A 72,089-nucleotide genomic window follows, 5' to 3' on the forward strand; every position below is an offset into this window, starting at 1 on the left:
GGAGCGTTGAGGGCGCAGCTGGGGAGCCTCCACCTGAGGAGGTGGGAGAGGCTCGTTCGCGCCGCCTCTCCCTCCCAGTGCACCCCACGGCGTCTCACTTGACATTTGTTATGGCCAGACCAGGCGATGAGGACGGGGGAGTCGGAGGCATGTGCAAGACATCCCCCCCAGGGTTGTCGCAGCCATTATAAAAGAAAGAAGTGGCGCCTGGCATGTTTTCGGGCCGGGCCTCCGGTTGATGGCGGCCGGACGCTCTTCGCCCTGGCCCCAGGAACGGGTTCCTTGGTTCATCCGGTGGGGCAGGCCTTGGCGTGTGGCGCCGCCTTCGGGCTATTCGCGTAGTGGTCCTTCCACCCCACCGCCCCTGCCGGGTTTTGTAGACATAAAAACGCCCAAAAACTACTAGAAAGTAGCCCAAAGTAGCCCAACATTGCTACTTTGGGGAAGAAATGACTGGAACGGCGTCAGGCAGACGGCGAAATGCATTGTGGGTTTCGTTTGCCGTTGCAGCCGTTTGTCATGTAAATAGTTGCTTAAATGTTTTTTTTCTGTTTGTTTAAAAATAAAACGTGTTCACCTGTTACTTTGCTATAGGGTTGTATATTTTCTATTATTCGCCTAAGGTTTGTCGTTAATTGGGCGGGGTGGGTGGTGGAGCCAAGCTGTCTCGAAGTCATAGCGTTGAGTTCGGCTTTCCTCACCAGTTTTGTATTTCCTGAGGGGTTGTTCCCTATGTTTTCATTTCAGCGAGGTTAAAAAGAAGATTTCATCAGCGGCCTACTGATTTCACTCTATTCCTTTTCTTTTTCCTAACGATTTTTATTTGTTTCCTTTTTTTTTTTCTTTTATTTGCTAGCACGATACGACGGCTAATCCGCATTTTTATATTTGTCCTTTTTTATTAGGGGTACCCTCCTGGCCGAGCCAGATGACCTACCTCCAATAAATGGTCCGGGTGGAACTGGTTTACCAATCAGTGGGGAGTAGATAGGCATGACAGATTACAACGGGGGACAAAGGTCCGCATTACCTACCCTTCCTTACTTGCAAAGACTAGACAGAACATTTCTATTCCACGTTATTTGCAAACAGAGAATACCTCCAAAAAGAACAATTCCAAATAGTCAATGTTCGGACAATCAATCAATCAATGAGGAACGAAATAGGCACGACGGGTTAAAAGCTTGCGTTACCTACCCTTCACTATCTGCAAAGGGAGAGAGAACATTCCTATTCTTCCCGTTTGCAGGCAGAGAAGATCCTTAAGAGAACCAAGTTCGAGCAATTCAATGCTCGATCAAACAATCAATCAATGGGGAGAAAAAAATAGGTATGACGGATTACAATGGGGACAAAAGTCTGCATTACCTATCTTTCACTATCTGCAAAGGGAGACAGAATATTCCTATTCGTCCCCGTTTGTAGACAGGGAATATCTCAAAAAGCAATAATCGATAAAAACCGATTAACAAACAATCAATGGGGAGAAAAGATAGGCATGACGGTTTACAATGGGGACAAAAGTCTGCATTACCTATCCTTCACTATCTGCAAAGGGAGACAGACGTTCCTATCTGTCGCTGTTTGCAGACAGAGAATGTCTCCAAGAGAACCAATACTTCAAGTAGCACCCAAGGCTAAATGAACCAATCAATGAACAATACCAGTATCTAAATACCGTTTCCAATATCAACAATCAATCAATCAATCAGATGGATAAAGCCATCCTACCAATCAGACGTAAAGACGTCCTACTTAACCTTACCCGGACCGGACCGTGTGGACAGTTCTTCGCCTTCCTTTTTCCAGCGCCCGATCGTTCTCTTTCTCCATGTTTTTACCGCAGCAGTCCTGTGGGATTCCAGTCAGGACAATAGGTCACTTGAGAGAGGTCCGTTCGGAATCGGTGAAGTTCATTCAATCGGCAGCCGGACGAGGGCCCTCTCAAGGCAGGTATACTCCAATCATTTAGATGTTCACCCCATCGTCTGGACCTCTCTTACTGGACCCTATGTCGCTGATGGACCCCGCGTTGGGACGCCAATTGTAGAAAAGTCAGCCCATATCGCACCCGATGCCCAGGCTGCTGGTGCAGGGCGACTCTTAGTTCCCATCTTGAATAATTACCAAACAAAGAGACGGGCGCTGGAGGCAGGAAAACAAGAACAGAGTTTATTTCTCATGAGGAGAGCATGTCATTTCGGACACTCGCATAGTGTCTTCGGGAGGTGCTCTAACAAGTTTCTCCGAGGCTTCGTCTTTTATACACAGGTTTGTGGCACACAGGCATCCTTTATTACAATCAAGACATTGTGAAGTACGAAGATATTCCAACACGTGGCTACAGTAGGTGCCCTTATCCTCCATACAATAGGAGGGGGCTGTCATGCAGCTGAGTGTTCTGCTGATTCCTTTGGAATGTGTGCTCCTGATCGAATCTCAGGGGGTGGGGAGGTCATGATCAATAGTGGCTCTTTTCAAGAGAGGCGAGTGCATACAGTGGTGGGCAATAAACTGTAGCCTCAGGCTAAGGGATGACCAGTGGTCCATGTAGACAATTAGGTTCAGAGGAAGAGGTCATCAAAGGAGGGGTATTCATGGAGGGAAAGGAGGTGTTGGTCAGGCGCGGGGTGCGTTTTTCAAAGACAGAGTCATGCGGGAGGGGAGGGCTCATGACTTGTGCATGTGAGAGCGGGGGCAGTCAGGGTGCGTGGGGGAGGCTCGCAAGGTTCAGGGAAGTGCGCTGACGGGTGATCGTGAACAGGGAGACCATGGTACCTAAAATGGCTGTCGTGTACGTGTGTGCATGGGTCTATGCTAGCGGGATAACACAGTCAGTGTTTTAGCGATCTTCGTTCTGCTTACAACAAGGGGTACTGTGAACACAAATGAACGCCGCTTATGTACATACACATTGCTATTTTCAACAGCTTATTGTTGCTAGTGTAGATGTCTCCGTGAGGGTGGAGGGGTTGGTGCTGAGTGATAGATTGTTAAAAGGTGCCTTTCTGTGCCTTTCAATATGGTACTGGGACATAGGCGTACAGCAAGTACACTGTTTTCCAATGATAATGAAATACACAAGTCACACAGACAGACCTAGACCTAATTTGATATGTTGTGGAAATGTCTTACTCTGCAGGCAATTTAAAAAAGAACGAGCGCTGAAGCTAGGAGCTCGTTTGTCAGCCATACATTTTTCAGACACCCTGACTTCCTCCATACGAGTTAATCAAACCATTTCAGTTTTTGGGATGTGAAGTATACTTAATGAATCCGGCGAGACTGAAAGTTATAGTTAATGGCAGGATCAGGACATTCGTGTTAGAAATAAATGCCAAGGAATACCTCGAAGAGTTATCTACCGGACCATTGACAAAAGTAGCTAGGGCATGAGGGGGAGGTTATAATGGGGTATGCCTTTAAAAACAATAGAGAGAAAAAGAAATCTGTGGTGGGTACTGTGCTGAGAAGCTGGTGGAATTATAAGGGGTCAGAAGGCCGGAACTCAGGGCATGGCCTGAAATACAGGAGAAATGTATGAATATTAGCATTTTTATTTGGTACATTTAAGGCTCGATAATATGAGGATAAGCACTTTAATAGAAGTGATTAGGTGAGCAATTTAAAACCACCGACAAACTATTAATAGATCTAACATTATGGGGGAAGAAATCTTAATAGCAATTAAAAGTTTACCATCAGGGAAAGCAGTAGGTATGGATAAGATTCCCATTGAGTGTTTTTTAAAGTGTTTTCAGACCACCTTGGGGCAGTTCTGGCGCATTCGTTTCAGGGTGTTTATGAAGGCCTTTTATAAAGGCCATCCTCCCATTGAGTCATGGGCAACTGCGAATGCAGTCGTTTTTCTGGAAAAAAAACCTTCGAGACCCAGGGTCATATCATCCCATTACACTGATGAACAGCAATACTAAAATGTATTCAAAAGTATTGGCCAGCCGGTTGTCATGTAGAATTGGTAAGGTTGTCTCCCCTAGCAACACAGCTTCATTCGAGGGAGGGGAACTGTTGATCATATACGGCATGCAATCACCTTACTAAATGCTGCAGCTGTGACATGAGGCCCTATGGCATTCATTTTATTAGATGCTGAAAAAGTTTTTGATAGGGTTTCCTGGCAGTATCTGTGGGTGGTTATGAGTAGATCTGCAGAGGGCCTAGATACATCAAAGTGGTGAAAGCATTATATCTCAACCCTACAGCGAAGATAGCACTAATGGGCGAGCAAATAATGATACAGTACAGTACAAGGCAAGGATGTCAATGTTCGCCATTATTATTTGCTTTATATATAGTCCATATAATACATAAAATGGAAAACAACACTGGTATTTTACCGATGTAATATCATGATGGCATACTTAAGTATTGACTTACGCTGATGGTATAGCCATAGTGACCCCTGACCAAGATATGGCTTTACTGGAAATCAAAAAAGAGGCTGGCAACTTTGAGAGGTTTTCGGGGTACTCGTTAAATATGGATAAAACACAGCTCATTATTAATAGTAATGTGCAAATCAGGCATAGTCAAGTAGTTAATAAGGCAATGTACTTGGGAGTCACTATTAAAGAAAACATTGACCAAATAGTGGAGAATAATCTGTCTGGTATAATTCGAAGTGCACGTAAAGAATTCTCACGGATAGGGAATCTTCATCTGACTATATTTGGCAGGAGTAATGTTGTTAAAATGATGATCTGTTTTGGGCAATACCACTTGACTTTGGGAATCATTGGGTTAAAGTATTGGAAGAAACGGTAGCCAGATTTCTTTGGGCCTACACTAAAAGCAGGAGAGCCCTTAAGTTTTTGACCATGCCTAAAGAAAGAGGGGGCATGGCTGTCCCAAATTTTACACTGTATTATTGGGCAGCTGTGTTGCAGTATTTGGTTACCTTAATAGGGGATAGGGAGGGAACGAGTTTTGCAATGGAAGAAATTCCCTTGGTTTTTTAATTACTTCTTGGTGCTGAGGCAAGAGGATGTCTACTTCATCAGCTAGAACCTAGCTATTTAAAAAAAAAAAGCAAGGTTCAAGTCCACACGGGGAGTCTTACAAAATCTGGGCAGCACTGAGACGGAAAGTTGGGACGGGCAGATACAATTGTTACACTCTGATACATGACAATTCCTGTCTCCTGGATGATTTCTGTGATTTTTACATATTGGGATGGAAAACAAAGGTTTGTGCAGGCTCTGGGACTTTTTTGCAATCAAGTCGTTTTTTTTCACTCTTTAGGAATTAAAATCAAAGTTTGAACTGAATCAGGGGGCCTTTTTCAAATATCTGCAAGTTTGATATTTTTTAATTAGGAAGGGAGGGGGACCCTAGGGGTTCTCTAGGATGGAATTTATGTATTTATTGATGAGCGGAACAAGGTTCAAGATAAGTCAGGCGAGCAGGGATCTCAACTCTCTATCGAAGGATGATGTGGAGAAACAATCTTTAAAATGGCAGGGGAAAGTGGGGCCTCTGAAAAACTTTCTGGAATTACTGGAATTAGGTCATAACATATTACTATCAGCTAACTTAGCAGCACAACATTATAAAACCATCTTTGAACTACACTATACCCCTAGGAAGATCCTGAAATGGAGTGAGGGTGGGGGGATATAGGTATTAGATGTCCAAGATGCCAATCTCTAGGGACAAATTTGGTACATATTTTTGAAAGCTGCCCTGCGCTAGAGAATTTCAAAACGTAGATAAGTAAATTCCTCAAGTGCAGCCTTAAACATAGAATTACCCTTACTCCCCAGCTTATCCTGTTGGGTATTCAGAGGAGAGTGGTCCCTAGTTTCACACAGCTTTTTATGTTTTTATCGACGGTGGTGTATCATCTGTGTATAGAGTCTGCTTGGATCGCTCAAGGTCCATGTACGTGTCAGCAATGGTTCCAAAGAATCTGGGCACTTTATAATTTGGAAATATCGCTATACTTGCATAAGGGGAAGACAGCCAGAGGGAAAGGGAAATTTATGTGGGCTCCTCTTGCTGATTGGGTAATAATAATAATAATAATCCACATTTGTAAAGCGCACAATCACCCGGAAGGGTCTCTAGGCGCTGGGGGCCGTCGGGAAAATTAAGCAAGCTATTGCCCAGAGTCAAATGGTGCTGGGCTAATCTGCCGATGGTGCTGGGCTAATCTGCCGCCGGTGACGGGAATCGAACCGTGATCCCCAGATTCTAGCGTCAGTCGGCCTCGCCGCGGCGCCATAGTAGGGAAGCAGATGGTAACGTTAGAAGATTAGCAGATGGGACAATAAGGAAGTAACAATCTTTGAAGATTAATAGAGTGAGGTATAGATCAACAGTGACATTTTGTAAATATGGTTCTTTCCTGCTTCTTTTGTATGATGTATGTCCTCGTGCATTTTTTGGTATTTGGCAGAGGTGTGACGGAATCATAAGCCATGATCATATTCATGGATGTACTTGGGGTGGGGTTAATAAATGATAACTTATGTAATGAAAATGATGTAAATAATAAAGAAAAGAGATAAGCAATTCCTCGCACCAAAAAAAGGGAAAAAAAAGAATAATCATGTGTAAATGCACTTATTACTGTTTATAAAGTATATGCACTATGATTCATAATCACTGTGAGAATTGTTATGTCAACAAAGCATTTTAAAATTAGCAGGACAATGCAATCATAAAAGCAGCCCTTAAGGGCATCTCATTTTGATTACTTAACACCTAGAGGGCGCTGTACAACATGTACCTTTTTCAAATATTTGCTGGCTACAATAGATGCAACCATAGAATAAGCCTTTAGAGGCACTGCACTCCCAGCAGACATTGCTACCTTGAATACAAGCATTGCAGCGCATTCTCTCCCACTGCTTTCGGGAGAGCCAAATTGCCTGTAGGCAGCCTCACCTCACAGTCTTCTTTTTGGGGGGGGGGGTGCCCAGTCCCACCGGGTGCTTGGTGTCCTGCTCAGGCCTGCACAGGAACCAGCTTGCTCTCCTTCACTCCATACTGGTGGGAGGCAATCTGCTTGGTGGTTCTCTGAGCCCCAGTCACAGGCAAATGTGGAAGAGTCGGGTGCTGTCAGCCCTGTAGGTGTTCTGGGTCCTGGTGTTGGGGTACCGGTATCCAAGACCAGTTTTGAGTCAACCCCTTGGGATATGGAGGCCAGGGGAAAGGTGGAAACAGGAACTAATTAAAGAATGAAATCCTGCACTGACCCCCTGGGTCCTGTTCCACCCATGGGGTAATTGATGTCCGGGCTGCAGAGCCCCGCGCAGCTGGGGAGCCTCCACCTGAGGAGGTGGGAGAGGCTCGTTCGCGCCGCCTCTCCCTCCCAGTGCACCCCACGGCGTCTCGCATGACATTTGTTATGGCCGGACCAGGCGATGAGGACGGGGGGGTCGGAGGCATGTGCAAGACATCCCCCCCAGGGTTGTCGCAGCCATTATAAAAGAAAGAAGTGGCGCCTGGCATGTTTTCGGGCCGGGCCTCCGGTTGATGGCGGCCGGACGCTCTTCGCCCTGGCCCCAGGAACGGGTTCCTTGGTTCATCCGGTGGGGCAGGCCTTGGCGTGTGGCGCCGCCTTCGGGCTATTCGCGTAGTGGTCCTTCCACCCCACCGCCCCTGCCGGGTTTTGTAGACATAAAAACGCCCAAAAACTACTAGAAAGTAGCCCAAAGTAGCCCAACATTGCTACTTTGGGGAAGAAATGACTGGAACGGCGTCAGGCAGACGGAGAAATGCATTGTGGGTTTCGTTTGCCGTTGCAGCCGTTTGTCATGTAAATAGTTGCTTAAATGTTTTTTTTCTGTTTTTTTAAAAATAAAACGTGTTCACCTGTTACTTTGCTATAGGGTTGTATATTTTCTATTATTCGCCTAAGGTTTGTCGTTAATTGGGCGGGGTGGGTGGTGGAGCCAAGCTGTCTCGAAGTCATAGCGTTGAGTTCGGCTTTCCTCACCAGTTTCGTATTTCCTGAGGGGTTGTTCCCTATGTTTTCATTTCAGCGAGGTTAAAAAGAAGATTTCATCAGCGGCCTACTGATTTCACTCTATTCCTTTTCTTTTTCCTAACGATTTTTATTTGTTTCCTTTTTTTTTTTCTTTTATTTGCTAGCACGATACGACGGCTAATCCGCATTTTTATATTTTTCCTTTTTTATTAGGGGTACCCTCCTGGCCGAGCCAGATGACCTTCCTCCAATAAATGGTCCGGGTGGAACTGGTTTACCAATCAGTGGGGAGTAGATAGGCATGACAGATTACAACGGGGGACAAAGGTCCGCATTACCTACCCTTCCTTACTTGCAAAGACTAGACAGAACATTTCTATTCCACGTTATTTGCAAACAAAGAATACCTCCAAAAAGAACAATTCCAAACAGTCAATGTTCGGACAATCAATCAATCAATGAGGAACGAAATAGGCACGACGGGTTAAAAGCTTGCGTTACCTACCCTTCACTATCTGCAAAGGGAGAGAGAACATTCCTATTCTTCCCGTTTGCAGGCAGAGAAGATCCTTAAGAGAACCAACTTCGAGCAATTCAATGCTCGATCAAACAATCAATCAATGGGGAGAAAAAAATAGGTATGACGGATTACAATGGGGACAAAAGTCTGCATTACCTATCTTTTACTATCTGCAAAGGGAGACAGAATATTCCTATTCGTCCCCGTTTGTAGACAGGGAATATCTCAAAAAGCAATAATCGATAAAAACCGATTAACAAACAATCAATGGGGAGAAAAGATAGGCATGACGGTTTACAATGGGGACAAAAGTCTGCATTACCTATCCTTCACTATCTGCAAAGGGAGACAGACGTTCCTATCTGTCGCTGTTTGCAGACAGAGAATGTCTCCAAGAGAACCAATACTTCAAGTAGCACCCAAGGCTAAATGAACCAATCAATGAACAATACCAGTATCTAAATACCGTTTCCAATATCAACAATCAATCAATCAATCAGATGGATAAAGCCATCCTACCAATCAGACGTAAAGACGTCCTACTTAACCTTACCCGGACCGGACCGTGTGGACAGTTCTTCGCCTTCCTTTTTCCAGCGCCCGATCGTTCTCTTTCTCCATGTTTTTACCGCAGCAGTCCTGTGGGATTCCAGTCAGGACAATAGGTCACTTGAGAGAGGTCCATTCGGAATCGGTGAAGTTCATTCAATCGGCAGCCGGACGAGGGCCCTCTCAAGGCAGGTATACTCCAATCATTTAGATGTTCACCCCATCGTCTGGACCTCTCTTACTGGACCCTATGTCGCTGATGGACCCCGCGTTGGGACGCCAATTGTAGAAAAGTCAGCCCATATCGCACCCGATGCCCAGGCTGCTGGTGCAGGGCGACTCTTAGTTCCCATCTTGAATAATTACCAAACAAAGAGACGGGCGCTGGAGGCAGGAAAACAAGAACAGAGTTTATTTCTCATGAGGAGAGCATGTCATTTCGGACACTCGCATAGTGTCTTCGGGAGGTGCTCTAACAAGTTTCTCCGAGGCTTCGTCTTTTATACACAGGTTTGTGGCACACAGGCATCCTTTATTACAATCAAGACATTGTGAAGTACGAAGATATTCCAACACGTGGCTACAGTAGGGGCCCTTATCCTCCATACAATAGGAGGGGGCTGTCATGCAGCTGAGTGTTCTGCTGATTCCTTTGGAATGTGTGCTCCTGATCGAATCTCAGGGGGTGGGGAGGTCATGATCAATAGTGGCTCTTTTCAAGAGAGGCGAGTGCATACAGTGGTGGGCAATAAACTGTATCCTCAGGCTAAGGGATGACCAGTGGTCCATGTAGACAATTAGGTTCAGAGGAAGAGGTCATCAAAGGAAGGGTATTCATGGAGGGAAAGGAGGTGTTGGTCAGGCGCGGGGTGCGTTTTTCAAAGACAGAGTCATGCGGGAGGGGAGGGCTCATGACTTGTGCATGTGAGAGCGGGGGCAGTCAGGGTGCGTGGGGGAGGCTCGCAAGGTTCAGGGAAGTGCGCTGACGGGTGATCGTGAACAGGGAGACCATGGTACCTAAAATGGCTGTCGTGTACGTGTGTGCATGGGTCTATGCTAGCGGGATAACACAGTCAGTGTTTTAGCGATCTTCGTTCTGCTTACAACAAGGGGTACTGTGAACACAAATGAACGCCGCTTATGTACATACACATTGCTATTTTCAACAGCTTATTGTTGCTAGTGTAGATGTCTCCGTGAGGGTGGAGGGGTTGGTGCTGAGTGATAGATTGTTAAAAGGTGCCTTTCTGTGCCTTTCAATATGGTACTGGGACATAGGGGTACAGCAAGTACACTGTTTTCCAATGATAATGAAATACACAAGTCACACAGACAGACCTAGACCTAATTTGATATGTTGTGGAAATGTCTTACTCTGCAGGCAATTTAAAAAAGAACGAGCGCTGAAGCTAGGAGCTCGTTTGTCAGCCATACATTTTTCAGACACCCTGACTTCCTCCATACGAGTTAATCAAACCATTTCAGTTTTTGGGATGTGAAGTATACTTAATGAATCCGGCGAGACTGAAAGTTATAGTTAATGGCAGGATCAGGACATTCGTGTTAGAAATAAATGCCAAGGAATACCTCGAAGAGTTATCTACCGGACCATTGACAAAAGTAGCTAGGGCATGAGGGGGAGGTTATAATGGGGTATGCCTTTAAAAACAATAGAGAGAAAAAGAAATCTGTGGTGTGTACTGTGCTGAGAAGCTGGTGGAATTATAAGGGGTCAGAAGGCCGGAACTCAGGGCATGGCCTGAAATACAGGAGAAATGTATGAATATTAGCATTTTTATTTGGTACATTTAAGGCTCGATAATATGAGGATAAGCACTTTAATAGAAGTGATTAGGTGAGCAATTTAAAACCACCGACAAACTATTAATAGATCTAACATTATGGGGGAAGAAATCTTAATAGCAATTAAAAGTTTACCATCAGGGAAAGCAGTAGGTATGGATAAGATTCCCATTGAGTGTTTTTTAAAGTGTTTTCAGACCACCTTGGGGCAGTTCTGGCGCATTAGTTTCAGGGTGTTTATGAAGGCATTTTATAAAGGCCATCCTCCCATTGAGTCATGGGCAACTGCGAATGCAGTCGTTTTTCTGGAAAAAAAACCTTCGAGACCCAGGGTCATATCATCCCATTACACTGATGAACAGCAATACTAAAATGTACTCAAAAGTATTGGCCAGCCGGTTGTCATGTAGAATTGGTAAGGTTGTCTCCCCTAGCAACACAGCTTCATTCGAGGGAGGGGAACTGTTGATCATATACGGCATGCAATCACCTTACTAAATGCTGCAGCTGTGACATGAGGCCCTATGGCATTCATTTTATTAGATGCTGAAAAAGTTTTTGATAGGGTTTCCTGGCAGTATCTGTGGGTGGTTATGAGTAGATCTGCAGAGGGCCTAGATACATCAAAGTGGTGAAAGCATTATATCTCAACCCTACAGCGAAGATAGCACTAATGGGCGAGCAAATAATGATACAGTACAGTACAAGGCAAGGATGTCAATGTTCGCCATTATTATTTGCTTTATATATAGTCCATATAATACATAAAATGGAAAACAACACTGGTATTTTACCGATGTAATATCATGATGGCATACTTAAGTATTGACTTACGCTGATGGTATAGCCATAGTGACCCCTGACCAAGATATGGCTTTACTGGAAATCAAAAAAGAGGCTGGCAACTTTGAGAGGTTTTCGGGGTACTCGTTAAATATGGATAAAACACAGCTCATTATTAATAGTAATGTGCAAATCAGGCATAGTCAAGTAGTTAATAAGGCAATGTACTTGGGAGTCACTATTAAAGCAAACATTGACCAAATAGTGGAGAATAATCTGTCTGGTATAATTCGAAGTGCACGTAAAGAATTCTCACGGATAGGGAATCTTCATCTGACTATATTTGGCAGGAGTAATGTTGTTAAAATGATGATCTGTTTTGGGCAATACCACTTGACTTTGGGAATCATTGGGTTAAAGTATTGGAAGAAACGGTAGCCAGATTTCTTTGGGCCTACACTAAAAGCAGGAGAGCCCTTAAGTTTTTGACCATGCCTAAAGAAAGAGGGGGCATGGCTGTCCCAAATTTTACACTGTATTATTGGGCAGCTGTGTTGCAGTATTTGGTTACGTTAATAGGGGATAGGGAGGGGACGAGTTTTGCAATGGAAGAAATTCCCTTGGTTTTTGAATTACTTCTTGGTGCTGAGGCAAGAGGATGTCTACTTCATCAGCTAGAACCTAGCTATTTTTAAAAAAAAGCAAGGTTCAAGTCCACACGGGGAGTCTTACAAAATCTGGGCAGCACTGCGACGGAAAGTTGGGGCGGGCAGATACAATTTTTACACTCTGATACATGCAATTCCTGTCTCCTGGATGATTTCTGGGATTTTTACATATTGGGATGGAAAACAAAGGTTTGTGCAGGTTCTGGGACTTTTTTGCAATTAAGTCGTTTTTTTTCACTTTTTAATAATTACCATCAAAGTTTGAACTGAATCAGGGGGCCTTTTTAAAATATCTGCAAGTTTGATATTTTTTTATTAGGAACGGAGGGGGACCCTAGGGGTTCTCTAGAATGGAATTTATGGATTTATTGATGAGCGGAACAAGGTTCAAGATAAGTCAGGCGTACAGGGATCTCAACTCTCTATCGAAGGATGATGTGGAGAAACAATCTTTAAAATGGCAGGGGAAAGTGGGGCCTCTGAAAAACTTTCTGGAATTACTGGAATTAGGTCATAACATATTACTATCAGCTAACTTAGCAGCACAACATTATAAAACCATCTTTGAACTACACTATACCCCTAGGAAGATCCTGAAATGGAGTGAGGGTGGGGGGATATAGGTATTAGATGTCCAAGATGCCAATCTCTAGGGACAAATTTGGTACATATTTTTGAAAGCTGCCCTGCTCTAGAGAATTTCAAAACGTAGATAAGTAAATTCCTCAAGTGCAGCCTTAAACATAGAATTACCCTTACTCCCCAGTTTATCCTGTTGGGTATTCACAGGAGAGTGGTCCCTAGTTTCACACAGCTTTTTATGTTTTTATCGACGGTGGTGTATCATCTGTGTGTAGAGTCTGCTTGGATCGCTCAAGGTCCACGTTCCCAAGAATCTGGGCACTTTATAATTTAGAAATATCGCTATACTTGCATAAGGGGAAGACAGCCAGAGGGAAAGGGAAATATATGTGGGCTCCTCTTGCTGATTGGGTAGTAGGAAAGCAGATGGCAACATTAGAAGATTAGCGGATGGGACAATAAGGAAGTATAATGTATGTCCTTGTGCATTTTTTGGTATTTGGCAGAGGTGTGACGGAATCATAAGCCATGATCATATTCATGGAGGTACTTGGGGTGGGGTTAATAAATTATAACTTATGTAATAAAAATGATGTAAATAATAAAGAAAAGGGAAAAAAAAAAATAATCATGTGTAAATGTACTTATTACTGTTTATAAAGTATATGCACTATGATTCATAATCACTGTGAGAATTGTTATGTCAACAAAGCATTTTAAAATTAGCAGGACAATGCAATCATAAAAGCAGCCCTTAAGGGCATCACCTTGATTACTTAACACCTAGAGGGCGCTGTACAACATGTACATTTTTCAAATATTTGCTAGCCACAATAGATGCAACCATAGAATACGCCTTTAGAGGGCACTGCACTCCCAGCAGACATTGCTACCTTGAATACAAGCATTGCAGCGCATTCTCTCCCACTGCTTTCGGGAGAGCCAAATTGCCTGTAGGAAGCCTCACCTCACAGTCTTCTTTTTGGGTTGGGGTGCCCAGTCCCACCCGGGTGCTTGGTGTCCTGCTCAGGCCTGCACAGGAACCAGCTTGTTCTCCTTCACTCCATACTGGTGGGAGGCAATCTGCTTGGTGGTTCTCTGAACCCCAGTCACAGGCAAATGCGGAAGAGTCGGGTGCTGTCAGCCCTGTAGGTGTTCTGGGTCCTGGTGTTGGGGTACCGGTATCCAAGACCAGTTTTGAGTCAACCCCTTGGGATATGGAGGCCAGGGGAAAGGTGGAAACAGGAACTAATTAAAGAATGAAATCCTGCACCGACCCCCTGGGGCCTGTTCCACCCATGGGGGTAATTGATGTCCGGGCTGCTGAGCCCCACGTTTTCCATTCAGAAAAGAGGTCAAAGGTTGGCAATCTTCAAAATGGCATATCTCTAGCCCGCTGGGCCGATCAGGATGATCTTGGATTCATTTTACTCCTGGCGGTGAACCCTAGGTTGGTTCTCCTGTCTCCCTGCACCAGTCTTCCTCCTGGTCTTTGTCGCTGGATACATAAGTCCAGAGCTTTTCCCCAACTGGTCCTCAGGGGGTGTAATGGGACAAACCACACTGCCCCTTGTGAGACCCTCTGGCCCTGGTGTCACCTTGGCAGAGTACTTAGTCCTTTCTGGACATTAGTGGGTTCCACCTTCCAGTTTTCCATGGCAGCCCCAGGCTCAAGCTATAAAGCACATAAAAACATCAAGCAAAAAAGAGTTTCCCCATTGTGCAAGAGTTTTTAAAGGGTATTAGTAGGATCCAGAAGCCAGGCACTCCAGGCAAATCCTAGGGTGCCATGTCACCTTTCCACCCCTGTCCCAAACCCCCTGCACAGCATGCTGGGACAGTTCAAAATGACATCATCTAGGAGTCACCAGTTTCAGCAAAGGCATTGCATCCATGTTGGATACAATGGGCTAATTCTCTTACTACAACAGATGTAGAATACAGATATGACCCTACACTGAAACCACAAGCATTTCTGCAATACAAACAAGAATACCCTCTCCCGAACAAAATCTTGCCTTTAGATCAGTATGAATACATCCTTTACACTATCGGTTCTGCTCAACTTGCCGTTGGAAGTAAACAGCAATATAGCACTGCGTGTGCTATAGTGAAAGCTCGTATGCGGGATGGTAAGTTCCATCCCAGCAATCTGACCACACAATCTCTAGAAGATTGTACAGCGCAGCTGGCAGAACTGAAAGCCCTGATACTAACCCTACAGTATACGGAATGGGAATTCCCCACACTGATAGTGTGCGATTCGTTTTACTGTGTGCAATCTTACAATGAATATCTTCACTACTGGGGCTAGAATGGGTTTTAAGATGCCCAGGGTGGCATGATGAAACATAAATTGCTAAGGGTACAAGTGGCAAAGCTGAAAGCGTGCATGCCAAGGACTTAAGGTATTCACACCTTGAGTCATCAGTCTAGGCTGATTTGCATATGGCCATGTCTGAACTGGGGTGGCTTGGTGGGCAAAATAACGATGGATTAAACCCAGATCTGTGACTGCGGGTGAATGCTTTGCCATTGTGCAACATTCCGTCCATCATATTGTGTGTTTTGCTGTTCACCCTATGTGGGAAGGGTATGCCCAGTCGTGGGTCCCGTGCTCACTACGCCACTGGAGTCAAGCTATCCTGGCTGAAGACGGCTGATAGCCAGAAACCGGTCCTAGGATGCTTGGTTCCGGTCCAGGAAAGACATGGCTTGGCAGTTCCGGCTGGACTGTTCCCATGAGGAACAGGGTCAAGGCTGATTTTCATACGGCCATATCTGAACTGGGGTGGCTTGGTGAGCAAAATAACGATGGATTAAACCCAGATCTGTGACTGGGGGTGAATGTTTTGCCATTGTGCAACATTCCGTCCATCATATTGTGTGTTTTGTTGTTCACCCTATGTGGGAAGGGTATGACAGACGTGGGTCCCGTGCTCACTACGCCATTGGAGTCAAGCTATCCTGTCTGAAGATGGCTGGTAGCCAGAAACCGGTCCTAGGATGCTTGGTTCCGGTCCAGGAAAGACATGGCTTGGCAGTTCGGGATGGACTGTTCCCTTGAGGAACAGGGTCAAGGCTGATTTGCATATGGCCATGTCTGAACTGGGGTGGCTTGTTGAGCAAAATAACGATGGATTAAACCCAGATCTGTGACTGGGGGTGAATATTTTACCATTGTGCAACATTCCGTCCATCATATTGTGTGTTTTACGGACTTAAGGTATTCACACCTTGAGTCATCAGCGTGTTGGCATACACTTTGAAGGGAATTCACTGGCTGATGAAGCCGCCAAGGACACAGTGCGAACTGCTGACGTTGCTGCAATCACTCGGTCACACCCAAGAATAGACGGAGATATACTAGTAGCTATCAATGCCACAAAGAACGGCTCTGCTGTAATGACAAAAGGCTTTCCACTCAAGTACTACTACAAGTTAGATGCGCAAAAAACACTGTATGCAAGTATGGGCATGGCCTTGCGGTACTCTTCCCTCTACCATCCAGAGGGAAGTTCAGTGGTGGAGAGGAAAAACCAGGAGCAAAGCAATCCTTAACAGCTAGGGTATGAGGCGCGGGTGGTAGTTGGGTCAACCACATTTACAGGGTGAAGAGGGCACTCAATAATATGCCAAGAAAATCCTGGGAAGGCCGTACCCCTTTGAAATCATGTTTGGGACAAGAATGTGGGTACCTCAATCAATCAATCAATCAATCAGTCATTTTTTAAGCGCACTACATACCCGCGAGGGTCTCAAGGCGCTGGGGGGGGGGGGGGCGCTACTGATTGCCCAGCCTGGTCTTTAGTATCCTCCTGAAGGTCAGCAGGTCTTGGGTCTGTCGTAGGCTAAGTGGGAGGGTGTTCCATGTCTTGGCGGCGAGGTGGGAGAAGGATCTCCCGCCGGTGGTTGTTCTTCGGATGCACGGGACAGTGGGGCGAGTGAGAGGTCGGCGGAGCGTAGCTGGCGGTTGGGGGCACAGACGGAGAGTCGTCCGTTGAGGTAGGCTGGGCCGGTCTTGTGGAGTGCTTTTTCTGCGTGGATGAGGAGCTTAAAGGATATCCTCTTTTTGACTGGGAGCCAGTGTAGGTTTATCAGGTGGGGGTGATGTGGTCGTGTCGTGGTACATCGAGGATCAGTCATGCCGAGGCGTTTTGGATTCGTTGTAGTCGATTGATTAGCTTGGTCGGGGCTCCCGCATAGAGGGCGTTTCCGTAGTTGAGTCTGTTGCTGACGAGGGCCTGGGTGACTATCTTTCTTGTATCTGTCGGGATCCATCTGTAGATCTTGCGGAGCATGTGGAGGGTGTTGAAGCAGGAGGAGTAGACGGCGTTGACTTGCTTGGTCATTGAGAGCGTTGAGTCGAGGATGATTCCCAGGTTGTATGCGTGGTCGGTGGGGGTCGGGGCTGCCCCCAGTGCCGTTGGCCACCAGGAGTCGTCCCAGGCTGACGGGTTGGAGCCGAGGATGAGGACCTCTGTCTTGTCCGAGTTCAGCTTCAGACAGCTGATCTTCATCCAGTCGGCAACGGCCTTCAATCCTTCATGGAGGTTGGCTTTGGCGGTGATGGGGTCCTTGGTGAGGGAGAGCATCAGTTGAGTGTCGTCGGCGTAGGAGATTATGTTGAGGTCGTGCAGTCGTGCGACGTGTGCGAGCGGGGCCATGTAAATGCTGAACAGTGTCGGGCTGATGAGGATCCTTGAGGTACGCCGCAGATGATCTTGGAGGCTTTGGAACGGAACGGGGGGAGGCGGACGCTCTGGGTTCTGCCGGAAAGGAAGGAGGTGGTCGATTCTAGAGCCTTGTCTCGGATCCCTGCGGTGTGGAGGCGTGCGCGTAGTGTGCGGTGGCAGACTGTGTGGAAGGCAGCGGAGAGGTCTAGGAGGATGAGTGCTGCAGTCTCCCCGTTGTCTAAAAGGGTCCTGATGTCGTCGGTGGCGGTGATGAGGGCGATCTCGGTGCTGTGGTTGCTGCAGAACCCTGACTGGGAAGGGTCCAGGATTCTGTTCTCTTCGAGGTATGGGTTAGCTGTCTGTTAACGATTTTCTCGATAACCTTGGCTGGGGCAGAGAGATGGGTCGGAAGTTCTTGAGGTCTTTTGGGTGTGCCCTGGGTTTTTTGAGTAGGGCGCTGATCTCGGCGTGTTTCCAGCTCTCTGGGAAGGTCGCGGTCTCAAGGGAGAGATTGATGACGTTGCGTAGGTGGGGTGCGATGGAGCTGCTTGCTTTGTTGAAGACGTGGTGCGGGAATGGGTCTGACGGTGAGCCGGAGTGGATTGTGCTCATGGTCTTGATGGTGTCATCGACACTCACGCTGGTCCAGGCTGCAAGGGGATGTGGTCAATGGTGTGCGGAGGGTCTGTTGTGTTGCTGTCTGTTGGGGCTGTCTGGGTGTTGAAGCTGTTGTGGATGTCTCCTATCTTGCAGTGGAAGAAGGTGGCGAGGGAGTCGCACAGGGCGTGTACCTAATCTCAGTCGCACAAGGCTTGGTACCTAATCTCAACTGTGCCAGCACAGTGGCGGATGCAAAATCATTTGAATTGAATGACCGTTTGGCTGTTTTACAGGAACTCAATGAATTCTGAGTGTTACATAGAAACATGCAAGTCAAAGGCACCGCCACTTGGGAAGTGGAAACAGTTCTGGCAAGACCTGCCTGGGTCTCGCAGATTGGGGACCTAGTCAGGGAAAAGATTGTGGACAGAAGAGAGTTTGGGCCATCTTACAGAGCATCTGTACCTATCCTGGTGGTTGTGGGAACGAGAATGGTACTTCTTCAGCCTCTTGCCGGCAAAAAAGAAAACATATTTGCCTCCATTGATCTGATCAATCTGATGCTCAACAGTAGGCCGTGTGGGGTCCTGAGTAGCCAGAGAACTCCTCTTGCTACTATACAGGAAGTTCAGATGGAAAAGACTAATAACCTTTCACGGCTCCACTACACAAGGTGAAGGAGTACCTAATAAAGGAGCACTAATCATTCCAGTTGAAATTGAAAAACGGCAGGAAGAAACAACAATGCAAGTTGCAATTCAGCCCAACAATGATGTCTACATTAATGTGCCTTCAAACGACACATCTGCCAGTTCTATAAAACCTACAAAGCTACAAAAGATAGATCGAACTGCATCTGGCTATTTCAATGATTTCCTCTCAGATCCAAGTGAACCTTACCAAACGCCACACATTTCAAAGAAAGAGAAATTTCTACAATTCTATCTTTTGCTCAAAAAGACTTACTTAGTGTCACATTGGTTGCAAATTTGGTTTGCAATAGGGGTAGTAAACCTGTTAATTTGGATTGGCACAGTGACTGTCTTTTTTCTGCTTCTAAATGGACATTATCTCCCAGAATGCTCTGCAGTACAATCTGTGAACTTGGTCCTGAAACCACATACGTCATCACACCGTGAACAAAGAGACTTATCCCTGGTGAACATTAAAACAATTCCAGTACAATCTCTGATGATTGGGACATTGAAACTGTAAATACTATGCTTTCAGATTTAGAACAGTCAGCTACATATTCTTACAGGGAATTGTATGAAGATACAACTGATTATGATACCATGTTTTGTTACCAGCATTATGGTCATCATTTTCTGCATAGAGCAAGTATACCACGCACTGCTAACACTTACCATCAATGGGAACATTGCCAGACACCACCAAAGGGTAGTTCTGCCACACTCGCACAGAAATTTGCGTACTTTTCAGAGTTCAATACATCATACCCAGAATCGGTTTACTACAAGCTTGCACAGACTAATGCAACAGCAAAGAAGATTATGCTGACTAATACTAAGTTGATATACTCAGCACCTTTTATCTCCCAACTGTCTCTACAGGGTTTTGACTTCTAGAGAGACACCACAGACACAAAATCTATCTGGGGGACAAGAGAGTGGCAGGTTCAGGGAACAGAAGCTTTATTCAGAGCTTGCCTTATACCATTACAGATGATTTTCCTGAACAGAACAGTGCAACAGAGTACCTATTACAGGTTTTCTAAAATTAAAGACCTGAAAACACAGAACATCTCCTCACCCACACCTATTAAGGCTATCTCAAATAACAGAATAACAAGTGAGGGCGCACATGGTATAAGTACATACAATTTATCACCTCCGGATTGGAAAGATTGGCTGGTTTGGCCTGTTGACACGAATATGTGTAACTCAAGTTTCAAGGGTACCACCGAAGGGTTTAGTATCCATAGGCCTGACCCACGCAATGTACACATTGACGACCCAGGGGTAGTGACTTCCTATAGCGTTGGCAAGTTGTGCCTAGATTGGCTTAAGACCTGGACACTATCACAGTTGAAACAACACTTGTTCTTTCTGTCTGACAACATGGAACTTAGAGATTTCTTGCTGGGTCCCAAGAGACCACGGAGGAAACGCTTCTTAAATACCATCTACAATAAAGTCTATAAAGTCTCCCAACAGGAATCTGCAGAGAGTCTTTGTGAGATCGATAGAATTAACCTAGAAATGGCCTTAGCTATGGTAGACAATGGCATGACCACACTCTTGTCTCATATTTATTCCTTGGGCAACATTGTGTCCTCAGCTATCGACATAATGGAACAAGATTTGTGTATTCTACAACATGGGCAATCTCAGCTACGCGCTATTATGCTTTTAATCTGGACACTTCAATCACTGCCTTCTGGCCACGTTCCATGGTGAAACATTAAAGACACAAATCTTTTTTTGGCTTACAATTTGACTGATAGATAAATTACCATGGCACGCAGAGATGCGAAGTACACCATGCTGCTTATTGAAAAACTAGTTACCTTTTACCGTAGCAGAGTCACCGTCTACCGAATGGTTAAGCCATGGCTATATCACACTGCCAATCACAATATTCCAATTCCAATACTGCCTGAAATATTGCCCATTAGGCAGGTATGAAGCGTTGGGTGAAGGGTACATACGAGAAACCTAGGAATTACAATAGGTGCAGGAACAAGAACAAGGAGGTTTTCTTGAGTGGTTCAAACTGTGAAAAGGCCTTGAGTGGGACTTTAGTGTGTAAAGAAGTATAGCTGCATGGAGCGTGTAATGCGAACCTGTTACCCGCAGGGTTACCCAGCTGCTGTAATTCATTCAGTTTTTGAGTTACTTTCCAATGGGAGTTACTTTGCTGAATGACCAAGACCGTTGTGGAATTATGCCAGGCATCACTTATCTACTGACTGTGAACTCCAGGGTTATTTGCTGTAAGCAAGTATTGTTTCCCCCAGCTCACACAGTTAGGGAGGCACCACTGTGGCCTTCCCTGAATGTTTCCAACATAGGGCTTGATTCTCTGAGCAGACTGAAAGCCATGCTGTTTCAGCAAACTGTGGGCTTAACTTCAGCCCGAGGGATCTTTGATCTCCAAATGGCAAGGTCCTCAGCAGAGATACAGGCTCTGGTCCGTACAAACTTCCCGCTCCAATTCGGAAAAATGGTCTATTGTATCTTTAACATGTCTGATGTGCGGGGGATAGTACACTTATTTAAGAGCATTGGATCAGGTCTTTTACCACCTTTCAAACCATTTTTGGAGTGATTCCATCTTTCATACACTTTGTAATTGGAAGCGTTTTTGGAGGGATTCCTTAGATCCTGCTTTCAGTAGCGGGCATCCTGGTTTTAAATCTTCATTTCTCCATGGATGTCAGAATCACTCGAGACATGGAGAGAACACTGCTGGAGCAACATTGTCGTGAACTATTGGTGTTATTCGTTGGTATACCTTTGCTAAGAGAACTGAGAGAGCATTGGTTCCTGTCTTTCAGACCTGCCTGGCTTGACTGCATCCTGCCAGTATTCAGCTGCCTCTTTTGCGGATTCGGACGCCTGTTGGACCTCTGTCTGACACTTCCATCAATTGCACCGCCGTACATAGACATGCTCCTGACGCCTTTGGGGGCCCATGTGCACAGTTGTCCACAGCTTATTCCCATGTTGATAATGGCGTTCCTAGAGCCTCCATGGGATGCTTCAGCTCCTGTTGGAATGGAGATCGGCTCCACCACGGATGTGCAGCCATCAGTCTCAGGCACGCAGGCTTCTAATTCTTCCCCCGACAGCTGCCATGGGAACTAGAAATTACCACCTCTGCTAACTTGATATCATACTGGAAGCACTGGAGGGATTGCCTCCTTCGGATGCCATGTTCAGTGAGTTGAGTCTCCAGCGCAGGATTCTTAAACAATCTGGCCTCTCCTGTGCTGGGAACCGTTTGGCAACTTTTTAAACAAGTACCAAATTGAAGGTCGAACTGACTTTGTTTTTTCTTCTCTGCTCTATCTGAACATAGTGGCTTTCAAGATGCTCAGAAAAACAATGACTATATATTCTAACATATAAAGGCCTATTTTGAACGCTTCTCTAGAGAAGAATGCTGTTGCTATAGACCTTGCTTTTAAGGGCATTTTAAAGACTTTTTTAAAGTGCTTTTTTCGTATATTCTAATATACATGATTGTTATGCCTTTTTAGCTTTGCTATCATCACCTAGCTGACCTTGTTGACCGTTTGATGAGAAGTGGGTGTCATGTCCTTTAGGATAGTCCCATCATGTACATACCGATTACATACATTTTATCCCATCCACACGACATAACGGTCCTAACACAGGTGACCTTTAACCTAGGAGGTTACTTCTGTCTTTCTGACAAACAGCCAGATGTGCATGAGTGTTTTTATTTAGAAAAGGATTAGTGAATGTTTTCAAAACATATCGATTCTGGAAGAAACCCTGGAGTGACCACTTTAGTATGAAAGACCCTCACTCCCACTTACAGAGACAAAGGAGAATTCCTTCCAGGCCTGACCAAGGCTCTGCAGACTGATTCTTCGACAGACAGAGACCTGACATCCCTTGACAGCTTCCATCCCCGCCCCCTAAGGGAGAACTTACCCTATGGTCAATATCTCCGACTAAGGAGAAACTGTAGCAAACTTACTGACTACAAAGCCCAGGCGGAAGACCTCACGAAGAAACTAGCCAATCGAGGATACCCCGAGAAAATCACCAAGAGATGCCAAAAGCGAGCTAGGAATCAACCTCGACAAGCTCTCCTTGAAGACACACCCAAGAACGAGGAGGACATCCCACTCACATGTGTTACCACATACAATGCGGTGTCTAACCAGGTGAGCAAAAGTATCAGAAAACACTGGTCCATATTGCATACGGGAAACTACAAGTGGGACAAGCCGCTTTTCTCCTACAAGAAAGCACGTAGCTTGAAAGACACTTTGGTCAATACCAGACCAAAAACAATAACAACAACAACAAACCCAACAATTACAAATATTTGGGGTCTACCACCAGTCACAGGACATTCCAGGTGTGGTGACTGCAGTGTCTGCCACCTTACCAACAATACCAAAACTCTGAACCTAGAACAAGGGAAAGTCTGGCAACAGAGGTCGCACACTAATTGTAATAGTGCCTTTGTCATATATTTGATTAAATGCAGCTGTGATAAGCCCTACATAGGAATGACCACACGAAAAGTGAAACAACGGATATCAGAACACCGGAGCACAATCAGATGCAAAAAAAACAATACCAGACTTACAGACCACTTCCTCACAGCACATCATACTCCCAATGATATGAGGTGGACTGTGATCGAGCAAATCCAGCCAGGTCCCAATGCACAGGCACGCCTCTTTGAAAAGGAGCAGCGTTGGATCTATAGACTTTCCACCCATAAGATCGGCCTTAACGATAATATTCCGTGGAACTCAGTACTGAAATAATATCTGTACCTCTGTTAAGGAACTGCTAACTACCTGAATTATCTCCCTCTGGCGAATGCCGCCTAATACACTGTAATTTGCCCCTCAGACATGCAACACCGTGAGGTTACAACACCGTGAGTTTGCAAGTATACTGTTACCATCCCTACTCTCAATGTACATAGATATGATGCACCTTCCTGTTTAGATATTTCAATCCCCTTGGGGATGTCCACTATCTGACATCACCCCACTGACTATGCACTTTAATATAGCGCGATGTCAGACCAGCACTAACACGCGAGGGATTATTTATTTTTTTGCCCCTCAGCACATCCAACTTCGACTGTCATTACACCTGTCCCAGTATATTTAATAGCGCATGCCTAGTTATATATGCAACTTACACACTTGGACCCCCCTTTTTGCCCTACTATCAGCAGCGCATCACCTCGCGTGTTATTTCCTTAGTATTGATGTGCACGTCAGCACGTCATTGTGCGCTGATAGCCCCGCCTCCACCAAGGACGTGGCCACGCCCACCCCGGAAGCGGCCGACGCCTTTTCAGAGGGACCGCTCCACACGGCAGTCACTAGCCGAGCAGAGGTCGATAGAAATAGGTTTGACTCGGTTCCCTTAACCAAGCAACTGTAAGTAAACGCTTCTTTTGTCCTAGGAACTCGACCGAGTGTCGGAAATCGCGGGGGAATTTTCCTTCGTGAACCGGGCACCCCCGAAAGCGGCTCGCTTTTTACTATCTCCACTTTTTCGCCATTACAGAATATGTTGTCCTTGCGTTAAAGAGCCTACGCCCTGCCCGTTGAAGCATCATAGAGTCCATAATTTAGTAAGCCTCAGCCCATGCCATACAGCTTTAGTGCATTCCTTATTGTTACATGTCTGTGTGTCTTGTATGTCAATTCACAGTATTTTACGCTATGAATGAATGTAGCGCACCCGCTGTATCGCTATGCCTTTAGTCACTTTGCTATAAATAAAAGCACTACCAGATAGTAACCGCACTGTTACCTACTACCTACCATAGCAACAGACGGAATTGCATCCCCTAATGCATGCACTCAATGATATGAATGCCATGAATCATAAGTGCTATAATCATATTGCATGCTAAAACGCACGCACTGATTGATCAGTACAGATGCTGAATAATATCCCACTTGGACACCCCATCATCACGATATTGAATCAGCAGGAGGGTTAAACCCATTGGCATGATACTTCACACCACAGAGACACTACACGACGTTACAGGAGAGTAAGCATGATTGTAACTTAATTTTGTTTACCTTTCTTCTCCCCACAGGTCTCTCTTTTTTCACCTTTTTACGTGCTCCTTCATTTTATCGAGCATAAAATACCACTGGCTATTTGCCAAGAGGTACACAGGGGATCAAGATAGGGTGTGCTTTTTAGGGGGCACACACCTTCTGTCCACCTGTTTTTGGTCCTGATGAATACCGGGCGAACGCCCAATTGGTAGAAACATGTTGACCAACCAACACAAACACATATAGAGATCCCTTGGTCGTAACTCCCCTACCAGGATCTCGCCCATCATTCTTTTTAATATTGTTCAGTTGCTCCATAATAAAAATTATATTCTTGAGTACAACCAGGACAATTTTTAACATTAATTTTTTTGCACCCACAGTCACAACCCGCTCCACTGTAGTACAGGTGTCGAAGCACATCCTGGTGGCGCTAGGCCTCCAGGGTGGACCCCTATGATGAAGCATGTCACCACTAGGTTGGTGAGTGAGGGGTTTTAAACAAAAGGACGAATGCTCTCCTTCTTGCCAGAAAACTCACCCTCCAGATAAGTCTGTTCTATATCTTCATTGGGGATAATCCTCTCTTTGTTTTGATATAATTCCTCCCAGGGGAATAGGAGCTATCTCAGGTTCACTTGTGAGTGAACAAACTCCCTTACTCTCTCCTTGATTGAAATATTCCTGGCAGCGCACAGCTGTGAGAGTTCTTACTTCTCTTTTTACACTGTAATTTCCGAGGAACACACCTTAAAGCTAACATGGCTGAGTACACAGGACTTACATATTCCACAGACGAAATAGACTCTATTATGAGTGATCTCAATGTCTTCGCGGATGCAAATATCAGCAACACCATTTCCCAAACCTGTGAATGGGAAAAACTGACGGAAATGAAACGTAACCGAATCAGGACAATTTTACATGGGACAATACTGAAGGAATATGTCACCAACAAAATAGCTCCAAAGGGCCTACTAGTCACAAATGCTCCACGAATCTTCCTAGACGACCCAGAATTCAGGAAAGATTGGGCCCTCATTGCATGGCATTGCACGCATGATTGGATCATACTAATCCTTAAAACGGCCATACGTCTTTCAGAAAAGATCCAGGTGGAGATTCAAGTTACGGAATCTCAAATAAAAACTAGTATTACCGGATACAAAAAAAAACTAGATGACCTAAATAAGGAAATAACTGAATATAGAGAGAACCTCACACAACAAAAGGTCCAAAAGTTCCAAAAAGACCTGAAGAAATTCTCATTCGTGAAGGTCTACCCATACTCAGACCCAGATTACAAAGCCACGGGAGCCCCGGATCAAGACTCAGATGCATCAAGCAACACCTCCAACAGCTCAAACAGCAGTGGTGGATCAAACAGCGGGACCCCCAGACAAAGACAACAAGGTGCATATAGAGGGCATTTTCAATGGCCACAATTCAACCACCCCCTCCAACACCCCTTCCAACAACCATCGATAAATCCATTTCAACAACCACCACAGTTCCCCATGTATGGATGGCAGCCACCCTTCCAACAATTCCCCTTCCCACAAAACCAATTCCGCCCTCCTTTTCAGAACAGAGGCAGGCGCGGAAGAGGACGCAACAGACGAGGGAACAACGTCCACTGGGAGGAGGAAGACACAACGGGGAGCATCACCAGGAGCAAATCAGGAGCGAACAAAGCAGGCCCCAGCACGGCGAGGAGTTAGTAACTAACTTATCCTCACGAATGCTTACAACTACAGAATCTAAGGCCCTCAACAAGGGACTAGGCTTTGTGCCCACGGCGGCTCTTGATAAGTTCAAATTGCACTGCGAACTAGCCTCCTTTTTCCGCAAACTCAAGCTGAAAGCATTTTTTGAGAAAAACACCATTGATGACTCTGATGAAACCATGAATGAAACAGGTCTCAGACTACGATCTACATTCACTCCTCCGCCACACTCGATCCCGGTGGAAATCAATACCTTCGAGCAAGCTGTATTTAATGACATAGAAGCATTAACAGTCACCACACAGTATCATAACAACAGTCAAGCGGAGAACAAAGCCATATCAGACTTGAAAAATGATGACACCATTATAATCAAACCAGCCGACAAAGGAGGGGGCTTGGTAATAATGAATAAGATCGACTACGACACAGAATGCAAACGCCTGCTGGGGGATATGACAAACTACAGAATACTACAAACAGATCCGACTGAAGACCTACGCATTGAAATAACCAATATGGTGGAAGCGGCAGAGGCCTCAGGACACATCTCTAAACAGGAAGCAGATTACCTAAGCAAAACAGAGGGCAAGATCCCTTACTTCTATGTGGTCCCAAAAATGCATAAGGGCAAGATTCCCCCTCCTGGCAGACCGATCGTGTCAGGTATAGGCTCACTCCTAGAACCGCTGTCAAGATTTTGTGACTACTTTCTGAAAACCATCGTGCAAGGCACATCAACATACTTAAGAGACACCAAAAGCCTACTGACACTTCTGGAAGATATCAAAATGGAACAAGACTATATCCTTGTGAGTTTAGACATAGAAAGTCTTTACACGAACATACCACAAGATGCCACCATCGACGTACTGCGGAAAACATTGGACAACTCGGCATGGGACTTCAAGACCCCAAAAGAGTTCATCATAAAGTGTGCCACCCTCGCTCTCAAAACAAATTTCTTTGAATACGATGGCACACTAATACCTCCAAATAGGGGGTACATCCATGGGCAGTGTTTTTGCCCCGAGTGTGGCGGGGCTATATGTATATGACTTTGAACAGAGATTCATCTTCGCCGCCAACAATCCCTATGGCAACCACATCAAGTTTTGGCGACGGTACATTGACGACGTCTTCACTATCTGGCAAGGACCACAAGAAACATTGATGTTATTCATAACCTGGCTGAACAACTGTGACCCAAACCTACGGTTTACACACTGCATAGACAAGAAAAAAATGGTCTTTCTGGACATTGAAATCGAGAGAGACAATGACAGTCTAATAACCAAGACACACTTCAAGCCTACAGCCAAAAACAACCTGCTGAGGTTTGACAGCTTCCATCCCCGCCCCCTAAGGGAGAACTTACCCTATGGTCAATATCTCCGACTAAGGTGAAACTGTAGCAAACTTACTGACTACAAAGCCCAGGCGGAAGACCTCACGAAGAAACTAGCCAATCGAGGATACCCCGAGAAAATCACCAAGAGATGCCAAAAGCGAGCTAGGAATCAACCTCGACAAGCTCTCCTTGAAGACACACCCAAGAACGAGGAGGACATCCCACTCACATGTGTTACCACATACAATGCGGTGTCTAACCAGGTGAGCAAAAGTATCAGAAAACACTGGTCCATATTGCATACGGGAAACTACAAGTGGGACAAGCCGCTTTTCTCCTACAAGAAAGCACGTAGCTTGAAAGACACTTTGGTCAATACCAGACCAAAAAAAATAACAACAACAACAAACCCAACAATTACAAATATTTGGGGTCTACCACCAGTCACAGGACATTCCAGGTGTGGTGACTGCAGTGTCTGCCACCTTACCAACAATACCAAAACTCTGAACCTAGAACAAGGGAAAGTCTGGCAACAGAGGTCGCACACTAATTGTAATAGTGCCTTTGTCATATATTTGATCAAATGCAGCTGTGATAAGCCCTACATAGGAATGACCACACGAAAATTGAAACAACGGATATCAGAACACCGGAGCACAATCAGATGCAAAAAAAACAATACCAGACTTACAGACCACTTCCTCACAGCACATCATACTCCCAATGATATGAGGTGGACTGTGATCGAGCAAATCCAGCCAGGTCCCAATGCACAGGCACGCCTCTTTGAAAAGGAGCAGCGTTGGATCTATAGACTTTCCACCCATAAGATCGGCCTTAACGATAATATTCCGTGCAACTCAGTACTGAAATAATATCTGTACCTCTGTTAAGGAACTGCTAACTACCTGAATTATCTCCGTCTGGCGAATGCCGCCTAATACACTGTAATTTGCCCCTCAGACATGCAACACCGTGAGGTTGCAACACCGTGAGGTTGCAAGTATACTGTTACCATCCCTACTCTCAATGTACATAGATATGATGCACCTTCCTGTTTAGATATTTCAATCCCCTTGGGGATGTCCACTATCTGACATCACCCCACTGACTATGCACTTTAATATAGCGCGATGTCAGACCAGCACTAACATGCGAGGGATTATTTATTTTTTTGCCCCTCAGCACATCCAACTTCGACTGTCATTACACCTGTCCCAGTATATTTAATAGCGCATGCCTAGTTATATATGCAACTTACACACTTGGACCCCCCTTTTTGCCCTACTATCAGCAGCGCATCACCTCGCGTGTTATTTCCTTAGTATTGATGTGCACGTCAGCACGTCATTGTGCGCTGATAGCCCCGCCTCCACCAATGATGTGGCCACGCCCACCCAGGAAGCGGCCGACGCCTTTTCAGAGGGACCGCTCCACACGGCAGTCACTAGCCGAGCAGAGGTCGATAGGAATAGGTTTGACTCGGTTCCCTTAACCAAGCAACTGTAAGTAAACGCTTCTTTTGTCCTAGGAACTCGACCGAGTGTCGGAAATCGCGGGGGAATTTTCCTTCGTGAACCGGGCACCCCCGAAAGCGGCTCGCTTTTTACTATCTCCACTTTTTCGCCATTACAGAATATGTTGTCCTTGCGTTAAAGAGCCTACGCCCTGCCCGTTGAAGCATCATAGAGTCCATAATTTAGTAAGCCTCAGCCCACGCCATACAGCTTTAGTGCATTCCTTATTGTTACATGTCTGTGTGTCTTGTATGTCAATTCACAGTATATTACGCTATGAATGAATGTAGCGCACCCGCTGTATCGCTATGCCTTTAGTCACTTTGCTATAAATAAAAGCACTACCAGATAGTAACCACACTGTTACCTACTACCTACCATAGCACCAGACGGAATTGCATCCCCTAATGCATGCACTCAATGATATGAATGCCATGAATCATAAGTGCTATAATCATATTGCATGCTAAAACGCACGCACTGATTGATCAGTACAGATGCTGAATAATATCCCACTTGGACACCCCATCATCACGATATTGAATCAGCAGGAGGGTTAAACCCATTGGCATGATACTTCACACCACAGAGACACTACACGACGTTACAGGAGAGTAAGCATGATTGTAACTTAATTTTGTTTACCTTTCTTCTCCCCACAGGTCTCTCTTTTTTCACCTTTTTACGTGCTCCTTCATTTTATCGAGCATAAAATACCACTGGCTATTTGCCAAGAGGTACACAGGGGATCAAGATAGGGTGTGCTTTTTAGGGGGCACACACCTTCTGTCCACCTGTTTTTGGTCCTGATGAATACCGGGCGAACGCCCAATTGGTAGAAACATGTTGACCAACCAACACAAACACATATAGAGATCCCTTGGTCGTAACTCCCCTACCAGGATCTCGCCCATCATTCTTTTTAATATTGTTCAGTTGCTCCATAATAAAAATTATATTCTTGAGTACAACCAGGACAATTTTTAACATTAATTTTTTTGCACCCACAGTCACAACCCGCTCCACTGTAGTACAGGTGTCGAAGCACATCCTGGTGGCGCTAGGCCGCCAGGGTGGACCCGCGATGATGAAGCATGTCACCACTAGATTGGTGAGTGAGGGGTTTTAAACAAAAGGACGAATGCTCTCCTTCTTGCCAGAAAACTCACCCTCCAGATAAGTCTGTTCTATATCTTCATTGGGGATACTCCTCTCTTTGTTTTGATATAATCCCTTGCAGGGTGCCATCCTCAACGCAGAGATGGGGTCCTTCATTCAGAACCATCAGGTGAGTGGTTAATACATCCGCTGTGGATTCTTGGCTCCATTAGGATATATCCCAGCACTTACATATACATGCTTCACCTATATATCTAGGCTAGGTATATTTAGGTAGGCTACGCATCGTTGGAGTACGCCAATGCTATTGTTTTATGTAATCTGCTTTTATGCATCTTATTAGCACTATGGTAGAAATGTATCTGCTATTTACAATATTGGTGCTAGCATTCACATTTGTCTTCTCCTGTCTTTTGATTGTCGCAGCGAATAGGTTTCATACTAGACTGACGCTTGACCAATAAATAATTATTGAAACCGTTCCAAACCTCATTCTATGTATACTCTGAGAAAAGAAAGCACAAGTACCTGAGCGAAAATTACCATATTGTTTCCACAATACCTGAGGAATCAAGGTTGTCATGTTCAGTGGTTGCCAGAAACTACCTACACCACTGTAGAATACAGACGGTGGTAGTGGCACTGTAGAGCTAGCTGGTCTAACGGCTGACTCATCCTGTGGGGGTGTCCAGAGTCTGTCTGCACACCAAGCCCTCAGTTTAGGTCATCCAAAACGTGCAGGTCCTGGGGAGTCCTAGGAACTACACAACACAAGGCACAACTTTCCAATGCTGTATGTTGTGACCAATACTGCGTGTTGTGTCAGCAGATAACGTAAGTCTGGCCTGTTTATCCTAAACCCATTTGTATTGTCAAGAAAACGTGCCTGACCGTCGTTAGTATCTAATGACCACACTAACCATCCCTCTGGATTGGAACATGAAGGATTGTATGTCCTATTTCTAAACATGTTGACAAACGTGTCCTCTGTGTAATTTGTGAATTGCTGCCAAATTACAAAGCATGCCAAAGTGGAAATTTCTGGTGCATTTAGATCCTTTATCTCGGCCAAGCCGAGACAGGATGTCTGCTGCACAGCTGTATTCAGGAAAATTAGCTGATGTGGTATAAGGCGCACTCTAAATGATGCTTCAATCCCCTGAATCTGCTGATCCCTCATTCTCCATACAGATTTTAAATTGATGTTGTCTATCAAAAAGTCATACCTTTGTGTCGACAACTGAGAAATTAAAGATGCAGAATAAATCAACTTTGTATTGTGAGCATATTTTTCTTCCCCGGAGATGGTGAAAGTTAATTTTAATAAGACCCTGGGTCTGCTGGATCGTGACCTGCAAAAATAGGCACACTTCTGTGCAAATGTGTTTAAGCTTCCCAGTGGTGATATAGGGCAATGTTCCCATTGGGTGTAACTAAATACTTCATGTGGAGTACTTGCTTTATGCAAATAATGGTGACCATAATGGTGAAAACAGAACATTTTATCATAATGAGATGTACCATCATACATTTCTACACCATTAAAAACCATGTAATTATATTCTAAATCAGAAAGCATTTCATGCACTGTCTTAATGTCCCTACTATCAGAAATATTCCCAGGAGTGATAACATCATTTAAGGATATATACGAAATACATATGGGACTTGTGGAGTTTCTGTCAGTCCAAATATATCATAGGATACCTTGTCCCAAACAATTCCATTGGGAACTGGAACAGCTGGAATGTTCACCAGGGAAAGGTCTCCTCACACTTTGTGTGATGAAGAATGAGGCTTCAAAACCTTGAAGATATTATCTGTTCAGAAGTAAGAAAAAGACAGTCATAAAACCAATCCAAATGAAGAGGAAAAGTAATGAAATTGTAATGCAAACGTATATCCACAAAGAAATAAGGTATGTCTGTTTGAGCCAAATAAAAGATTCACATGGTCCTTTTTGTGGGCATGGGTCTGATAAATCAAAAGAGAAGTCATCAAAGTTGACAAAATACCAAGAGACTGTTTGCACAAAGATGGGGGACACTTGTGACACTGTGTAGAGCCGGTAGCTGACTTCATTGAGGGTACGTTGTAGACACCAACATTGTCTGCTTGCAGAGTTAAAACCTGTGTAGTCGTATTTGAAGACTTAACTGGAAGAAATGATACTTCAGCGTTAGCTGTCCCCGGCTCAGGAGAGGAAGCTTCATTGTTGGTCAAAGCTTGTAACAGGACTTTCTGTAAGGTAGTGAGAGGAGGACCGGAACTACCCCATCACCTTCGAGATCTACTATGTAGAACCGGCCGCTTACTATGGTTTAATGAGATCAATAGACACAAATCACTTGAGTTTTCTGCCAGCAAGGGCCAGTAAAACTCAGTTCTGGTACCTTCAACAGCAAGGACAGACACAGGCGCTCTGTAGGCTTGCCTGAATTCCTTCTTGTTGATTATGTTCTCCCGTACTAGATCCAGATCTTTGATCTGTGTAATACAGCCAGGAGTTGTCGGTACTGCTTCACTTCACCAGTAGTGGAGCGTTTCTGCTGGACATTGCTATTCACTGATATCAAAAGGTGTTTCAGCCTGGCAATGTACTGGTACTGTTCAGGCCTGGAACCCACATCTTAACCCGAACAGTACTTCATACAGAGTCTAGCCATCCAAGGATCTCCTCAGCAGGTTGTTCAAGGCTCCCTGGACCCCATACTGGAACCCAACTGCTACCTGAATCAAAGACTGTAGCTGTTAAAAACTGCTTTAAGTCATGGTTTTTCCTCTTCAGTGCTGCATTTCCCTTAGGATGATAGGGGAAGGGATACTGCACAGTCACACCTGATCTTCAAATGGTGTCTCTGTAAGTCCTAGAGGCGAACACTTGACCCTGGTCCGAATGGAATGTGGTTACTGCATATGTTCCAATTAAGACTTGAAAGTTTTTTTATAACAGTCCACGTGTCAGCCGATCACTGTGGCCATATCCAGAGGAATTGAGAGCAGGAATCCACTGCTAACATGTCATTGTAAGACCCATCAGAGTGTAAGAGTCCACAGAAGTCCAGACAAACACAAGCCAGAGGCTTGTTAGAGATCAAAAGAGATGTCTGTGGTGGACAAACTGTGGTGGATACTTTGATCTGCAGGCAAATGTCCCATTAAAGGACATAGTCTTTGGCTTGTTTGTAAAGACCTGGCCACCAATAGCGTTGCTGAAATATTGAAATTGTAGCCGCCACCCATGCAGAGCAGATGCTAGACCCTTTTGTGCTGCTAGGGTCCTTCCTAACCTGCGATCTGAATTAGGTATTACTCTATCCCCCACTCATGGAATATGAACAAATGAAATGTTTTGCATGCTTAACTGCTAGAAGTATTTTAGTGGAAAACATTTCAGTAAGTGGTTGAGATTGCTCTCAGCATTGACAGCCGTCATGATGTCCCCATCTTTTCTCATACTAGAATGAGTTATTGCAGTGACTGCAGCAGTTTGCACTGTTGCTTTTGGGGCTTCGTCAGACATTGGATTTCCTGCAACATGTGTGCCTACACATTGATGGCTCAGTGTGTAAATGACATGACCTTGTGCAAGCTAGCTTTATGCTTAGCCACTTATCGCCAACGTTTCTCATGCTTGATCATTTATCCTTTGGAATCTCTAAATCCATGCTGGCTCCAGTAATATAAATACTCATTTTAAGACTGTACACAATAATACGAATCACACACTGTTAGTGCGGGAATTCAGGATCCGTGTTCTCAAGTGCCAACATTAGAGCTTTCAGTTCAGCCAGCTGTGCAGTGCACTCACCTAGTGACTGCTTGTAGATTTTATGAGGTGCAATTCTCCATCCCTCATGTTATCCTTTACCACCAGGCAAGCAGAAGAGTGTAGATGTTTTGTTCCTGCTGCAGGCGTGGCAGAACCATCAGTGTTGATAACAAAATCTTACTGATCTAGTGGCATTATTTCTTTGTGCAGAGGATATTTGTGTTCATATTGAAGATATGCTTGTGTCTGTAGTGTTGAGTCAAATATGCAATCTACATCTGGAGCTGTGAGTGAGGTGGCCAATTGTATCCATTTTGGATGTAAAGTATTAGCATTTGGAACAGCCTCTAAGGCTGGAATGGAAGTGACAGCAATTATTCAATTAGCCAATGATCTTTTGTTCACTACGGCTGCCTGTACCACAGTTAGAATTAATACTGTTGGTGCAAAACACACGGGTTTAAAAATGTGATTTATATGCAATTGATACGGTGTCTCCTTCATTGAGTGTGACATAGGTGTATCCGGATGCACCAGTAATTATGTGGATCACCAAATTTATGGTGTGGAAGTGTTTTGAAGCTAACATGTCACCATCGTACTGAATGTAAAATCTGTGTGTGCTTGGATGTCCAATGTGTGCTTGAAAAGTCTGGATGAACTAAGTTGAAAAACGGTTTTACTCATTGTACATAATCAGTTATGTATGTTCTGGCAAAATGTAGAAAACCCAATATTGACTGGCGTTTTTTCAATGTATTTGGAGGTTGTAGAAGTGCCCACTGCCCTAAGAAATGTGTCACAAGGCTATTGTGTTCATTTGACAGTTCGCGTCTCAAGAACAGGACACTTAGATGTGAAAGCTTTAATTTGTTTTTATTACATTTGCAGCCCATGTGAGCGAATCTCAAAATGTTGCGATCTACTCTGGTCAAGTGTGTTGGTAAGTCATTATCCATTAAGTATATGTCATTGACATAGGACAATGCATGGTTGTCAAATTCTTGTAATAGTTATGTGACCAAAGCTGAAAACAAACAGGACAGGGTTAATCTTATAATCTTGGGGCAATTGACAGAACTGTCTGAGAACCGAGAGTGCTAAATGTGGTCAAGTACCTGCTTTCAGAAGCTATGTTTTGGCAGAAAAAACTATTTGAAATGTCTGTGGTTTTGTATTTTCTGAGCACTAAATAGTTCATTAGTGCCATGCTTTGTGCATTTTTAAATAGCAAATGTGCATGTAGCAGTGTTCAGGTGTCTGTAATCTAAGACTAAATTATATGAATGGTCTGGTTTCATTAATGGAAACAAGGGATTATTCATTGGTGAGGCCCTATCTTCTATTACACCCTGGGATTCAAGTTGTGTGAGGATCTCTAACTTGTTTTGTGGCCTAATGTTTAATGGGGTATTGCTTTTGTGTAGGCTGTTTAACTGAATCACGGTTATGCAAATTATAGCACTTTTCAGTGATGCCTGTTGGGGAGATCCGCCCAGTATTTTAGTCTTTTCTGCAGTTATCTTTATTATCCCACTTTCTTTTAAAATATTCAGGCGCCTGCTTCAAATTATCCATTTCAGATTTCCCCTTAATCTGTTGTTTATAAGGTCTGTTTCCCAAATGATCTCTACTTATAGATGTATAGGTTTCCTCAATAATTTTATGTAATTTGCACTCCTGATATATCGTAGCAAACTGCATGAGTCACTGCTGTATAGCCAACCTTGCTGCTTCCCCTTTTATTTTACTTAGTTTAATTGAGGATACTGCAGCAAAATTACCCAGTAGTTTCATTGCTAAATCTAGGGCAGGGGCTGCTCCATACACATTTTTTATCTGTTTAAATACCTCAGGCCACAACAGCTAATGATGATGTACCATATGTTCTGGTATAGACAGCGGCAGAGATTGTGGCAAAGTGGTGCAGCTTTCCACCGGAGGAGCTATCCCCATTAGTAGGCATACTTGTGATCATTCAGTTTTTCTTAAGGTCCCATATGGGGAACCACTGCCTCAAGAGGACTGTTTTTTGTGCAATCCAGAATAAAATCCCCTCCTGTCTGACGGGAACCGTAGCAATTATTGCATTAATGGTTACTGGACTAATTCCAGACGTAGCTAATGCTGGATGTGCAGCTTGAGCTGCCCTTTGTGGGACAGCCATTATGGTTCGCATAACAAATAGTACTAGACGTTGATAGAGTTTAACTAATTCTCTAGTTAGTTCTCCTAGCTTTAGGTTTGTAATGTGTACTATATCTGGATACAGTGTATAATCGGCTAATACTAACCATTTAGCTCCCTCAGTAATGAGGAGACATAGTCTGGCATTTTCTAGTGTATGTGGCAGGGCACCTAGCAAACAGTTAATTTGGTCCTGATAAGTGAGTGGGATTTCTAATTCCTCATATGCTCCTCATTGGCATCTAGAAACCAATTAATGTGGTTCTGTTAAGTGAGCGGGATTTCTAATTCCTCATATGCTCTATATGGATTTGGTGCTGCTACTTCAGTGTATGTGTGAAAATTCCCTGAGTTGGCACTTACTGCCAGGAATGTGACCCATGAATAGAATACCTCTGTTTTGTATTCTTTGTGGGCCTCTACTACAAAGGTAACATCCCCTCCAGTTTGCAGGATCCCGTATTGTAATAACATTTGAGTTAATACATACGTGCCATTAATTGGTAGAATCACTCGTGGCCGATTAGCCATTGCAGTATTTGGAATATATGTAATTCAAAGAGGGTACCTCTGTGGGGTGAGCCTTTTAAAGGGTCAAGCTTTTACAACTTACTGCCAGAAAATAGGGGTTCCCTACTTAGCTGAGAAGGATTTTCCCTACCACCACGGACATATCAGGATAGTAGGTGAGTAGGGGCTTTAAGCACAAAAAAGTAGAACTATTGGGGAGACCCATTAAATAAGTACCCGAACTATAACGTTGATGGGGCTGTGTCGTAAAGTTCATACTTTTACCGTAAACCTGTGCATTTATTGGACAACAGAAGCATCAAAACTGTGGGAGCCTAAGTTCATACACACCATCAGGATATGTTGGCCTGAGTCCTGACTATCTCACAGTGCACCATTTTTACCCCTAACCTAGCAAAGTAACAGGTGGCATGTGGAAACTCAGAACATTACTACCCTGACCCCAAGGAAACCATGGAAACACATCTGGAACCCTTTCATTTGGTAACTCATGCATTCCCAAAGAGACACACAAGAAATACTCAAATCGGAATATCAATATATATTAAAACAATAAGATTCTTGTGTAAAAACATGTGCTGCAATATTCAATTGAAGGAAACAGAACAGAGTAATCAGCATTATGAGATTAGTAAAGAAAATGAACAATTCAATCATTTTGCTGTAACATAGACTATATGCTTGCGTATAAGTATAGTTATATTTGTGCTACTACCAAGCTCTCCCTATCCTAGTGTGCCTAGGGTGGGTGTGTCTGCCACAATCCCTGTAGGGTGATTTAACTCCCTAATTACCTGTGGGTAGGTTTCCTCTGGGAGCCCATTTAGGTGTAGACCTGGGCACCATACTTCTCAGGAGGTAAACAGAATTCGACTGGGCTGGAAGTCCAGCATAGGGCGACCTCGACAGTGTCAGCGAAATGCTCCTCTCCTTACACAAAGGAGTGATGCCGTTCATTTAATAAACTTCTCCCATGTTGCCATGCCGCAGTACCAGTCAAATAAAAAAGGGTGGGAGACCCAATATACCCTTGTGGGCTTGGGCAAATACCGAAAGTTTAGAAAGTGCCAGCAAGGGAATTTGTTTGAAAAGATACTAAGCGGATTTCAGACTTGAATCTTATTTGTGCCAATTAGTCTGTTCTAACACAATTGGTATCTGATCACAATTATATTGTTTGTCAATCAATTAGACAAAAAAATCAAAAAGCAACACGGGAAATCTTTTTTATAAAAAAAATTATTTTATATATATTCTTCATAAATTCATAGGGTACATTTCAACCATTAAAACTAATTTGAATGCATTCAAATGAAAAAGGAATTTACAAATTGTTACTATAATACATCTGAACAAAAAATCCAATCCAATGAATCAAAACAACAAATGACTCTTATTTTCTTAAAGTAAAGGTCACTTGTAAAATTAATAAAAGATGAAGAAGTAACACGACAAAAGACCGAAACGTCGACTATTGATAAAAAAGATTTCCCGTGTTGCTTTTTGATGTTTTTGTCTAATTGATTGACAAACCATATCATTGTGATCAGATACCAATTGTGTTGGAGCAGTACCAGTCAGGCCATCATTGATTCTATCCTGACAAAGCTGTTGCCAAGCCAGCAATAATGAACAACATAATTTTGAGCAGTGACCTTTAGCTTTCGTACAGAATATATAAGGCTCAGATAATATGCCTACGAAGATGTGTAAATGTAAGCAAAAGTATTTCATGGAACATTATCCATACAAGCATTGAAGCAAATGTGTGTTAAATGTATACGTTCAAGAAAAGAGGTCACATTTAAATATAAACATGTAAAATGGTGGTGTTTCTGCCCAGCCCTAATTTGACCACATGACTAAGTGTTGCTATTACCATTTTCAGCACCCCTTAGTTGCACTTCGTTGAACTCTCTGTTGGTTAAAAAAATGTGGATGTCACAAAAACTTAAAACTGATTCTTAAAAATAAATGTGCACCCCCAATAATGTGTGGAGACTCAAAGCCAGTGTGCAAAAGAGCCCTTGAGTGGTAGGTAGGCATGCACTTATGTTCCACCAAGATGCACAGCAGTTTACAGATTGTATACAAATTTGCCAATACTTGCATTCCATTAATGAAAACCATAAATTCCAAAGAGATGTTTGCATTGAATCACAGGAAATCCTTCGTAGGTGAAACCAAAATTAGCTGCCTCACTGGACATAAATCCTCAGCCGCTGTTCCAGTAAAAATGAATTACAAAAACCGGATCATGACTTAAGGTCTCAATATGGACCAACTAATACAATTTAAAGCATATTCTGAACTGTAATCCCTGGAGTATGGCGAAAGGTTTTAATATAGTCAATTCCTCACTTTGTCGGTTCTACACATGATGGCCTTAAACTATGATTTTATGAATTTAATGAAAATGCAATATGGCCTCTTCACTAGCCTGACTCATGGATGCAGCAGGAATAAAGCTAAACACCAGCACCAAGCAGCTTAGTGAACATAAACCCTTATTCTATGCTCTTGCCAAAAGTAACTATATAAATCGTTTTTTGTATAAATAATCAGGACATTGCAGCTACATATAATGTGCAATCTCTGGCACACATCTAAGGATTCTAGATAATTTATATACTGCTGTTTTGATGTTATAGGGCTTCATTTAAAGTCAACATATAGTTTTATGAATTTGAAGAGGTTTTAATATGGTTGTTCTAGGCCTTAAGCAATCATGCAAACGAGTAAAGACTATTTGAATAATAAATCATCCAGGTGAACTCAAAAGCACTAACTAGAGTGCTTCCCAGATCAATTCACACAAGCAATCATGCAATTATGGACTCTGCGTCCCACTTGCTTGTGATATTGCGAATGTGGCTGATTCAATTTTATAGTCTCCCAAATGTTAATACCTTTTATCAGTGTATTTTAAGCAACTGTTTTTATTAATCTAAGCAGATAATAAAAAAAAAAAATTTGAAACCAAAATTGAAGTTCCCAAAAAAACAGTTTTGTTATGTGGTACTTTCTGCTGGACAACGCTCAGCTATTGATCTGCATTATAAATTGAACAAAATGATTTACGTGATATTGGCCTTCCTGATTTATTTTGTGTGAAAGATCTTTAAACTATATTTACACGTTTTAGTTAATGAATTATCAAATAGTTAATTCATAATTTCACAATTTTAAAGGAGAATTTTTATAATTAATATCAGAGTATTTTAAGGCCTCATAATCAATCTCATCTTTGCATTATCTCTTGTCATGAGTGTCTAAACGTAGGCACGTTCATTGATATCTAACCTGCAGAATTCAAATTCCTATCAAATAATATTCTGGGGAAGCGAGTGGATAAAAACATATGACAGCTTTGCTCCAGCTCTGAAAGCACACGATGATGGTGTAGTATAAACCACACCACAGTAATATTGGCCTCTCTAGGGTGGTGCAACTGGTAACACCGCACCGGGTGCTGACTTCAGGGAGCATAGAGTTTGCACATTTATTTTGGTTTTGAAAGCACCTGCTACCGCATTCCTTGCCTCCAGTAATTTCCAGACAACAACAATAAAAATGTCAAGATATCTCCAGTCATTAATGTTTTTCCAGGGGTTTTGTCTAGTTGAGGTTTTGCTGATCATAAAATAGCATTGAAGGGTTAATATGCCTGCTTCAATGAATGTATACCATGCAGATCACAAAGTGCATATAATCTATATAGGTCAGTGGGTTACTACTTTTCTAAGAGACATCCTATTGTTACTTGCAGTTTATAAATTAAAATCTAAAATAGAACAGTGAATTATTAACTGTCATCAAAGACCTGCATGCACACTCCAAAGTATAGATTAGAGCATAGATTAATGTTGCAAAAAGGGTAGAAATCGATTCTTATTATTGAAGAGAACCCCCAACTAGGATATTTCAATTTCAATTGGGAGTTTCTGCTTCTCTAGACCAAGCACTCTTAAACTATGCTACCTACCTGTATGTATGACAGATTATTCCCACACCTTGTAATCCTCTGGCCTATGTAGCATTTTCTATACACTAATTTCCATACCTATAATTGATTGTCTCTGAGTAATGTGTGTGTGATGCAAAATGCTCTGACACCCAACACTGGTATGAGTGGTGCTATATAACTAATTAAATGAATCTGAAAGAGAGTGGTTATGGAGACTGGAGGGCACTGTTAAAAGGTGGTAGTGAGGGAATGCGTGGTGAAGGTGGACACTACCTCTACCACAAATGGGAGTGCCAACAAAAGTCGCTCCGGGCGCCACTAGAGCTAAATCCACCCCTAGTAGAGCTGCTGACTTGTCCTACTCCCTCATTAAAAGTACAGTTGGGTACCATTACAGGTTGATGGTTAATCAATATTCTTTGTACAAGATACGGCATGGTGAAATTGCGAAATTTTTCCACATGCAGTATGTAAAAATCTCACAAACTTTTTGCTCTTTGCTGTTATTATGTGTGGGAGTTTGCCCACTTGAAAATATGCGAGGTATGCCCGCCCTTACAAAAGCCAAGCAAGGCAGCACCTCAAATTACTCACACTATTTTTAAAGTATTTCAATGATCACAGCTCATGTAGTTCATGAGACTGTCACGCACAAACAGTCTCACTGTCCCCCTAAGACATTTCCTGTTCAAACCAATCTTAAGCTAGCAAATTTTATTGATAAATAGAAACAAAAACAGAAATTAGGCAAAATACGCAAACCCCAAAAATCTGGATTTAGGTTCTACAATACGTTTGGGGAAAAACATTGTCAGAGCCTGGTACAAGTCCTCCCTACTACTGTACTCCTTTGCGGCATGTACTAAAATTAAAAAATGACGGACAAAGCTTAGGTAATATCACACAAATAAACCATCCAGCAGCTGCATCTGTGGGCAGGAAGTGTAACAATATAAGCACACTTGATCCAACGGCGGCTGGTGAGATTTGAAAGTGGTGCGGCTTAAACGTTTTTGTTGAGTAACAAATGGGAAGTGAGCATAGCAAGCTAGCCTGACTGTCATAAAGGGGGTTGAGGGAGTTTCAGGGAAGTTGTTTCCCTGTGAAAATTTTGAAAAAGAAGAGTGGCACATGGTGAATTTTCAAGCAAATTTGAGAAAGCAAGAAGGTTAATAGAGTGATTGTGAAAGTGTGGTTATGACACCAATAGATACCTGGGGCCTCATTTATGAGAAGTGACGCATCGCTGCGTGCAAGCAGCGATGCGTCACTTCTCTCTGCGCCCTCCTTGCGACATGATTGATGCGTCATATTTACTGTATGACGCATCATGTCCCAAGGTGTTACAGATACGTCTGTATTTCGGACGTATCTGTATGGTGAAAAAGTGACGCATTGCTGGAGTGTGTCACAAAAGTGACGCAACTCCAGCAATGTGTCCTTTCACATGGAGCAAGCCCCATCAGCCGCGGTCGGTAGGGGAGTACCTGCCAGGCGGTGAAGTGGGGAGGGGGAGGGGCAGGGTGGGGGTTAGTAATGTATGGATAATGGAGGTTTGCAGGTAAGTAAACATATAAATAAATCAAACGAATTTCGTTGTGTGCACTGCATCCCCAAATGCAATGCAGTGCGTGCAACGAAATTCGTTTGATTTATTGAAATGTTTACTTACCTGCAAACCTCCATTATCCATACATTACTAACCCCCACCCTGCCCCTCCCCCTCCCCAGGTCACCGCCCCGGCAGGTATTCCCCTACCGACCGCGGCTGAGCCCCAGGTGAAAAGGCCTGCGCCTGCTGTGAGGCAGGCGTAAGATATTGATGCATTTGTGTCCTAGAAGTGGCGCAGTGAAATCTTATAGATTTCACTGCATCACTTCTATGACCCTTTCTTGCGTCAGAACGCCCCCCCCTGCATACATTATACCTGGCGCAGGTATAATGTGGCACAGGGGTTTACAAAGCGACGCATCTACCTAGATGCGTCACTTTGTAAATATGGTGCAACAAGGCACATTTTTTACGCTGCTTGTGTTTCACAAAAAGTGACGCACCGGGGGGCGTAAAAGTGACACACGGCCTCCTAAAGAAGGCCCCTGGTATGTTGGGGTCCGCAAGTGGGGCACGGAGGAAGAAAGACACCCTCCAATAAGAGGAGGTCCGGGTCTCCCTAAGCAACCCATCTCCCCTCACTTGGACCCTATCCTTTTGAAGTTCCTGCAAAACACTGGAAATGATCATCTCCTCCGTAGAGGCTACTGTGCTTAACCCACACCAGTTACTGCCTGTTGAATCCCCCTTTATCTTCGCACATTAATAACGTGCTGCATCACTCTATTTCCAATGACAGGCCCTTCCCACACAACCACTCTCAGATGGCTTCGCTGACATGGGTCCCGCCGTACCCCTAAACCCACACTCCCTTACCCCCAACTACCCGAAATTGTATATTTCCCCTTTTGTTGTGCACACTCGACAAACCCTTCTACACCTACACAAGTGTATGCTGTATACCGCATGGCTCCAGCCGCGGCCCGTGGAGGGAGTTCGGTGGAGCAGGGAGGCTGTGCGGGGGAGGGGCAGGGTGGGGGGTGGTAAACAACGGAATATTGATAATTGAAGGCAAGTAAACAATGTAATAAATAAAACAAATTTCGTAGCACACCCTGTATTGCAAAATGCGATGCAGTGCGCGCTACAAAATTCGTTTTATTTATTGAATTGTTTAGTTACCTCCAATTATCCATATTCCGTTGTTTACCACCCACCACCCTGCTCCTCCCCGCACCGCGTCCCTGCTCCACCGAACTCCCTCCACGGGCCGCGGCTGGTATTGACCTGTTCAACCTACATGCTATGCTTCTACATATGTGTGTACTGTGCTTTCACCACGCTACACTGTCGACTGCACCTTTTCCTTCATGTTTTTTAAAACCCAATAAAGTTTTTTGTTTTTTGTTAAATGACAACAATAGATTAAACCCTGTAACGAGACTGCCTCTGGAGCTAACCTGCAGTGAAACTGAAATACAAGGGGGGGCCAATAGGCCCCCACGCAAGCATGGCGGGGCCCGGTCCCTCCCACAACCCGTCCCCTTCGGGGCCGCGTTCCCCGCCCCCTCGCCCCGGAGGTACTGGTGTGCTTCCGGGGCGGGGGGGCGGGGTCGCGGCGGCGAAGGGGTTAAGAGCCTGGGGAGCGCGGGAAGCGGCCTCTTTGTGCCCGCGCTCCCAGGCTCGCTCCTCGCCCCGCCGTGGGGCCGTGTAATTTTCTTTTCTTTCGCCCTTTGCAGGTACTGCGGCGCTGGCGTAGTTCACTGCGGGTGATCAACGGACCGGGAATTGCGGAGGCAAAAGAGCGGGTGACCAGCTGTGGCGATCTTCGGGGGCGCAGTGCAACCAGAGTCTTTTAGGTCACGTCAGCCTCGCTAGGAGGCTGTCCTTTAATGTTGTTTTTGTTTTCGCAGGCCGAAGCGGGAACGAAATTGAAAGTCCATGCCCGAGGAAGAAATGGTGATTGCAGAGGTGCTCCGTCGGACTGGCAAGGAGCTGCGGATGTGCATGGGCGGTGCACGTGAGAGCACAATGCTCGGGGCAGCAACAGAGTACTCCCGAGGTCGTGCAAGCCAGGACTTCTGCTGTCGTCATGAGGGCCGGCTGGGGGTATTGGATCGGGACCGACGCCGAATTCTGCAGTCTTTCGTGATCGGCACCGGAAGGGTAAGTGTACAAGATGCCCCGGGACGGATTGTGGAGCATGCTGTTTCAGGGTGTGGCGTCGCGCACAGAATGCGCAGTGATGGTAATTGATGGATTTAGCTCAGAGGTTGGGCGCGTGATGTGAATCCATAGGGCCACGAGCTCAATAACTGGCATCGCCGAATCACTGTTTAATTTAAGACATTATGCCATAAATGACCGGTTTTGTTCGAGCCACAGGGTCGGCATGAGAGGGGTGCTTTCGGTGGCTAATTTTGGCACTGCTGTGCGGTGATACTACCCTGGCTCTGGTCCCCGTGAGGAATGCTCCCGGGGGCATGGTTGTTCGTGGGTTGCTCACTCTGATGCCCATTCATAATGTTAGACGGTCAAATGCATTGGCCATCTTGTTAATGAATATTATTGAGACTGTGTGGACTGAGGTCGGGTACGCAGTATTCGTTCAGCTATGGTTGCGTTATTGAGGATACGATGTTAAGGTGAGCTAACACATTGTGTGCAGGGAGCATAGGACTTTAGCGTCGGTTCTGGTCGGAGTTTTGATTCCGTTATGGGCACAATGGCATAATCACAGAATTATGTTTTCAGCACAGTGGGTGGCAATTACTGTTCAGCGCTCCTGTGTTTGTTATAAACAAAAGGTATGTTTGACAAGATAAAGAAAGACGAGGGTCCAGGCAGATGATGGATAACTTTACAAATACACGAATTTATAACAAAAAATGTCCTTAGGTAGTAGGATGCACAAGTTAATGTAATAGGGTAAATATGGGAAAGTATAACTTTACTTCCACGGGCTCGACAGTCGCATAATTCATTTGCATGCCTTCTGACCGCAGTGTGCATGACCTAAACCCAGTGTGTTGTCTAAACAACATTTCATGTTCCCTCTGAAGGGTGGTTTCTGGAAATGATGAGACCTTGCTCTGGAGAAATCCCAGACGCTCTTATTTTCCCTAAATACTCTCCGAGTGAGCATGCTTATGGAATGGCATTTCACAGATGCCCCGCACAGGGATGCAGACAGCTGTAGGTTTTAGTGTTAATTAGAAATGCCCGCTCTTTTTGAGCTTATTTAGCGGGGAGGTTAAAAACCGGAGGCCTGTAAGCTGATCCCATAATGAGTCTGGGTAACACCAGCACTGTCTGCCCCGATGGGATTTGTATAATTATTCTTCATATAGTGTGCATGAGCAAGCCGTTTTTTAAAGGCAGTGATGGCAGGATGCTTTAGTTTGCCGTGCGGTGGGTAACACATGATCTGATAACACCGGGACAAATGTTTTGTTTAATGGCAGACGGGTCCAAAAGTTGGCAGAATAGCTCGGAAACTATGTATTGATATAGTTAACTACTGAATAGGCAATATAAATTGCAGTTTCTTTACAGCACTAGGTTCATGCTTTCAATGGTGCAACAGGTGCTGTGACACAGGGGCCCAATCGGTGCATTCCGGGAGTTGTAGTAATGTTCTCACACTGCAACCAGTTTGTCGGTAATATGCTTCAATAGCTCGCAAAAGTAGAGGTTGTCCTTCCTCCTGGTGGCTCGTACATGGTTTCGGTTTCCAGAAAGATTTAGCTGCCCGCTAAAGAGAACTTTTCTCGTTATATTTAGGTTTGACTGCTGGCTTTTTTTTTCAGGGCTTCGAGTTGGATGGAAAAACTGGGGGTGGGGTCTAGCAAGGGTGGCAGCTGCAAGGAGTGCGGCCATGTATGCCAGGACAACAGGCATAAATCTAAACTTCATGTCTTGAAGCGATAGTTGGCAAAATTTTGTAATTACTTATGTGTGACATTTCCATGGGTTCCGTGTACTTATGTGTAGTATCCCTACTGACTGGTGTGTGACACTGAGGGGTGATTTCTTTTAAGAGGAGGGAGGACGCCAGTAGTGAGTGCCATGCCAGTGATATCAAATTCACAAGTATAAAAACTGCCTTACTTATGTGTAGTATCCCTACTGACTGGTGTGTGACACTGAGTGGTGATTTCTTTCAAGAGGAGGGAGGACGCCAGTAGTGAGTGCCATGCCAGTGATATCAAATTCACAAGTATAAAAACTGCCTTACAATAGTGCAATTTTTCTGGGGTACTTATGCGAGGGCAGTGTACCACCCTAATGACCAAGATACAAGAGTTTTCAGGCCAGGTCTATAGTTTCTGGATCTTGTATTTTATACCAGATATATACTTTGGCTACACCAAAGACAAGTGGGAACATCTGTGCCACTTTCTCAGGGGGATGACATCAGAGACAGGTAGCACAGGGAAACTTTGAAACACAGGGCAGGAAACCTTTATATCCAGGCAAAGAATGTTTGTGTGAGAAGTATGCTGTGTGGAAATATGGCATGTATGAGAGCCCTGGCCAGGCTTCATCCTTGCATTCAAGGTCTTTAGGCCTCTTGTTCATCACTCCATCTTTTCAGTCGTGCTCTAGCACTAGGACAAGTCCTTGTTCCCTACCTGATTTGAAAACAGTTTCTATCTCTGGTGGTTTTACTGACCTGAAGGGCAGTTCCGAGTGTAATTACAGGTAAGGGGGATGCCCAATTTCTTGGCTGTGATCTTCATGGCAACCACACCAGGTCTTTCCTTTGAGCCCCAAGCTGATTGTTCGCTCTATAGCGATAGCATTTAATTTTACTCCACCACGTCGAGAGCACCTCCAGCAATCTAGGAAGAGAGGAGTGGAGTGCTATGAATCCCTTCCATGAAGGTTGACTATTTGAAGTACGGTCTGGCTTTAGAAATGTTAACTATAATCCCGCGCTTCACAAAGCATGCCTCGTGTTATGTTTTATGGGCCTACACCCAGACATTTAACACAACAGACCGGCACCTAAAACATTGCCTACATTGGGTTTATAGTGGTACTCCTTCCTCTTTGAGATGCTCTGTAGGTGCTGCAAGGAATGCATAAAACATTGATCTACCCGGATCAGGTAGCGGGATCGATGCCCGCATTCTCCAGCTCTATTTACTCCTTTTCCTAGAGCTAATCTGAGATGGTTCAGAAGGCCTTAAACATTGATCTAGTCAGAGCAGGGAGCCATTGAGGTGCTTGTGAGTATAGTGGGAGAAGGTTGCCTGGCATATGCAGTCCGCTATTCTAGGGGGCACATGGCACCAGTCCAAACGACCCTTATTGATGGTAGGTTAAAGACAACCTTATTCGAAAGCTATCCTAGTGGTAGCTGTGGGGAGCAGCCTTCAGGCTAAGTCTTGAAGGAATGTAGACCAGCTTGTTTTACCAGTCTATAATCTCATAAATGAGTAAATGAAAAGAGAACACAACAGGGGTATAACAAACACGCAAAAACTCACTAGAGTAGAGTGGATCTAAAGAGGAGGGTCGTGATCATACCTAAATCCCATCGCTGGTACTGCTGGTGCTCTTATATGGGCAGGTGGGCCAGACAGATTTGCAGATGAACAAGGCTGAACTGGGGGAGGCAGAATGGGTTGATGAACGGTAACACATTAAACCCTGATCTGTTGAAACTAATGGTGCATCATGTTTTACAATAGGTGGCGCTGTACTATCAATCGATTGGACACTCAAGGGTGGCAGGGGGGGGCCACCTGCTACTTGCAACTTGTTAGGGAAATGATGCTCAGTCTGGGAGCATGAGTATAATACATATAGGTTATGGTTGCCCCTCAGTTATATTACGCGTTACCACTGTCAGCCACGATCCAAGCCAACAGTCAGGCGCAAGGGGTTCGATACTTTGAACACGTATATCTCATCAAGTTGTGATTGGGTGGGTGCCAATACAAACGGACTGTCCCTTTTTAACTGTTATCCTAATCATCGTTAAGGAGTCATGAGGGCGTTATGGTATGCACTGGGGACTCCATGCTTTGTGGCAATACACTACACACTGGGTAGTATTTGTTAATGAAGGCCATTTTTTCAGGGTACTCTTCATAACACTAATACAGTCACGCTACAGGGGACACAAACTGAGGCTATGCTCAACACGTAGTCGGAAGTGTTAGGAGTAGGCATCTGACGCTAATCGTATCTCAAACGTGGCAAGGGATGGCAATGTAAGACTAGCACATGTACTGCAGTTATCGCCAGAAACACTAATGGTTTGTGTTTATCTTTTCCATTTATGTATGGCCGGGTCCATGGTGGATATCTGGAGTGCTCCGCATCACAAAGCTGCTACAGGTGGACAGCCCAAGGGATGCTGACGTCAGGTAGAGGATGGCAAACAACAACGCAAGTGTGATGGTCGAGCGATTAAAAAACGCAGGAGGTGCCAACACAGAGTTGATTGTTTCGGTGTGTAAGCCCTTAAATGGGGCTGGCGGCAGTAACGTAGCAGGATGTGGCTTCACAAAAAATGGCAGTATTTGCCGTCACAGAAAAATGTATACCTTCAGTAACGGCGCCTGTGCACGCAGGGCCACCAGTGTCGGATATGCATAGATCACCAATTGGTAAGTGACAACGGTAGAGAAGGGACAGTACACAAGGGTAAGCAGTCCTAGCCTCGGCAACCCCAGGAAGGATAGGCCTATGCAACGCCTCGTTTCCCCGGTTCAGGAAGTGGGGACTTCCATGGTAAAAGTAGTATCATGCATTTAACACTTTCCAGGCGTAATGGCTGGGTGTGGATGGTTAGCAGACTGTACAATATACCAGTGGGAAGGGTAGAATGTTAGTACCAGGATACCCCCGGTCATAGCATCTGCAGGGAGCCTCGAGAGGCGTGCCCCCCACACCCTCATTCATGTTAGGACATGGGGTAACGGTGATAGGACCAGGCTGCACGTAAAGGGGGGGGGGGGGACTAGGCGAGTGCAAGGAGTCACTCAGTGAAGAATCACTCGATAAAGAGGATCAACACTTGGTTTGGGAAACTATTTCATATCCCACAGGGGGTCATCGCAGGACCAAATAGACTAACAGTCGGCGGATAATGAGGAGTTGACGTTTATTAGAGGCTCTACTCTCAGGGTGGGGGGTCCAGTGGACAGAGTCGGGGATGTCATGGGGGTAGGGAACAAAATAGCAGGGGTAGAGGGGTTTGGATTAGGAAGTTATGACCTTTCAGTGTAGGCGGTTGGGGGGGGGGCCAGATAGTCGGTAAACTACCTGGCCTGTGGCGGTAAGGTCATTAATCGGTGAGCAGCATTTTAAGGTCCTTACGGGGGGGGCGGACCCATTCACGAAAGGGGCCGCCCGCGGGAGGGGCCATTGGTCTCTCTCAGAACTTCAGGGGCAGGATATGATATCCCGTTGTAAAGGGTGCGGGGGAGGGAGTCTACGCTTTCCTCAGGCTGGTAGCCACCCCTCACAACACTATGACGTCACTAAGGTGCGCGAGTGTCTGGGCCCTCCTGTTATGGTTAAATGGAGTTCCGGGAGCGCACGTGGGTGAAACGTGCCCTGGGTTGCGCATGCGCATCTTCAACGTGAGAGCGCAGCTGTAAAAGGATCTGACACCGGTTGGCGACCTTGCCGTAGGCCTTTATTAAAGTTATTAAACGTTATTAAAAAGTATTGGAAATATTAGAATGCAGTTTAATTTTCAGGATGATTAGATTACGTTAGGAGACACGCTGTATTAGCTATTTGTTAAGGTTAGCCCATCATACCATGTCGAAACGGATGTCAATCTAATATTCTGAAAAGTGTGCATTTTAATAATTGTCAGAAATGTTTATTTGATTAAAATTTTTGATTTGTTTTTATATTTTAATAAATACGGCCAGGGGGGGGGGCCCCGTACCCCCCCTTGACTTCCAAAGACCCCCATGTGTTGACTAGTTGAATTGGGTAATTCAGTCGGTGTTCAAGGGGGGAGGTGGCCGGCAGTCCAAGACCATGATACAAGGGGGGGCCAATAGGCCCCCACGCAAGCATGGCGGGGCCCGGTCCCTCCCACAACCCGTCCCCTTCGGGGCCGCGTTCCCCGCCCCCTCGCCCCGGAGGTACTGGTGTGCTTCCGGGGCGGGGGGGCGGGGTCGCGGCGGCGAAGGGGTTAAGAGCCTGGGGAGCGCGGGAAGCGGCCTCTTTGTGCCCGCGCTCCCAGGCTCGCTCCTCGCCCCGCCGTGGGGCCGTGTAATTTTCCCCACCCTCCATCCCTTGTTAGCAGACCTTGGGGCCTGGCAAATGGTGAGAATCAGGTTGGTCAATGTGCCAGACTATAGGTTTAGGGGGTTTGATCCAGTAGGCCTTGAAGTTCCCGTCTACTGGAAGGTAGAACAGAAGTAAATATTTTGTGCAGTGCCATGATATTTAACTAATTCTCTCCTTAGGCCTTTTTCCCCGCTTACAGGAGTATCTGTATATGTATATGTTTTGTGCTTTGCTGTGTATTAACAATTTTCTCCTTAGGCCTTTTTTCCTTTTAGAATAGCAATGTCGTATTTATTATGTGTGTCTGGCGGTAAGGTCATTAATCGGTGAGCAGCATTTTAAGGTCCTTACGGGGGGGGCGGACCCATTCACGAAAGGGGCCGCCCGCGGGAGGGGCCATTGGTCTCTCTCAGAACTTCAGGGGCAGGATATGATATCCCGTTGTAAAGGGTGCGGGGGAGGGAGTCTACGCTTTCCTCAGGCTGGTAGCCACCCCTCACAACACTATGACGTCACTAAGGTGCGCGAGTGTCTGGGCCCTCCTGTTATGGTTAAATGGAGTTCCGGGAGCGCACGTGGGTGAAACGTGCCCTGGGTTGCGCATGCGCATCTTCAACGTGAGAGCGCAGCTGTAAAAGGATCTGACACCGGTTGGCGACCTTGCCGTAGGCCTTTATTAAAGTTATTAAACGTTATTAAAAAGTATTGGAAATATTAGAATGCAGTTTAATTTTCAGGATGATTAGATTACGTTAGGAGACACGCTGTATTAGCTATTTGTTAAGGTTAGCCCATCATACCATGTCGAAACGGATGTCAATCTAATATTCTGAAAAGTGTGCATTTTAATAATTGTCAGAAATGTTTATTTGATTAAAATTTTTGATTTGTTTTTATATTTTAATAAATACGGCCAGGGGGGGGGCCCCGTACCCCCCCTTGACTTCCAAAGACCCCCATGTGTTGACTGGTTGAATTGGGTAATTCAGTCGGTGTTCAAGGGGGGAGGTGGCCGGCAGTCCAAGACCATGTTTACATTCCTTGGGAACTGAACTCTCCCTGTCTCCTGGATGTCCATTTTATAACCATTCAATTCCTGTTTTAAGTTTGTTTTTTCATATCAGCACTGGTTTTCCTTTGAAAGAGCCTTAGATCCTGGAAAGTGGATTTCTCTGGGGTTATGGCATGTAAAGCACAGCTTTACTGTGTGTACTTCATGAAACACTGTGTCCAGCTTATTGCAACCCACAGTAGGATAAAGTGATCGGTGCCTTTGGGCAGTTACAGAGAAAGCGTTTATCATGTGCCCCAAGCAGCACGTGTATCCAACTAACGAAAAGATAAATATCACATCTCATTTGTTCCTATAAATAATCATTACTATATCCAGCTGTGCAGCACAGACAAGTGCAGATGTTTGATGATTTACCGAGGATTTTATCGACTTTGGGAGGCTGATGGTGAGCCGAGCTGATTCACACGGATTCGAGCCTGTGATCATGGGGTCAGACACAGATCCCTGTAGTGGGGACACTCATTAGTTTGCTGAGACATCAAACCCACTGGAAGTAGAAAGAAGTATAAGAGTTGCTGGAGGTAGGCTGGATCGAAGAAGAGAGTGAAACAGCAGAAAGGGAGGGGTTTCCAACAGCAGACGGCTGAGCAAAGGAAGGAGAGATGGAAGGAAGGAGAGGTGAAAGGGGCGCTGTGTTGGAAAGAAGCAAGAAGAGGGATAGTTATTAGCCAGACTGGGAATGACGAAGCACAAGAGAGTGTGGAATGTGAGGAGTGGCTGCCCTGTCCTGAAAAGGGTAGTTTCAACCACAGTTCAACCCTGTACCACCCAGTCTGGCTGCCATTCCTTTAGTCCATGGCATGCATCTTGCACGGCGCCAGACGCCACCTCACTTCCGCTTCGTATCACTGTATTTCCATTTTTTTTAAATTGGGGTATTTATGTCAAGCAGAGGTACTACTTCTTAAAACCATAACAACAGCAAAACTCGCAGCTTCTAGGTGCTGTACAATAGATCAGCGAGAGGCTCTCTAAAGAGGAACAGAGGAGGGGAAAACGGTAAATAAAATGTTCAGGACTTAACAGCAGTCATATCCATTTCTAAAAATGCATGCCTGCTTTTCTCGCATCATGCAGCTTTTCTCGTTATGCCTGTAACTCCTCTCTGCACTAGCATGAGTAACAAGGGTACTCCCAGTAATACTTTCAGGTCTAGAGGAGGGAGTGGCAAACCAACAGCGAACTAGAAAACCTCTATATGGACCTATATTCATTTACAACTAGGCATTAATGCTCATTTACAATTTACATAGGATGCAAATATAACTCTGAAATCATTCAATTAGATTTGGTATTTTAAATACTTCATTTCTTTTATTTTATATCATTCTTATTTCATTTTTGTTTTTCTCATTTTTTAGTAACAATCTTTTCAAAATTATTTTTTATACAGTAACAAAATGACATGTATACAAATAGCTATAAAAATACAAAATTAATTCTTTTCTTATCTAGAACCCCAAAACATTGTTTGTCTCTTTCATACCATCACTCATACGTACTCAATCTCTCATATTCACTATCCTGACAAGATTATCACAACAAACACAGTGGACAAGGTGAAAACATATATTGTGTCCTTTTGTAGACTCCTCAAGGTGTTGAATTAGTATTAGGGATTAGTAGTCTTTCGCATTATATTTCTTTCTTTCTCCACAGTTATGTTTTATGGTTTATGTGAGGGTCTCTGGTGCGTACGGCCTACGTACGTTTCGGTGGTATCATTGCTTTACATCACCTTCCTCAGAGCCAACATGTAAACTGGACAACATAGTATTAAAAACAGGGGGTTCACATTTGTCTGTGGCTTATTTTATATATTCGGAATGGCAGAGCAGAATATCTCTACTGGTTTCAAAATTAATAACATAGGTAGCAGAATCGTTTTCCGGTATGAGTCTGGATCCTGTGCAATCTGTCTGCTTATTTGACAGTTTTATGGGGCTTTTACCCAACTCAACGCTGGTAATTTATAGTCCTATTTTTTGGCTCACGTCTTTCGAGAGGCGCCTCCGGCCGATGTCACTGCCACATCGGCCGGAGGCGCCTCTCGAAAGACGTGATTCTAAAGGTCTGCAGGTACGCATTGCCGGAAAGGAATTTGAACAGCCTCTCTATATTTGGCCCTGTGAGCCAAAAAATAGGACTATAAATTACCAGCGTCGAGTTGGGTAAAAGCCCCATAAAACTGTCAAATAAGCAGACAGATTGCACAGGATCCAGACTCATAGCGGAAAACGATTCTGCTACCTATGTTATTAATTTTGAAACCAGTGGAGATATTCTGCTCTACCATTCCGGAGATATAAAATAAGCCACAGACAAATGTGAACCCCCTGTTTTTAATACTATGTTGTCCAGTTTACATGTTGGCCCTGAGGAAGGTGATGTAAAGCAATGATATCACCGAAACGTACATAGGCCGTACGCACCAGAGACCCTCACATAAACCATAAAACATAACTGTGGAGAAACAAAGAAATATAATGCGAAAGACTACTAATCCCTAATACTAAATCAACACCTTGAGGAGTCTACAAAAGGACACAATATATGTTTTCACCTTGTCCACTGTGTTTGTTGTGATAATCTTGTCAGGATAGTGAATATGAGAGATTGAGTATGTATGAGTGATGGTATGAAAGAGACAAACAATGTTTTGGGGTTCTAGATAAGAAAAGAATTAATTTTGTATTTTTATAGCTATTTGTATACATGTCATTTTGCTACTGTATAAAAAATAATTTTGAAAAGATTGTTACTAAAAAATGAGAAAAACAAAAATGAAATAAGAATGATATAAAATAAAAGAAATGAAGTATTTAAAATACCAAATCTAATTGAATGATTTCAGAATTATGTTTGCATCCTATGTAAATTGTAAATGAGCATTAATGCCTAGTTGTAAATGAATATAGGTCCATATAGAGGTTTTCTAGTTCACTCCTCTCTGCACTATCCTGTGCATTTCTCTCCCTCCATCCTGTTCCTTTTACCCTGCTTCCACCTCCTCTCATACCTCTTCGGGTGCATGTTTTCCAGCTATGCTGTCTCTCCACTATTATCATATATATAGTACTCTGCACCATCCAACATAATTTAGAAGTGCCTTAAAGCAACTGCCTTCAGGAAGCATAAGATACATCAAACTACTCCTCTACCACACAAAACCATACTGAAGCTGCCTGCATGGAGGCAGGGCCGGTCCTAGGATTTGTGGGGCCCTGGGCAGGATAGGAACATGCAGGGCCCCTCTAATTTGCATAAAATGTAATGTCAAAGGGAGTGACGTCATAGGAAGTGTCAACTGACCATTCATTTTCTGACAGTGTTGAAGCAGCTTTGCAAGAAGTGGATATCACTGAGATGACTAACATTTGGGCAGCCATTATTGCGGTTTGTTAGCAGCATAACACCATCTGTTAGTTTTAACACCACTATGCTTCACTGCGTCCAGCGCGTCCCATCTGTAAAGGTAGCTTTATAAGCCCCTCTGGGGATTGTAGTGCTAATGAGGTATATTGCCAGTAAGAGGAATTGTCCTGTGGACTACAACCCCTAAGAGCGAGAAGTGCGCCGAGGCTTCAATGCATGCGAGTCATTGGTGTCTGTTCTGTTCTGGCAAGTGCCTACTAAACTGGGTATACCATCAGCCCAGAGTGAGGCCAGTAACAGTACCCATGCTCCTCTCCAGCGAAGGATGCCGCCGTAGGCATAAATAAAACAGGATATATAGGGCCCTATTGTGAATGGGTCACTATTCCAAGCAGAGGGCAGAGTGGTCATTTAAACCTGCTTCACAGGAAGGGCCTTTCTCAGCTGACTCAGACTATCGTACTTTATTTACCCGTCCCTTTGCCCCAGCCCTCAACGCCTCCCTGCTGCGTGAAAGTGGAGAGCGAAACCCCGGTACAGAGATGGTTGCTTTTGGTGCTTCACAGACAATCGCCTCTGCTTTATTTCATGGTCGAGGCACATGGGATTTACGGTGAGTGACAACCAGTTTGTATACTAATAAGAGTCTTGCTGCTCCTAAACATAACGCTCCATAACTCCACTCCAACGCCCATGCACCTCTTCCTGCCTTACCTCTCCTGTTTCTTCTATTCCTCTGGTCTTTCTCCGTTCTCCTGTACCCTCCTTTCTCTTATTTCTTGCTCCTCCTCTTTCTCACATTATCCTTCCACCCTCTGAAGTTGTCTTCCTGCCCCCCACCAATGCGCTGTTCTCCCTGCCCTGCAGCCCAATTCACACCTCTACAACTCCTGTCAAATGCCATTTGTTATTTCCTTCCTTGCCTTTGCTCCATCATTCTTCCCTATTGTTCCCATAATCCACCATGCCCTCCCCTGCTTTCCTAACCCCCCTACCTCCTTTCACTCACCCTCAGCCCCTCCTTCTTTCTTTTTTTTAATCTCCGATCACTTGCTCCCTTCTTGGTACTAAGGCTGCTTTTCTGCATCCATTCTTGAAGACCCAATGCATTCTAAAATTCACGCACATGGTAAATCAGAAAGTAGCGTAACTCGCACTAAAGAGTCATGTTTTGCTTGACCAGGTTATTTTATACAACTCCAATAGTTCTAAATCTTAAAAGTGCGAGACCAGTTGCATTGCAAAAGCTTGTTTTTGTTGTGAACCCTGCAGGATGCTCTGCTTTTCCTTCATGCAGGGCCAGGGCTCACTCACACCTCAGGAGAGTTCCAAGCATCATCCTAACCGCTGTTATCATGCAGATGCAGCGATTAGGCTAAGAGAAAGAGGTGTCAGTAAAGGACGGCCAGAAACCCTGCCCTGCCCAGTCTGCAGCAGCTGAAAGGGATGCAGGAGTCATATTACCCTTTCATCACATGGCAACATGGCCCAGGACGAGGGGGGCCCAGCCTTGTGTCTTTCAAGCTTCACCATGAATTCCCACCTGGAACTAGCACAATGGCACGCACATTTTCAACAGGATGAAGGGCTTGTGGGGGGCCCCTTAGTAGTTAAACGGCTGCGGGGCCCTGGGCAGCTGCACACACTGCCCATGCCTAGCGCCGGCCCTGCATGGAGGCATGTGGAGTAAGCACCGTGCAGTCATACAAGGCTTCAACGCGAGACTCAGGGTACGGATCTCCTGGCCTCACCCGACTGGTGGGGGCAGCTCCTACTCCCAACCACAGAGCACACTTCACAAACCGCGGGCTCTCCAGACCCACTCATCCCACAAACCCAGCAGCAGGACAGTTCCTTTCATGCTCTGCTCCCTCATCTCTGCTCAGCCTCCTGTCCTGTGGTATGAGGGAACTCGCGCGCTTGGGGTCCACCTGTGCTGGGGCAGTGCTCTCACCCTCCTCCCGCTCGCGGTCCCAGCACTACCCGCCCTTTTTCCAAGATTGGATCCAGGGCCGGTCCTAGGATTTGCGAGGCCCTGGGCTAAAAGGGAACGTGCGAGGCCCCCTCTAATTTAGATAAGTGGCCCCTTGCAAGGAGACCATTCAGAGACACTGTGGGGGGCCCATTGTCCAGCATTTTTGCGCCCCCGCAGCTTTAACTTTTACTCCACAAGCATTTCTCACACCTTCAGTCCGATAGGTGTGAGAATTGATTGTGGTCTAAAAGTTAAAACTGTGGGGGGCGCCAAAATACTGGACAATGGGCCCCCACAGTGTCTGTGAATGGTCTCCTTGCAATTGAGGGAGCGTCTCCCTCCCCTATGCCTGCAGACAGACACAATCACTGAGAGGCCCGAGAAGGGGACTCCCTCCAATGGACCTTAATTGCAAGGCGACACCTTTTTTTTAAATAGACCCCCAGGGAAACAACAGGACACATCACCAGTGCTTGGCCCCATGCCTAGCGCCGGCCCTGATTGGATCACTGCCATGCTCAGTCATGTTTTAGAGTGCTCAACAGGGTGCTCAGAAAATTCTGAAGTGTAACTTTAAAAACAAGGTTTTAATACGTACATCTCATGAGCATGAAAATATCGAGCCATCTGCAAAGTCAGTCAATGGAGTCACAGGGAAGAACACTTGTGAGTTGCTGCCTCCAGGTGTGCATGGAGCAAGTTGTGACCACCAGCTCGGCCCACCCCAGCGACTCCAGAGCCAATCAAGGCGCTGCTCCCTTGCTATTTATGTTAGTAAACAACATGAAAGCGACGCGAGGATTGGCTCGGTCAGGTGAACCTAGCACTTCGTGGGATAATTGGAGGATATAGTTGTAATCCCCTGGGCTCCTATTATTAGGCAGTTAGGAGAGGGTTCAAGCATGCATGTCAGACTGGGCACAGCAAGGCATCAGTCCAACTCAACATGCGCACTTCCCACCTAGGGTCATCAGAACCTGTCATGATTCAAGTTCCACCCCCGTTCACTTACATCTGCCCGCCCCACTCTCTCTCAAAGGCAAACTCTGCCAGGGCCATGCCAATGCGGCTAATTGGAATGAAATATCGGGCAGGGGCAACAAAACAGGGGGTCATGCCCCCACGCCCCAATAAAGAAACCGCTGCTGACTTGATCTCTGAATCAAAATGCGAGTGCATTTCAGTATAAACGCGGGTTGATCTAAAGAATCTTGGTTGGGGGAACTGAAGTTAAGCATTTTCCTTTATTTCTCCATCCTTGATATGTTTTGCAGCAAGAAGAACGCCCCTAGCCTACCAATTCTATCATTTTGATGGGCTTCAATCTCTATATCTTTTATGAAAAAGGGAAACGGCCTTCACCAGAAAAGCCTTACATGCAATCATTTTTTTAAAAAGTATTTTACATTAGTTTCAATGGTAAACATTGCCTCTTTTTTTTTTGCAGTTAGGCCTCACTTACATGGTTGTGTATCTGTTCTCACAGTCAGTGGAGCGTCGTGGTCAAGATCGGAAGCAAGGAAGAGCAGCAGCCTGGTAAGAACGATTTAACCTATATTTTAAGTATATAGGTGGCTATGTCTAATGTAAGCATAGAGGGGGAGGTAGTTAGATTATAGTTAGTAGGAAAACCAATTTCTGTGTTGTTTTTACCACATTTTCATTCCCATACAGTTTATGTTTTCATGCGTGTTAGAAATGGGATTTCTGGTTGGCTAGGGCTTGCGTCTAAGCCAGGCAGAAACCACCACTCTAGTCAGGTCAAGGGAGTTACACACTGAAGATAACCCCTGCTCACCCCCTTGGTAGCTTGGCATGAGCAGTCAGGCTTATCTCAGAGGCAATGTGTAAAGCATTAGCGTTAGACACCCTCCTAAATATAAACACATCATGCATTAGGCCTCACTAGCAGAAACACATTATGCAATAATCTCATGAGCATAAACATCATAAGAGGCATAAATCAGGGTGCATAAATCACATTACGCATAAACATCAGCAGTACACGCATCAGGGCAAACATCACATTCCCCTAGGGCCTTGCGCTCTTCTGGTGCATACTGGTACCCAAATGACCCCCAGGCCGACAAGCCTCTAGGGGGGCCCAATGCCCTTTGTCCAGAAGGTCAGCGCATAAGATAGGGCCCTCTGGCTGCTAATGCAGAAAACCCACTGAGCACAACACACTGGGGCGTGGGGTGAAACTCACCCCTTTCGCACCTACTAAGAACTGGCCCCAAACGTTGCAGTTGCCCGCAGCATTGGCGCAGGAGCAGCTGTAAAACCCAAATAAGGCACAGGCACTACGGTGACCCAAGGAGCACCATACAGCCCCAGGCACTGTCAATGTGCCTCGTGGAGCTCCACGCACCAGGGCTCTCCTGGTACCTCCTATGGCTGGAGGGAGGCACCGACAATGCATAGATTTGAGCTCGGCTCCCTGGGCTCGTCTCACTGCGGGGGCGGGCACCGACAATGTGCCCCGGCCATTCCCCCCTCACAGGCACCGACAATGTGCCTTTACAAACAAGCCCCAATCACAGGCTCTGTTCTGCGCCCGGTCCCTCTCCAAGGACAGGGACTGCGAGGCTCTGGACGATCCTCTCCACACAGGAGCCCCACTCACGTGCTTACAGGTGCCCGGACTCCCCTGGTCACTGTCGCGCTGCCTCTTTCTTCATCTCCGGTGACTTTTGGGCATTTGCCAGAGTGGGGTAGGCTCTCACCTGGCATCTCTGCGTACCCGGGGCTCCCTCGTCACCAGGGGAGCCCTTCTCCTCACTTCTGGTGGGCTTCCTCCATGCACCAGGGCTCCCTGCTCGGCCAACAACACCACCCCCTCAATTTTGGCCCCGCCCACGTCCAGGCAACTTGCCTGCCTTCCAGGCTGCGGCGGTCTCTTCTGGACCGCTGATCTCAGCAATTCTACGAGCGGTGGCAATGCAGGGTAGGCTCCTGCTGTCCCCATAGCTCTCATCACAGCAACGTTGGAACGCCCATCTTGAACTCGGGAAATACTAGTAAAAGGCGCCGATCACGCGCTTCGGTTTGGTCAAATGCAGGGTGGGCTCCCTCATCTTGTGACAACTCTGGGGGAGTCCCTACAGTGGGGATTCCCTCTCCATGATGTGCAGCACACCGCTGCACAGCCCCAGTACTATCCTCTCTCCTGGGAGAGAAAATAAAGCGCTCACGAGGCGCTCAAGTCCTGAAAAAGTCCAAGGGGGATAGCTGGGCCCAGGGAGGCCAGCACACAATGCCCTCCAGCAGCAGCAAGCCCCCAAAGGTCCAGGAACAGCACCCCAAACATGGGGTCATAGCCCCTACATTTATACCAACATTTCCTTTCGCTGCAGAGCACAGGGCTTGGGGGGACCAGCTAGAACTGGTTCTGGAGCACTCTGTTTACCAGGCTCCTCTTCCCTATTGTTAGCTGGGGGCTCATCATCAGACACACCACAGGGGGCGGAGCCAGTATTCACTAGAGGAGGCACAATCCTATTCAGAGACCAGGGACTTCCCCTCCCACTACTCAAAATGTAGATATCTCATTCAGCCTAGTGCTGACTCACCCTGCCCCTCCTGGAGCCACACACGCCTCACCAGCCCCTGTCATTCAAAACCCAGACATGCAATTCACATCAGGCAGGCAGACACATAGCACACAGAAATGCCAACTTCTAAATGTGGCATTTCTAAAATAGTTATAATAAATATGTGCACACCATTGCGTAGCATTTATTATCACTATTCCAAACATACCAAACCACGCTGCGCCCCTAATATCAGGGATTATCACTGAAACACTTATCAGGGAATCCCCAATGCATTCCTATGGGAGAGCAGCCCCACAGTAGTGAGAAATCAAAATGGCTGTTTGTCACTACCAGATGTCTCACACTTAAGGTACATGTCCTATCTTTTATCTACAATGCACCCTACCCATAGGGCTAGCTAGGGCCTACCTTAGGGGTGACTGACATGTAGTAAAAGGAGGGTCACGGACATGGCACACACTTTAGGTGCCACGTCACAGCGGCAGTGACACTGCGCACACAGGCCCTGCAACGACAGAGGCATGAGAAGGTTTGAAAGGCTACTTTGGTGGGTGGCGCAATCAGCATTGCAAGCCAACCAGTAGCATTTAATTTACCAGCCCTGGGTATCTGAGATACCACTTTACAAGGGACTGACAGGTAAATGAAATAGGTAAAATAGGTGTAGACCAATCTTACCATATGTATCACAGTGAGCACACACACTTTACATGGGACAGCAGTGCTAAAGTGCCCAGAGTCCTAAAACCACCAACACCATGTCAGAAAAAAAAGGTTAGGAGAAAGGCAAAAAGTGTAGTGATGACCCTGCAAAAAGGGCCAAGTCCAACAATGCCCATGTTGGGACGGTTGATTTTTAAAAAAATGTAGTTTTGAAAAAGTGGGTGCAGAAATGCATATCACTTGGAGGATTGGAATATACTAGAACGTATTCAACCCGGCATCTTTTTGGAGGAACAATGCATTCGATGTCTCTACAGTTCTTTCAGTTTGGGAAATAGTGTTTCAATTTCTGTTTTATGGATTTCCATATTTTTCTTATGCAAACATTTGACTTTCCAATGTAGAGAAGAATTTTTTGTAATTGAGGTGTTTTTTTTTAGAAGTGGCAGCTGGTTTCACAAACTGTTGAATATGTTGAGCATCTATGGTTTTATGACTTGCAGTTCTTTACAAATATTGATGTAGTGGAGTAGCCATATTTTTCTGGATTTGTTTTTTTTTGTCAGTTGGTAATTTCCCAGTATGCAGTATTGAACTAAAGGAGACTCTTGCTGACAGGAGGATTTAAGTAGTCACCAAGGGTGAAAAAAAGAAGACAGCTAAAGGTAGTAACCCCAAAATTCCTTTAATTTAGATTTAAAATAATGCAAAAAAGTCAATTGAATTATATATGAGTTTTTAAAACTGGTAAGTAATGTAGGTAGCTGTACGTAGGGGTTAGACATATAATATGTATGCAAGACTGTCTAGGAAGTCTGAAGCCACCATCAACGAAAATTGTTGCACTTTACCCAATAGCCTCTCAGACATTTCTTTACTTTTTTTGGACACCCCTGGGTTTCGGCTACTTGACAGTGATTTAGCAAGTCTAATTTCTTGGAAGCGTTGCTCCTTCTTCAAAATTTCGAAGAAATGAAATAGGTTTGGGTGATGCCTATGAATCGTTTATTGAAGGAATTGTGCCATATCTCCATGACACTGTTTTTGCACCATCCTCTAAACAGGTCGTGTAGCAGTTCTATCATTCAATGGGAAACCTTGACTTCCTCCTGCAACCTAACCTGCTAAGACAGCCAATCCACGTATCACTAAGTAATTTAGAAATTGTGCCAATTTGTCTTTGTTTTGTGTAAAAAATAATTTTTTCAATAATTGAAGTGTAGAACTCATCTACACTATTAGGTGGTACAAAGCATAACATGGTACATTTTCTTACCTCATACTGTAGTTTACTGCTTGTCATGTAATCCTCAACTAAGAATGAATTTTTTTTCACCAATATGCCTGTGAAAAGTGTAAAAACATCCTTGAATTTGAGTAACAGGGTACAATTTTGTGACTGTATTAATCATTGTCAACTCAAAATCAATTATCACTTTTCTAGGAATATTATTCATTGTTTTGGAATTGATCACTGTTAAAAACTCAGTGTAAGTTGAGGATTGCTCGTCAGGGAGCAAGCTATAAACTAACGGAACAGTTGTGTTTTTATGTTGGCATGAATAGTGTCAATTTGGGTGAATGGATAGGGTGTTGACTTAAATGTTACATTCATCATCCGAATTTGAGTATTCTCTGGAGTAATTAGGTTATGGGTTGTGCTAAAAATTAAGATTCTTATCTGAGGGTTTTCATTGTCATTCACGAGGAAAGGTTCTTAATGGGAAGTCACAGTTAAATGAGGGGGATGTTAATATGTCCATAGGTTTGGGAGAGTGGGTTACATGATGGGTCCAGTTTTTGCCTCTGGACCATTCTCCTAAGGTTGGATATGGTGGGCAGGCTTCGAGCAACATGCATGGGAATGTTTTGGGCTACCTCCGTCAAAACTGAGTAACAGGGGTCATTGCAGGTGCATGCAAGTAGTTTAAATTGCTGTACAATTTCCGTTTCAGGGTGGTTATGCTCATGTTTCGTAACAATGGTGTCCTTCGGTTTATCCTCTCTGCCTGTGAAATAGGAAGAGAAATCTTACACGCACCTCCAATGACTCCTGGGCACAGTCACCATCTCCTTACAGGAGAGATAGCTGCCATAATTTAAAATCTGCTTTCTTCTCCGCGACTTTACAAAAGTTGCTTGATGAGCTGAAGCCATTGTTGGTAGATCTTTGAATGAGGGAAAAAGAAAAATGTATATATTTTTTTATGTTATGCAATTTTAACTTATGGTGTTTTGCCTGGTAAGAGAAAGAGATAACTGTTTTAATTGCTGTAACCTGTGGAGAAAGGGAACAGTTAAAAAGCCCTGCTGGACTTAAACATGTTAAGGTGCATCGTCTGTTTTGGTGGTTTGCCAACTTTCTGGATTAGGCTTTTGAATATTTATAGCTTATTTTATTTCCTGAGGAGGAAATGGTTTATGGCTTGATTAAGGAATGCAGTGTTGGTTTGTTCTCCAAGTTGTTTGTTGCTTTTGGGACGAAACTGGCACTTTGAGACACTCTTTACTTCTGTGGCTAAAGGGAAAATTTCACTTTTATTTTGGGAAACGTATGACAATATAAGGTGGTTTTGTTTTCATTCTCTTTGAATTTTGAAAATTTTCTCTGTGTAATATGTTATGTTCTTGGATGCTTTTCCAATTGTAGTTTTGAAGGGGATCTCTGTTCTGAAAAAAGAAAACATTTTTAGATTCTGTATTTCATAATGTTATTTAAAACCAAAGTCTCTCTTCAATACCTGTCCTAAAGTAAGTATCTGGAGGAGTTACATAGGGAATTGTATCCTGCAGTTACTGTCCTGCACCTACCTCGAGGTAAGTACCCAGCAGTATTAGAATAGTAATTTTGCCCCCCAGTCACTGTCCATCACCTGCCCTGAGGTAAGTACCCAGCAGAGTTCGAATTACAATTTTGCCCCCAGTCACTGGTCTAGTACCTGCCCTGAGGTAAGTACCTGGCAGTGTTAGAATAGTAATTTTGCTCCCAGTCAGTGTCCAGCGCCTGTTCTGAGGTAAGTACCCGGCAGAGTTTGAACAGTAATTATGCCCATAGTTTCTGTCCATCACCTGCCTTGAGGTAAGTACCAAGCAGGTTAGAATGGTAATTTTACCCCCATTCACTATCCATTACCTGCCCTGAGGTAACTACCCAGCAGAGTTATAATAGTAATTATACCCACCTGGTCACTGTCCAGTACCCTGCCCTGAAGTAACCCCCTTTGTAGATTTGCATTAGTAGGTTTTCTTGCAGGTGGTGTACAACAATTGCCCTGAGGTATTCTGCGCTCCTAACGATGTGTGTGGTAATGAAGGAACTCAGTGTACCACTGACCACAAAATGGTGGACAGCTATTTATATATGGTTTTTTTGTGTGGATTTCAATAATTTAAACAAAAACATATTTTGGATAGCATTTTACAATGAGCGTTTGATTGTGACATTTATGTTGATTGTTTAAAAAAAATGATGTTTATTCGCATTCCTCACATAGAATGTCAGGCATTTTAAAGTAGGAGTACACGTAGTGTTTTGTAAAAATAAAGAAAGGACTAGCCTAGAAATGGGATACCTTGAAACCTGTTTATGTAATAAAATGTGTATTTGGCCACAATCTTCTGTTAATGTTGAGTTTTGAAATATGGTGTAGACAATATTTATGTACGGATAATTCTTTTTAATTGTTGTTAAAAAATATATATATATCGTACATTTTTGTGCGAAAGAGTGCATTTGTACTATGATTGAGTATATACATTGTAACGGCATGCGTGGTAAAGGTGTGCATGATAATGGTATTCATAGAAAAGATATGGGCAAAGTATCAACATGTATATGCATGGTAGGGACATGCGTGGTAAAGACTTCTGTTCTGCTAGGGTCGTTGTAGCGCTGTGTAGCGCTTGCTTTGCAAAGGAATGCATGGTTAAGGCATTAGTTGTTCTGTCCTACAACCTATGAAAAAGTATGTACTTCTGCCCTTTTCAAGATTTATTTGCATGTGCTTCCAGGATGTGAAAGTACCTGTGAAAGTACCTGTGAATACCAAGGCCACTGGAATTATGCGATTTTGCGGTGCTGTCTTTTATGCATATTTATAGATTTTTTGCATTTGCCATAAAATCCATCCATCATCTGCTGCATAATCTGCTAAATTTAACAAGACGCAAATCTGTTTCCAGCTCAAATGAACCAAAAGTTACTAAAAACTTGCAAAAGTAGATTTGTCACCTTTTTGTTGTTTATTGCCATATTTGTGTGTTTCACTGATCCTTATGAGATTAAACTTTTGTCCAGACTGTGATAACATGATAAAATAATGAAGTAATACTATCACAAAACATGCCACATCACGCTGAATATTTTGCCTACTGTTGACACATAATTTAGTCAACCCTGCTGCATAATTTGTTTTGTAATCTCATAACTCCAGTGGCCCTGGTGAACATTCACAAATTTACGAGTTGTGCAGCTGGACCTAGCATAGAAGGCGTAAAAACTCTTCCATAACATTAGATAAATTATCTATTTTTAAAGAGCATGTGTACCCTCGAGGTTAACCTTACACTAAAATTATATTTTTTTGGTACCCAACTCCATTGTCCTCCAGTAAACATGGTTTTGCAAATGCAGAGGTTCCATCGCATTGACAACATTTTTATAGTGTTAAATCACATTTGCCAGCATAAAGTCCCTGATTGGCACCATGATAACTTTGCAATTGTTTGTTGCGCTTAGAACTAAAGTGTGCAAAGACATTAATGACATGGGCTATTTATGTGGAGAAGAAATATCAAATGTTTTAGAATGTCTTAAATGGAACAAATGTAAATATTTTGGGCCCAGATTTACTAATGGAATGCGATGCAATGCAAGGCCTTAAGTCATATTTAACAAGCCAAAAATAGCCACCTTGCGTGGCTCCGTGTGGCTTAGTATATCTGGATTAATGAATGGCAGCGCAAGTCCCATCTTGCGTTAATCTGTGGAAGGGCGAGATTTTGATCGATACCTTATCACTATTGACCTAAACCTCGATCTGGTCGACTGAACCTTTGTTGCCTGTCTTTGAGGAAGAAAGTGCATCCATTAGCAAGTTAGTTCACCCAATAAAGGACTCTGCTCCCAAAGATCACAAACAACTTCTAGCTTTCAAAAGTTTATTGTAAAGATATGATAAGCTGCAAATACAGGCATCTCAGAATGAGATTCACGAGATACACAGGTCCAACTACATACATGTGCTCTCTGAAAGCCCTCAGACGAGCAACGGAAATTACTAACACAAGTTCTAAGAATAATAAAGCTATCAGCATTGACGCATATCTCTCCTTCATTTAAGTTGGAGGAAAACACACAGGTTAGGCTGTCCCTACCCTGCTCTAGATGGTATCCCTACTTAACCAAATCCCAACCTAACAAAGGTGTCAGCAGTGAATGACCTCCAAGGGAAGTCACTCACTCTAAGTCTCTTGGTGAAAACCTATAGTTCTCCAGTCATGACCCCTCTCTGCCTACCCATCCGCTCTCTAAAGGGTCCTCAGGTATCTGCTCTAACTCCACCCAGGGGTGCTGTCCCTAATACAAAACAGTCAACAACATTTGAGACGCCCCTCATGAGACGCCTCTCACGTGGTGTAGCTTCTGGCTTTTTCCATGCTGCTTTGTATTGGGCCTCATACGTTGGAGTTGACCTTGCTTCTCAGACTCTTCTCCGGCCCGCTGATACCCCTTAAACATTCCAGAACCCTCCTCCATGTCTGGGCCGTCTACTGAACAGACCTCTATTCATATTATTTATAATCGGATCCTCCCTTTCCCTTGCAGACAGACATCTGCGGCCAAGAACCCAACTCTCATAGACTTTCAAAAAGGTTTGCAACATTTCTCAGCCCAGACATGTACGTGTAAATCAATGTTTAAAATAATTCAGGCCTACAATATTTCTCATAATGATTATAGCATTCAACTTCTTCATTAATTAAAGCATGTTAATACTCTTATTCTATTATTCAGTAAACACATCTATAAATCATGGCCCATTAATGCAATGGCCAAAACATTATTGCAATCTATGTCGTGAAAAGAAACACCTTCTAGCTTTGGCCCTGAGGCCTACCACATTCTGCGTTTTACCACATGCCATCTTACATTTTAGCAGCTACACGACATGGATTCAGGAATAATCACATCTAATAAAATCATATAGTGCCACACATTTCTGTATTAGTTCCACTTCTACTTAAATCTCTACATTAGCTATACATTCAGAATATAATTGCAGATACTACTAGCACTCATGGCATTTCTCCTCATGATTTGTGCTTACTACAGATAAGTGTGATGCACTCATACATTTAGATCAGTTTGCGCTCTCTCAGTTCCCCCCTTTGATGACCTCTCGGGGTCATCACTAACATTTAAACTGCAGTTATTGCTGGCATAATTTGTCTCTGCGCTTCCAGAGCCCTCAGACTCCTGTACTGATTATCTTGTATGGCAGCCAATCTCTGCAGCTGCTCTCTTTGGGCTCTTTCTGACCTTCTTGCTCTGTACCATTTGAATACCCTCACCAATCCCCACAATATAATCCCACAGATCAATATTATGATGATAGGTTTTAGTATATACCACACAAAGCTTTTGCCTAAGGTGGAAATCCACCCTCCAACTTCACTCATTCCGTGGCCCACCTTTTCCCAGACATTTTCTCTACTCAAGTCTTCGATCTCCTTGTGAATATTAGTTATGTTCCTAATAACTTTCTCAAGGGGCTTTGAATTGTCTGGAATGTAAGTACAACATTCCTGGACCTTCAAAGCCTTACAGACTCCGCCCTCTTTTGCTAGTAGGACATCTAACGCAAGACGGTTCTGAAGAACCATAGCCCTTATCGATTGCATCTCTCCTTCTACCAGCATTAAGGACTGAGCAGTGCTGGCAGACAACCTGTCGACAACTGTTGCCAGTCGTCTAATTTTAACATCATTAAGGATTACTCCCAAAAGAGGGAACATAGCTCCAAAGACATCTCCAACCATTTCTGCATCTCCTACATCTCTCCTTCCCCTCGATGATGTCTTGCCCTCGATGATCACTAAGTCTTGTGCATGATATATTTTGGGGAAGACAATTGCTAGGTAACATGATCCATACCAGTTGTCAGGTAGTCTCACGTAGGCATTTCTTCCACATACAAAATACACATTTGGAATCACTTGCATTCCCTTCAGGAAATCCTTAGTATAGTACTCTATATTGAAAGCATGTTCACAGTCGACTTCTCCCACGTATACATTTTCATAATACGTTTTGGCTCGGTGAAGACATAGCTTTCCTCTCTGCGTCTTATCTAAAGCTATTGGACCACTACTACCCTTTCTCTTGTGTGCCTTCTCTTCCTCGGTCCAATCTGTTTTCCATTGTCCTGATTTTTTCAAAATCTTTTGTCTCCTGTAACGATCATCCACCTGCCCTATGAACTTCTTCTCGACTTCTGACACCTTGCATGTCAGGTTATTTCTACGGGCATGTGAAGTATCTAAGGTAATCCAAGGAATGAAGAATTTGGCCAATCTGTCTTCACTCTTCCAGTAGTCCCATTTGTTCATCTGCTTATAATTTGGGACTTCTGGTAACACTGAATCATAGTTGGAGAAATAGTATTCAAAACTATCTCTCTCATAAAATATACTAAGCAATAAGCTACATGTAATGCCATATGTCAGCGGGAGGTGATGATATCTAATGCCTTCATCTACAGACGCCGGCAACTGCATGCAGACGTAACAGTCCTTAACCTCCATGGCATCCACGTATTCATATAAGAGTTTAGCATAAGCATTTGACCTAAAGTCTCCTTGGGACTCATCTACGTGTAACCTGCGGGCTTCTGCAGCTAATAACGCTTTCTCTTGAGTGTTTTCCCTTTTCTCACCAGCAACAATGGGTGTAAGCGTTTCTACAGATTTCACATCAGTTACCTTCGCCTCTTCCTCATGTCCCTTTACATAAGAAATTGTTACCACTAAAGCTATTAATATTATCACTCCTACTATTAGTGTACCTATTATACATTTAGCTCTGCGGTTCTGGGTGCCGGCTTCCATTTCGTCAGACAATATGGCTCTCTCTTATCTTAGCAAAAAGTTCTTTTCCTCTCGTTCCTTTACAGTCTCTTTTTAATCCTTTTGTCTTTAGAATCCACACAACTGGAAGCTGACAACCTTTTTCGCAAAAGTCCTTTAACAGTTCAATAAAGACAACCCTAGCCCTTCTCCATCAACTCAAGGGAAGTTCCCTAATATTCTCTGCTTCCTGGGCGCTAGGTAATCTTCTTTGTTTCTGCTCGCTTTATTTACAAAGTCCTTTAACAATCTACTATCAAGTTTGTACCTGCAGCTTCGATAGCAAAGTTCAGTATTTCCAAACGAAGATTGTGCTCTTCATGTGCTGTTATCGTTGTACCAAAGTCGGGGAATTGCAATTCTGAAAGAAACATGTGTTTTAACTTGCTGAGGCGGGGAGGTCTGGGGAGCATGAATGTTAGTGACCCTTCTTGTTCGACTCCGGGTACCAACAGTCGTATTTCCACGGTGACGATGGGCTCAGAACTGGACACCACCACCGCTCGAATCCTCCCTGTCTCCTGCTTCAAAGACATTTGTCGCCAGATATGTCCACTCAGGTGTGGAGTATCTTCTGTTAGGCACACGCACTCTTCTTGACCTTCTTCGGTCCGGTGCTTCAGCGCCCTGAGCACCTTCTTCCGGGTCTGAGTCTTCTGATATCGGAGGAAGGGTTACCTCTGGAGTTGACCTCAGGCTAGAACTCCTTCTTTGCGGCCAATTAGCTTCTCCACGTGCCCTTCTACTCCTTCTCCTTCTTGTCTGTTCTCGCTCTCTGTCAGACCTGTCAGTGTCTGACTCGTACTCCCAGCTACTTTCTCCTTCTGTAGCGTCGTCTGTTTCGCTGTTGTACTGACCGTCCTCAGCTTGGTCAGACTCGTTCCCTGCTTCCGCTGGCACCTCTTCAGCTTGGCTAGCCCCCTCTATGGCTTCTCGGTCCTCTGCTGGACGTCTATCCGAGAGAGGAGCTGTTTCTTCCCGAGGTGCTGGAACCCTTCGCGTATGTGACGCGTGGATCCAATTGGGCAGGCCTCCCACCTTCACAGCCGTATTCGCAATCAAGATGATCTGGAAGGGCCCACGCCAACGAACATCCAAGCAGCTTCTTCTCACATGTTTTTTCACCAGGACCCAGTCCCCAGGATACAGGTCATGGCACGGGCCCTGGCACGATGGAACCTCGGCAGCCTGCACCTGAAGGGACACAGAACGAATGGCGTCAGACAGCCCCTTACAATAGTCCAGGATCATATCATCTGTGATATTTAACAGTGCAGTAGTTGGGACAGATGGCAGCCTCATTGCTCTCCCCATTAACACCTCATGGGGTGACAACCCCGTTCTTCTGTCTGGGGTACTACGAAGGCTCATGAGAACCAATGGCAGGGCGTCAGGCCAACTCAGGGTCGTTGAGGAGCACACCTTGGCAATTCGGGCTTTGATCGTGCCATTGATCTGCTCCACAATTCCTGAGGCTTCTGGTCGGTAACTACAATGCAACTTTTGATCGATATTTAGAGCTGCACAAATCATCTTCACAAGCTCGCTATTGAAATGTGTTCCCCTATCTGATTCCAAAGAGGCCGGCACCCCGAAGCGCGGAATGAGTTCCCTAAGCAGTAACTTGGCCACTGTGAGGGTGTCGCACCTACGTGTAGGGTATGCCTCAACCCATCTGGAGAACACACAAACAACCACCAGGACATAGCGGAGGCGGTTGCATCTCGGCATTTCAATGAAATCTATCTGCATTCGATTGAATGGACCTCCAGACCTTCCTATGTGACTCAGTGCAACTGGTGTTCTTTTCCCTACGTTCAGCTGCTGACAGGTCACACAACGCTGGCACACTGCTTCTGCTGCTATTCTAAACTTAGGATTGTACCAAGTCTGTCTAAACACTCTCAGCATAGCGTCTCTCCCTAGGTGTACGGGACCATGTATGAGTCTGGCCATTGGACTCACCATCTCATTGGGCAACACTGCTCTGCCATCTGCTGAGACCCAAAAATGGGACTCACCCATTACACATCCTGCCTTTTCCCATGTTTCTTTTTCAAAATCAGGAGCATTTTCTTGCATGTTTGACAGTTCATCCCAAGTATCAACAGTTTCCAATATCATGGCTAATTCAGTTCTTACATTTATTCCACCCACTTCCACCTCTGTGAAAGAGTACCCTTGTTCTGCGCAATACCGCGCAACTTCATCAGCATATCTATTGCCTTTCGAAACGAAGTCCTCATTTCTGGTATGTGCGGTGCACTTTACAACTGCGATACCTGCTGGGCATTGCAACGCCTCTAACAACAGGCGCACAAACTCTCCATTGCGAATGGGAGAGCCTGAAGAGGTCATGAACCCTCTTTGAGACCATAACTGCCCGTAATCATGAACCACCCCATAACCATATTGGCTGTCG

This window comes from Lissotriton helveticus, chromosome 8 (assembly GCF_964261635.1).
Source record: "Lissotriton helveticus chromosome 8, aLisHel1.1, whole genome shotgun sequence".
Taxonomy (NCBI): domain Eukaryota; kingdom Metazoa; phylum Chordata; class Amphibia; order Caudata; family Salamandridae; genus Lissotriton; species Lissotriton helveticus.